Source organism: Micromys minutus (assembly GCF_963924665.1).
Source record: "Micromys minutus genome assembly, chromosome: 5".
NCBI lineage: Eukaryota > Metazoa > Chordata > Mammalia > Rodentia > Muridae > Micromys > Micromys minutus.
In genome coordinates this window covers 56,818,046-56,870,383 of record NC_137974.1, presented here as the reverse complement: position 1 = coordinate 56,870,383, position 52,338 = coordinate 56,818,046, and the positions used below count along the sequence as shown (strand labels likewise).

Sequence of the window (52,338 nt, the reverse complement as noted above, 5' to 3'; positions counted from 1 at the left end):
TTGCTCTGAGGTGCCCCAAAAGGTCTGGAAGGGGCAGGGCACAAACGCTGTAGTGAAGAATCCAATGTAGGGAGCCTTTGGTGCGGAAGATAAGGAACTATGTGGTGAGTGAAATGGGACCCAGAAACAAGGGTAAACCCTGAAAAGTAGGGCCCCAGGTGGGGGTGCAGCATAGGATTTCTTTGTTAAGAGAAATGTGTATTGAATTTGTGAGTCCTTTTGTCCCTAATAGAAGGAAATTCCAGAAACCCTTTTCTCTCTTCAAGAAGTCTTGGATCCAGTTTCCACCTTTCATTGCTTGAAAATCCACTTTCATGTCCACTTTGAAAAGATGAGATCCATTTTTACTTGATTTTGTTCTTGTGTGGTAGAAACATTGGCAGCCTTAGGTGCTGAAATCCTCTTGGTTTCACTAATGTTGTGCTAAAGGGTAAATGAGTGTGTTTATTTACAATGTGCCTGTGTAGTGAGATGATTCTGTGGGTGGAGGAACAGCTTTAGAACTGACAGTGCTGGACAGGGTGTCTTATCCACAGCCTTGTCTCTCTCTCTGAAGAGTACACCATTGGGGAGAGAAAGACATGACTTGGTTTTGTTTTCATCAATCAGACCGATTTCTGCCTAAGTGTTTTCAGCAACTGAAGAATATATATATATATATATATATATATATATAGAGAGAGAGAGAGAGAGAGAGAGAGAGAGAGAGGGAGGGTGAATAACCAACCAGGGAAGTTTACTGAGTGGGAGACTGAAGTCACAGCTCTGAGGACGTTGAGTGTATATGCTGCTTTCAGCTCTGTGTGGGACATTTTTTATGGGTAATTTCTCACCCCCTAGATTTGTAGACAGTACTGAGGAAAGGTGGGATGTAGAACTGTGGGGAGTTTTAGAGCAATGGACTCATCTTTTAGATTACATAATGGATTTATGAATACCCTTTATGAAAAAAATCTGTAAGATTGAAGTCTTTCTGCCTATTTTATGATGGAATAGGAAGTGTACATTGATGTTTTTAGAATCTTTTGATTTGTAAGGCTCATTTTTAATTAAAATAATTATATTTATTTATTTGTATGTATGTGGAGCACTTATGGAGGTTAGAGGACAAGTTGTGGAAGTTGGCTCTCTCTTCCCATCATGTGTGTGTATTGGGGATTGAACTCAGATTGTCAGGCTTGGCAGCAAGCTCCTTTACCCATCAAACCATCTCTCTGGCCCTAGAAGACCATTTTGGAAATTAAAGGGAAGATGAGAATTTGAGGACAATTCTTGGTAGCGTTTTAATGAGTTTTCATTACAAAGTGATTATCTTTAGCTAAGAATATTAATGAGTATTTCATATTTGATAATGTGAAAATATAATTTCTTTTCAGAGGGACAGGGGATAGAAACTATTCTTGAATTTATTTATTTATTTATTTTAGATTTTATTTGATGTGTATGGGTGCTTTGCTTGCATGTGTCTATATACCACATACATGCCTGGTGTCTTCAGAGGGGCATTACATAAGAGGGAGTCAGATTCCCCAGTGACTGTTACAGACAACTGCGAGGTGCTAGGAACCTAGCATGTATCCTCTGAGAAGAGCAGCCAAAGGCTCTTAACTACTGAGCCATCTCTCCAGTCTTGTTCTCAAGGGTATTTCATTGGTGTACATTCAGACAAACAGTGGTACCTTTTCATCTTGAAGTCCTGAAGAGGTTGTAAGTGTTGTTGGCGGTGGAACTTTCATCTATGGTGTGCCAGGTTGGTCCTCAGCACTGCAAGCAAGACAATCTGAGCAACTCCTAGTCTAGGGACTGGATATGTAGCTCACTTGGTACAGGACTTGCCTAGCATTTATGAAGGCTTGGGTTTGATGTCCAAGCACTGCATGGTGTTGCATGCCTGTCATCCTAGCACTCCCAAGGTAGAAAGGTCAGCCTTGTCTCCCTCCGTGAGTATGGCTGAGGCCACCCTGGGTTACAAGAGACTATGTCTGAAACAAATAGACAAACAAACATAAGGAGAGGCCATACCTACCTTATCTCTAAAAGGAAAAGCCCAGCCTCCTTTCCCAGTGTTGTATGACTTTAGATTGCCAATTTGGTGGATTTTTGCATATGTAGCAAAACTTAGGTTTTTGGTTTGTGACTATCATAAACGTGTGTGTGTGTGTGTGTGTGTGTGTGTGTGTGTGTGTGTGTGTGTGTGTGTCTGTGTCTGTAATTTAGAATGTGAACTCTGGGTTAACTGTTAGCTGTGCTTGGGGCAAGCTTATAGTTCATGGTTTATTTTCTGGCTTCTGCTAGGCAGATTCAAGGTAGGTAGTGATTTTAGCAACTTATAGGAAAATTTTTATTTATAATTTTTCCTGCTTAATTGAGATTAGTCTAGAAACATTAACTTTGAAAATGAAGAATATCTTTAATATGAGATGCCTGTTTCTGTGAGGTCTGTGCACATGCCTGTATAACTAACCGTGTTGGGACTGTTGAAAACAGTTGTGTTGTGCTCTCTGTAATGTATTGCCATTTTTATGATGCAGTTGTCTGAAGATGATCTATCTGTCTGTGTGTCTGAAAATAACAAACTACAGACTCAAAGGAAGGAGCTTTTGAGTGGGGCCTTTTGTTTCTGTTACACTGCTACCATGTGCTAAACCTCTCATTTGGAATGTTTGCTTTACACTGGTCTCCCCTCTTTCTTTCCCTCTTTTTCTCCTTCCCCTGCTTTCTTCCTCTTCCCCTGTGGTGGTGGTGAACTGTAGAGTGTCGCATAAGCTGGACAAATGTTCTAGAACCAAAACTGGATACTCTTTGCTGTTTATGGGATAATGGTCTCACTATGCAGGCCTGATCAGCCTGGAACTTGCTGTGTTGACCAAGCTGGCTTTGAACTCACAGAGACCTTGTCTCTGCTTCCATTATGTGGTGGGTCACCATGCTTGGCTGAAAAGGAATAGTCTTTTAATTCAGACACTATTTGTTACATTTTAGCTTTGTTTTCTTTTGTTCACCATATTTTGTTGTTTTGTTTTGAGACAGGGTCTCATTGTCCATCTCTAGCTAGCTTTGAACCTACTAGATAGAGCAGGGTGGCGAGAACTCATAGTGATCTACCATCTTCTGCTCCTCCTGTACCAGGAGTAACGATGATCTCTACAAAACTGGCTTGTCTCTAATTTTCTGTTTTTATTTTGAGGTTTGACCTCGCACTGTAGGCCAGCCTGGTCTTAAGTTGACCGTGTGGTCTAACCTAGCCTTAAATTTGTGGCTGTCCTGCTGCCTAGCTTCTGAGTGCTAATGTTACCGGCTCCAGTACCATACCCAGCTGTCAATGGAGCTTAACTTTTATTTTGGTTATTTGCTAAGAACAAAACTTATTTATATTTTCAGATTTGGATCAATAGGTTGTACATAATTTTTTTTCTGGTTAATTATAGTCTTTGGATGGGAAGAGACCTTGAAAGGCCTCGGTTATATCTGCAACTTCAGTTAATATCCCACCTAAATTATCCCAGGTAGATCAAAAGTCACCCCAGTTTTTTTTTTTTTTTTAAATAAGGCTAAAGTGTACACAGGGAACCTTGTAGGTAATCTTTTATTTTTTAGGAGATTTAGAAAAAATAATCAGCACACACTAATGTTGAATTCATTTTCATTTCCTTGCTTTGCCCTCAGCCTTTTACTAGGAAAAAGTCACTTATTGTTGCATTTATAACATCTTTAGCTAGTGTAGTAACTCAGGGCAGTAATTCCAGCACTGAGGAGCTGAGACAGAAGAATAGCCAGGAGTTTGAGCCTAATCTGAGCTACTTAGCAAGTTCCAGGTCAATCTGAGCTCTAAGGTGAGATCTTGTCTCACAAAACAAAAAAGCAAGCAAGCAAGAAAATAAAACCCTTTCTTCTGCAGGGTGACAGAAGGTGTCACTGAACTGCATGACCCTCAGTTCCAGAACCGGTCCTAAATCAACTCCTCATAGCAGTTCTGGGGCAGGACTCTTTCCTTTTTAAAAATTATTTATTTTATGTATATGAGTGCACTGTGGCTGTCTTCAGATACACAGAAGAGGGCATCAGATCTCATTACAGATGGTTGTGAGCCACCATGTGGTTGCTGGGAATTGAACTCAGGACCTCTGGAAGAATAGTCAGTGTTCCTAACCGCTGAGCCATCTCTCCAGCCCCTGAGGCATGACTCTTAAACTATTGTACTGAAATAAAGGGTCCTTTGAGATGAAGTGACTTCCCTATTTCTATCAGCTGTTATTAACTCAGTGATACACTTACTCTTTATTTTGTATTTGATGATGGAGATGGTACCCAGTGCTTCATGTACATAAGCATGTCTCTATCACCCATACCCCTGAGCTCCTCAGTTTTGTGTGTGCCATGCACATGTGTGTAGGTGTAAATGTGTGTTTCCTCAGTCACTCCCTACCTCTTATCTGACACAAGGGCTCTCACTGAGTCCTGACTTCACCTTCTAAGCCAGGCTAGCTAGCTAGGAAGCTCCAGGAGCCTGTCATTCTTGCCTCCCCAGTGCTAGAGTTACAGATAAATGCCAACTGTCTGGTTTAAGTAAGTTAGTACTAGGGATCTCAACTGGGAGATTAGTCCTCTTAGTTGGGTTTTCTTTCCTATCTTTACATGATCTGTAGTTCTGTTCTAAAATATCCTCTCCCCTCTCCTCTTCCTCTCTATCTTCTTCCTCCTTCTTTTCCTTTTTCTTTTTTTTATTAAAGATAGTGTTTCATATAGCTCAGCTTGGCCCAAAATCTGGAACTGTCTATGTATGGAAAAGGATAACTTTGAGTTTTTTTTTCTTTTTCTTTTGAGACAGGGTTTCTCTGTAGCACTGGCTCTTCTGGAGCTCACTCTTTAGACCTGCTGGCCTTGAACTCAAAGATCCCAGTCTCTGCTTTCTAAGTGCTGGGATTAAAAGCATGCACCCACCCCATCCCCACTCAGGCTACCTTGAATTCTTAACCTGCCTTTACCTCAGTTCTGGGATTCTAGAAGCTTTCCACTACACACCACCCTTTGTTTCTTTATAAGTAGTGAACCTAGGACCCGTGTCCCAGGGTGACGTCTAATACACATATCACACAGGGCTCTCCTGTGCTTTTACTTATTTTTATTCTAAAATTGTTTTCACAAAACCAACAACTCCAAACCAGTTTTCTAGCACCTTACTGTGTTGCAAATTGCCTACCCACTTTTTAAGTTGGAAAAATATTTCTTACTCAGTTGAAAGATTATTGCTATTTGAGGAAAAGTGGAAGTCATGCTTCAGCGATCCATAAGTGAAATTCTGTTCAGAACATTGCTATTTTATTTTCTTTATTCTCGATTTATGTATGCCTGCCTACAAAATGTACTGAGTACTGTGCCTTCATCTGGTGGCATGAGTCAGTTTACTAAATTTAAAAACATAAGCCTGCTGAGATGGTGGTTCACACCGGAGTCTCAGCATGAGGCAGGATTACCCCTCAGTTCTAGTCCAGCCTGGCTACTGATAGAAGGCAAAGCCTTTAGTGTTTAACTTCACTAGGCATATAAATTGTGACAGGAATAATGGTCAGGGGCTTCTGTTGGAGAGGTTTTTAAAAAAGTGTTTGTTTCTTTAAAATAGGGTCTTATGTAGCTGAAGTTCTTGAACCTCCTGCCTACACCTTCCAAGTTCTGCAAGTGTAGGCCTGTGCTACTGAACAGTCTAGGGGTCTTGAAATGATGTAGTCAAGGGATCTGAGTTGGGTTCATTTTTCTCTGCCAGTTTCAGAACTACAAGGCAAGAAAACTCTGAAGCGCAGCAGGGAACAGCAGAGAAACCTGAGTGCTCCAGCATTGCAGACAGAATGAGAAAGTGCATGCAACAGGCACCCAGAGAAAAGGCCCTCTGCAAAGTAGAGGCTCAAATGGCTCAACTGCAGTCTCTTCTCCACAAAGAGACTGTTCCAAACCCTCTGAAGAGCCTTCCTCCCCTCCCTTAGGCTTGGTCAGTTTGAGGACAGACAGGAGAGTTGGTTGGTCTGCCACTCTTGAGTGACTCCTACAGATCTGACCTTGAACATGTCGAGCCAGTCCATCAGCAGGGCCTGCTGGGGGAGACTAATGCTGCTTGTCTCAGGTCTGGAGGGTGAGGGAGAAGCTGGCGATCTTGGAAATGTGACGCCTTTCTTACCTAGCTAAGTACACTCCTCCTGTCTGTCTAACTCCTGGTCTTTCACCACCATGATCTGCAAAATGGTCTTTTGATGACTGGGTTTTATTAGCCTTTCAATCTTGAGGGCAGCTGCAGAAATGACACTAAGAGATTTTATAAGCCTCCATTCAAACTCGCTTCTTTTTACTGGGTTTGCTTTATCATTACTAAGAATGTTTAAACAAATAACGTAGGAGAAAATTACTATGAGCATATTTGTCTTAATAAAGAAAAGAGACTGACGAGCTGGCTCAGTGCTGAAGAGTACTGACTGCTCTTGCAGAGGTTTTGAGTTCAGTTCCCAGCACTCATACTGTGTAGCTCTGCACCACCTGTAATTCCAGCTTTGGGGACTTCTAACACCTCTGGTCTCTAAGGGCACCTACACTTATACACACACACACACACACACACGCACACACACACGCACACACAATATAATTGCCAGACCTGGTTCAGAGGCAGGCAGATCTCTATGAGTCAAGTTCCAGGACAGCCAGGGCTACAAAGAGAAACTGTGTCTCAAAAAAACCAAAGAAAGAGAGAAATTACCCCCCCACACACACACACACTCACTCCTTTTAAAGGAGGCCAAGAGATAGTTCAGTGGTTAAAAGATGCTCTTGCAGAGGACCCTCAACACCCACATTGCAGCTCATAATCACCTATAACTCTCAATTTCTAGGGGATCCTATGACTTCTTACAGATTTCAGCATCACAAGGCTAGCATGTGGTACATACATACATACATATATATATATATATATATATATATATATATACAGGCAGATACACTCATGCACATAAAAAAATTAAAATAGGGGCCAGGTGTGGTGACCCAGCCAGAGAGCAGAGGCAGGAAGATCTCTGCGTTTGAGACCAGCCTGGTCTACATAGTAAGTTCTAGAACAGCCAGGGCTACATAGAAAGACCTGTCTCAAAATAAATACCTGGGTGGGGGGAAATGAAAGGGAATCAGTCTGGTGTATATTCTATTATAGTCAAAGCCCTTAGGGCAAAGTAATGTCAGGGGTATTGATTCAAAACCAGGACTCCCAGCAAACAGGAGGTTGGGACAGAAGGATTACCATAAATTCCAGGTTAGCCTGGACTACATTGTTTCAGTTGAGCTTGGACTAAAGTGAGACCTTGTCTTAAGAACAAGTAAGTAAATAAATATTAGGAGGACTTGTGTGCTTTCTTTAGCAGATTCTGGGAAAGATTCTCTCACTGTGAATGACCAATGCATAGGCCCCTGCTAGTAACAAAAAATTGTATTGCATCCTTAGGACACAGTAGCTGCTAATGTTGCACTGTGTGAGAAACAGCTGTTAAGCCATGCCATGAAATAGTTGAGGTGATAGTTCTATCTGGAAGATCTTTATGCAGCTTCAAGGAGCTGGAGAGGACCAGCATACACAGGGTTCTGCTTCTGGGATGTTGACTGGGACTCATACAGATCAGTCTGCCTTACACTGAACTGATCTAAGGAGATAGTAACTTGAGGAAATGAACTGACCCCATGTCACCTCCAGACAGTCTCCAGTCTAAGGTGTTAAAGGTGTGAATGCAGACAGGCCTGTCTAACTGAAGCCAGAGGGTTATTAGTTGCCTTCTGACTATGTGAAACACAGAACTTATGGGCTTCATTTCCTTTTCTCCCTCTCTTTTAGCTGTTATCAGAGCTATGAGATATAGCTTCTTATAAAAGCTGATTGTAATAATTAGAAAGGCTTTCCTTTCATAAGGACGAGAAAATTACAAATTATTTGGGAAGCATTGTTTCTAGTCATGTGTTATTGTTTCTGAGACATGGACAGTTTTAAAAGCCTATAATACCATTCCTTTCCCATTCACATGGTAATAGAAATCTGGAAAGTAAGGCTCCTCTGAGGTGTGCAGTGTTGTTTTTATCATGTCACGTTGTAAACAGCGTTCTGTGACAGGTATTTTTTCTCTTTGTCTTCCTTTGAGCTAATTAGTAATTTACCCTCTTGTAGCGTCTCTCCCAGCTTTGCCGTGTGAAAATACTGCTACTCCATGCTTTCCACGCAGTAGGGGCTAAAAAATGAATGGGGGCAAATGTTGGCTAGCACATCAGCAGAGAATCAGGGTAAAAATTAGTATTTGCATGTTTTGAAAGGCTTTTTGTATGTGTCTATCTCCCTTCCCATCATGCCCTCCTTAGCTGTAGAAATGTTTGGACCTTCTGTAACCAATAGCTACTGCCCATGGGTCACTGATATTGTGTGCAGCCTCCCACCTCACCCCTGTGCTGTGGGATTTGGGGAGGGTTAGCAGAGCACTCTGCATAGTAGAGCCCAGGAAACTGGTCTTCACTGCCCCCACTCCAGTTGGATAGCCAGCTTCCAGCATTATCTTCAGAAACTTCCTGGCTGTGACTGCTCCCTCTGTGGTGGGAGGGCAGTGCTGTTGAGGCTGAGTTAGGAAGATGCTTTTATCTGCTGCTTAGCTTCCCAAAGGAAAGGCAGTTCTTCTTTTGTATCAGCTTTTTCAATAGGCAGCTGAGTGATCAAAATATAAATTATGGCTGAGTATTAACCTGTGTCTCACGGAGGTCCTGCTCTTTCCTACTTCCTGCTCTCTTTCTTTACTCAGTCTTTGACACAGGGAAGATGTACAGGGGCATTTGAGTGTGCTCACTAGCACAGGCTTCTGTGAAGATGTTAAAGCAGCAAGAACATTTGACTCAGAAGTAGCCTCCAAAGGATTCATTTATCTTGTCAATGGAAATTTTATTTGAAAATTAAAGCAAGGATGGGTAGAGGCTTATTGGTTTATCAGTATTGAGCTAAAGACTTTCTAGAATGGCAGATAAATTATGGTACTTATTTTTATAATGATAGCTACTGACTTATCAGGATAGTAAGGTCACAATCCCTGTTAGAGCTAATTCAATTCTCCTTGAAAAAAAAAATGTTACCTGGAGGTAGTCATGAAGAAAATTGGGTAAGAAAATGTGAATAGCTTATTTCAGTCATTGTTACCATTAGGGTTATCATCACAGGCATTGAGCCTCTGAGGGCAAATCGGCACTTGTGAACAGAGGTCATCTCATTTATGTGGGCCCTTACAAAGTCTGTGGGTCTGAATTAGTATTTTGTTTTTATAAACCCAAATTCCAGCCAGGCATGGTGGAATATATCTGCAATCCCAGCACTTGGAAGGTAGAGGCAGAATGAGCTGGAATTCAAAGTAATATTCAACTATAATACCTAAGCATCACAGGATACCAGAGTTGGGTTCCCAGGACCTACATTAGGCGACTCAAAATCATCTGAAGTCCAGCTCCAGGGGATCCATTGCTCTCTTCTGGCCTCTTCAGGCACATAAACTTAGTGCACATAAACCTTTATGCTAGTTTTATTTCATACTCATGTTTAAACACTAATTGTACCTCTGTACTTTATAACAGGTAGGGTATATCAGATCTACCACACTAATAAAACGTTATCCATATGTATTGATCAGAGAGGTATTATCAGTAAAGAGGATATTTAAAGGCTAGGGATGTAGTTCAGCACTTCCCTCACATGGGCAGGGACTGGCTTCTACCGTTAGAAAGGCAAAAATAAGTTCATGAAGACAGGAAAGTGAGTACATGACCGTAGAGCATGTGCACTCAGATGTCCCAAATGTGGTGGATAAGTATGCCTCAGTGACACATGGCACGGTATACCCCGTGTTGAAATCCCCAAGCAACACAGCTTTCCCAGCTACACTGTTAATATGGCTCTTGAATTCATCTTAGTCTATAGCTATTATTCCTTGTGAAAATCTACCCAAGCTTTCAATTCAGTAGTTCTAAATATTTACACATAAGTAAAATGAAACATGTAATTCACTCCCCTTTACCTGTAGGACTGAGGAACATTTAGAAGTCAGTGCCTGCCAGTAGGATGAGGATTTGAAAAGGCTGAAAACACTGCACATTGTAGTCAGGAATGGGAACTTCTCCTGGAGGTAAGTTTGGCAAGGTTTACTAGAATTTAAAATGTGCATATGCCCCTCTCTAGGAATTCATTCTATATTGATGTACTTGAGATAAAAAGAGATGAAGCCTGATATGGTGGCTTAACATTGTAGTACCAGCACTCAGGAGGGGGAAGTAAGATGGCAGCTCAATGTTTAAGATAGCCTGAGCTACCAAGAGAGACCTGTCTAAAAAGGTCTGAGAAAAGGGGAGGGTAACTGGGTTCTTGTTTTTTAACCCTCATGTTCTATCCTAAGAGGATGTGGAGTAGAACTGTCATTTTGCACCGAACATGGTGATTGTGTGTGTGTGTGTGTGTGTTTCAGAGTTCAAACTCATATGACATCCTACAGGAGCCATCTGTGTTGCTTTTTGAGACAGTTTCTCACTGGGACCTGGGGCTGGCCTCGAAAGAGCCCCAGGGATTCTCCTGTCTTCACCTTTCTACCACTGAGATTACAAGGGAATTACCACCATGCCTTACTTTGTATGTGGGAACTGAGGGCTTCCTGTATGTGCAGTAACCACTCTCCTGAGTTACCTCCCAGTTCCTGGAAGTCAGTTTGTGTTAGCATGTGGTGATGAACATAGTAACTATGGCACCTACATAGTGCCCAGTAATCTGCCTGTGAAATCTCTTATAACAGGGAATCTGCTGAGATTTCTGAGCAGTTAGAATGTATTTGGGGGTGTGTATGTGTGAAATTCTCCAAAAAGTAATTGTTTTCCCAGTGAATCTGTGAAGGAGAGTATCTTCCCTGTGGACTGAGGTGTGGAAGTCACTAGAGTTTTAGAGTTGCTTTTGTGTTCCAGCCCAGCTTATTTAAAGAACTTAAAGCTACCTTTCTTCTTCTTCTTCTTCTTCTTCTTCTTCTTCTTCTTCTTCTTCTTCTTCTTCTTCTTCTTCTTCTTCTTCTTCTTCTTCTTCTTCTTCTTCTTCTTCTTCTTCTTCTTTTAGTATTTCTAGTTGTTTGTTTGTTTGTTTGTTTTTGTTTTAGAGATAAGGTCTCCTGTAGCCTAAGGCTGGCCTTGAACTTACTATGTGGCTAGGACTGGTCTTGATTTCTTGATCCTTCTGTCCCAGCCTTCCATGTGCTGGTTTAAAAAGTATGAGCCACCATGGCTTGGTTAGGGTTTTATTGCTATGAACAGACACTATGACCAATGCAAGTCTTATAAATAACATTAAATTGCAGCTGGCTTACAGGTTCAGAGGTTCTGTCAATTATTATCAAGGCAGGAACATGGCAGCCTTCAGGCAGGCCTGGTGCAGGAGGAACTGAGAGTTCTACATCTTCATCAACGGACTGGGCATCCTCAGACATCTAGGATGAGGGTCTCTAAGCCCACCCCCACGGTGACACACTTCCTCCAACAAGGCCACACCTTCTAATAGTGCCACTCCCTGGGTCAAGCATGTGCAAACCATCGCACACTACATTTGGCTCTCAAAATGCATTCCTATCTTATGAAAACTCTGCAGAATTAGGGCTGTAGCTTGTTGGACTGTAGCACTTGCCTCGCTTGCCTCGGGCTCTAGGTTCAGTTCCCATTTAAGGATAATGAGCTCTGAGGCTGGAGAGGAGGCTCAGTGGATAGAACTCACACTGCTCTGCCAAAGGACCTGGGTTTAGTCCCTCACACCCATGTGACAACTTGCTGTAACTTCAGTTCTGGGTTATCTGATGCCCTTTTTCTGATTCCCATAGACACACATGTAGTGCATATACATACATGCAAACAGAACACTCATACATACAAATAAAATTTTTAAAGGTTTATTTATTTATATTAGTGCACAGTAGCTGTCTTCAGGTTGTGAGTCACCATGTGGTTGCTGGAATTGAACTCAGGACCTCTGGAAGAGCAATCAGTGTCCTTAACCAGCTGAGCCATCTCTCCAGCCCCTATACAAATATAAATTTAAAAATCTAAAAGATAAACAAGAGAATGATTTCGGGGGGAAGGGGGTTGGTTAATCAATAAAGTGCTGCTCTTGCTTTTTCTCAAGACCATATGAAGAGCCAGGCATGGTGGCTGCTCCTATGCTCAGTGCTTTAGGCCAGAAGAGGCCATAGCTCACTAGCCAGCCAGCCTAACCAAATCGTGAGTTTCAGTAAGATGGCAGCTTCAAAAGGAAGGAAGAAAGAAAGAGGTGGCAAGTGACCTCAGGGAAGGTGTTGTTGATCTCTGACCTCCACATGCATATTCCATACACATACATACACAAACACACAATAACAAGTACATACAACACACATATACGTGTGAGCTTCTCACTGTGTAGTAGTAATATACATATTTGAGTATAATTCACTTTTCCCCATATGTCCAATGAAAGCATTCTTTTTTTTAAATTTTAAGCCAATTTTATTTAAAACTGCTTATGTAAATAGGCCAAATAACACTCAGACAAGATATCTGCAACTTTTTTAAACATTGTAGTCCAAAAAGACTAATACTTACAGCTGATTCAGCTCACAAGAGTGTCTCTTCCCAAGCAGCAGAGCTGTTTCTAGAAACATTTTACCAATACCACTAATAGGTAACAGAGTCTTAGAGCCACAGGCCACAACCCTGTGCTCATGGAGTTTCTTGTTTAGACAGACAGGAAGCAGAGAGAGCAGACAAAAGGAGCTGCCTCCAAGTCCACACTTTTAGTTTTACAAAAGTGACTGTTGACCTACATCATCACACATTGAAATAAGAAAGCCAAGGAAACATTTTAGCAACCATATACCCAATGTGGCATATCTGTCTGAGGCTGGGGACTGACTGATTAGGGCTGAAGATAGATCTCTGGGGTAAATCCTAAAATAAGGGGGCATGCAGGGGGGGGGCTTATTTGTTCATTTTTATTTGTGTTCACTAGTGTTCCCACTCAAATTTAATGAGAAACACATATACCTCTAGGCTACCTGTACCACACTGCTCTCTTAACTGGAAGGTTGGCTCATTCATACCCTAGAGTTTCTCTAGTTGCACAGTCTAGCGTCAGGCTCAGCAGCTCTTGCTGCTGAACTGATGCACAAACTCAGACAGTGTGTAGACAGTTCCCCATCCTACTGCAGGGTCCATGCTGATGAAGTCGTTCAGGTTCATTTTGGAGTCTCCAGTTTCAATGCAAGGGTACTCTGGAGGAGGCTCTCTCCAGCTCCCACTGGGGTCCTTCATGTGAGACCGGTCAGAAGCAAAGTTCTTCAAGTAGGAGTCAGCACGGACCACTTTAAATTTCCTCCTAAACTGTGGATGAATGTCATCATCAGACTTAAGGGCATCTTCTATGTAAATGTCGAAAGGGCAGGGAAATGGCAAAATAGTATCAAGATCATAAATGAAGCTCTGTCCTTCCCTTGAGACATGAAGCAGAACGACATGATAATCCCAGATCACAGGTCCGTTCTCAGGTCTTGCCTGCTGTTTCCAAATAGGTACCATCTTCTTCTCATTTGATATGAAGACAGCATAGCATTCCTCCAACGGATACTGGTTTTGTGTTTTGATGTATTCACAGAGCTTCCAAATGTTTTCCTCACAATAGCAGCTGCTGTAGACACATGCGTCCCGTGTAGGGCAGAGTGGCTGATACGGTGGGGCCGCGGCGGCCGGGCCGTCCCCCTCCATAATCCGAAGCTGTGGCTCACAGAACAACTACACAACACGCTAGCCACAAATTGTTGCCAGTCTCCCAGGCAGAGAGGACAAGAGTCTAGACCGCCAGGACAGTTTCCAGGTGGGAAAACATTCTTTTTAAAAGTGTTTTTAAAGATTTATTTATTTATTTAATGTATGTGAGTACACTGTAGCTGTCTTCAGACACACCAGAAGAGGGCATTTGGGTCCCAGTAAAGATGGTTGTGAGCCACCATGTGGTTGCTGGGAATTGAATTCAGGACCTCTGGAAGAGCAGTTTTAACTGCTGGGCCATCTCTTCAGCCCCCAAAACATACTTTTTAAATTAAAAATAAGAGAAAAAAAAACTACTTAAACTTTACTCTTGACATGTAAGAGACATTTAGAAGGTTTTATTACATAATATATGTGTTAGTTCAAAGTGGTTTTCTATTAAGTTTTAGGAGGTTTTGTTTGTTTTGGTTTTGGTTTTGGTTTTGAAAAGGAGTTTCATTGTGTAGCCCCAGCTGTCTTGGAGTTCATTATATAGACCAGGTTGGCCTCAAACTCACAGAGATCCAACTGCCTCTGCCTCCCTAGTGCTGGGATCAAAGGTGTGTACTACCAAACTTCACCTTTAAAACCCAGCTGGCCCCTCTTAAGATTTTTTCTTTTTATTATGAGGTGTGTATGTGTGTGTTTGTGTGTAGGTTGAAGGATAATTGTGTGGGGGACTTGGTTCTCTTTTACTCATGTATTGTAGGGACCAAAATCATGTCATCAGGCTTGGGGGCAAGCACCTTCACACTCCATGGTTTAGGTACTCTCGCTTCAGTGGCCAAAAGCTGTGTGTTCATCTTTCTCATATTCCTTCCCTACGAAATCCTTTCTAATATGTCTTATATAAGCTTTTAATCCTAGATGCATCTTTGTAAAATATTTAGTGATGGGAGGTATTTATCTTTAGTCACAGAATATCTGGTTCCACCCTGCTATTGTGGAATTTGGCTTTAGAATCTCCTGGAAATGCCATCTATATCTGGTTCTAACTTTGTTTGCTATTTGAAGTTCTATTTATGCTGGATGCAGACTTAGCTAATTGATCTTAACTGTGGCATAGTATTCCATGGTGTACATAGATCCCCATAGCAATGGTACCTAGGCTACTGTAAACAGTAGCACCAGTAGCAATCTTTCAGTATCCAGTACCAGCACAGTTTAGATACAGGCCCAGAATTGCCATGATGCCATAAGAGCTGTTAAGAGCTAAGTAGATCTATCACACTCCACCCCACAAGCACGGCATTTCTAATAAGTAACTGTCCCAGTACTTACATTTCTACCTTTTGCCATTTAGTAATGATGTCTTAGTGTAACTTGTGCAAAGCACTAATAAGCTAGAACCTTCCCTTCTGTGACTTGCCTCTGTATACTGTTTCCTATAGAAACTAGAAATTATATGATTATAATAATCTACAAACTTAATATCTACACACAGTTGCTACTCCCTGGTTGGTTTTAAGCCACAAGAATATCATCTGAGTATTGAGTTAACTCTGTCTGTGTTGTTCTTTATTGAATACAAATGAACTTCATGTAGTCAAACCCATCACTTGTAGCCTTAACAGGTTTTCCTTATAGCACTCCCAGGTCATCTCCTGGCTCTTTCTTGTGGCGTTATGAAATTAATTTTCCTGTTACATTTCATGTATGCGAAACCCTTCCTGCCTGTCCTCAATCCTTCCCTTCATCTCCATCCTCCCTCCCTTCTCTTTCCTGTGCTAGGGACCAAGTCGAGGACCTTAGACATGGTGCTAAGCATGCCTCTGCAACTGGAAATTGTTGCAAGAGCTGGTACCTTTTCTTTCTTTTAAGATTTATTTATGTATTATATGTAATGAATGCTTTGTCTGTATATATACTTTACCTGCTGAGCCATCTCTTCAGATCTTTTATTTTTTATAAAGTTTCTCTGCTTATGAGCATGCACATGAGTGACTAAACATAATTTTTCCCTTGTTTTCTTTTGTTTCTTTTTTTCTTTTTGGTATTTTGTTTGTTTGTTTGACACAGGGTTTTCTGTGTAAGCCTGGTTTTCTAGAACACCTCACCTCTGCCCTGTCATTCCTGTGCTGACCTTGGTATGTCTAAACCCAGAGTCTCTGTAGTCTTCTGCAGAGCAAACCTCCCAGCTTCAGTCAGTGGCCACTAGGTCAGAGTAGAAATCTGGGGTACAAGTTCTTACCCCTTTCAGTTCTGCCTGCATCCTCCTTTCCACCTTTCCAAGTTCCTCTCCTGTGTCCTCCATTTGCTTTGCTTCTCAGTCTCTATCATTTTACTTTTTTAAAAAAGACATCTCAGTTTGCAGCCCTGGTTGGCCAAGAACTATAGACCAGGCCAGACTGAAACTCCCAGATATCCTCCTGCCTCTGTTTCCATAGTGCAGAGAAGATATGGCTTACCAACGTTTACTTTTCTATCCAGGACTACAACAGAGTGTCAAGTGTTCCTTCTGTAACTGGGTAGTATTCTCTGAAATAGCCGGTGGCTTCCACTCCCCGGTGCTAGGGTTAAAACTAGGGCCTCAGACACGCTAGGCCGGGGTCTACCACTGAACAGTCCGTCCACTGCTATGTCACCAGATGATCAAGCCTCCTAGTTCTAAAAGGAAGGCCTTTTCACTTCCACACTCTTGTGCCAACCCTTATAGATGAGCAGATTCTTCTAGTGTCTTATTGGATATAATGGAATACAGAGTCAGATCTCATTTGAGATTCATGGTACTGGGATTTGAACTGAGGTCCTTGAGCTACAACCTCAGTTTCTCTGATGAAAAGTTAAGATTGTAGGTTACATTTTTTTGCAACAGAAAAAAAAAAAAAAAAAAAAAGATTGTAGGGTACTTGCTTGCCTGATGGGGGAATCCCTACAATTGATTCTATACACACCCACCAAAGAGCAGGCTGGCCTCAAACTCAGCTTCTAAAGCCTTGGGTTCAAAAATATGGCATGGCCTTCTGACTAAGAACAATATATATAGGATATTAAACATAAATTCCATGTGGTTACATATCTTACAGCTATTGAGTGTAGAAGTGATTAATGTAGTTAGCTGGGGAGAGGGGACATCTAAAATTAAATGAAAATTACTTGATTTTAACTGTAATTAGCTTTGAGGGAAATGTTTTTACTTTGGAAGTTAAGAGTTTTCGGGTGAGAGACAGGGATACTGTTTGAATTTGAGGCTCTATCCACACAATGTCAATGTAGTTTGTCTGGTGTCTCAGACCTGCAGCCTATAATGTATAGTAAATTAAGCTCTTCCTACAGAGCTTTTGTAAGTGTCTCAGTCTGCAGCTCTTCTGCCCTGTGAGCTCAGACTTTTCTTGCCCTGCAATACTGATTAGCTCCAAATGCACCCAGATGTGAACCTTGGTGCCTCTGATTTTCCAAAAGGCTCTATTCATACAGGGCATTGTGGATTTGTATGCCTAACTAAAGAAAGGGAACAAAATAGAGGTGGAGAGAGCCTAACTTTGCATTAATACAGACAACTTTCAGCTGTCCTTGGCCTGAGCTCCTCACCCCCACCCAATCCCAGCTCTGCCCTTTTGTATGGGCTCTTCTTTTCTTCTCTGACCTCTCATCATTCTTCTCCCAGTCCCTTTTAGAGTTAAAACAACAAATTCTTCCCCTTGTAGAATGCAGAGCAATTTCCCTTTCTTGACAACCATTCTGAGATCTAGACGGCCTTTCTTCAGGGAACCGCCCACTCCAGGGAGACTGGACCATAGAGGTGAGGCCCCATATCAAGGGTGCATATTTTCAAAAAGAAAGTTTCCCTCAAGAGGAATTCTTGTGTTCACTGTTTGGCTGATAAAACAGGGAATTGGCCATCCTGTTATGTAGCAGCTAACACATCAATTTTATTTTTATTAAATCCCAAATAAAATGTCAGAGATCTAAAAAAGTGATTACATGTGTAATCTATTGAACTCATAAACTCTATTTTTGCTTAATATAATATCCTTGTGTATAGAATATTTTGTTTTTAAAGATACTTGCTGCTTCCATATAGGTAAAAACCCAATTAATACAAAGAAATCATCTCATATCCTCTCCAAACCACCATGCTTTGCACTTGGACATCAGTAAGTGTAGCTTTTGGTCCTGGAGTACTTTTGTTAGCATGATTTTTCAGTTCTGACAGTTTCAAGTTATATACAAAGCCAAGGTATGATCTTAACAGAAATGTTCTTTTTCCCAGAAGAAAACCTTTAATGCTTCCATTTATGGCTCATTTTCCCTGTAAATGACTGAATCCTTGGTTGCTCTTAGTAGAAATGTGGGTCATATTGTTTGCCATGGTTTGAAATGTCAAAGTTGAAAAGCTGTAGGAATTTCACTGTTGTTGTAATATACTAATCTTTTTCTGAAACTGTAAGTTTTATAGAAATTGCTTTCTTCTTACCATGCTTCAGCCCTTGCTCACAGGCTGTTCTCCTTGTAGATAACCGAGGAGAGGAGGCCCAGCCAGTGATTCTGTGAGAATATGGCAGCCGATGGGAGCAGCTTGTTTAACGGGTAAGGCAGAACACTGACTCGTTCAGTCCTGTCGGGAGGGAGGAGGGTGCCTGTGCCTGTGTTTGGGTAGCTTCAAGTTTACTGACGGAGAGACTGTGCTTGCCATAGCCTGTCATGAGTATTCATCCACCCCTTTCCTCTGAACACTGCCGGCTGCTGAGATGAGGCTCACCATGGGGGTCTTGTTCACTTGCGAACCGTAGATGTGTGTCAGGTGGTTATCAAATAAAATTTCAAATATATTTTTATCATCCAGAACTCAAATATTCTAGATGACCCAAACTCTACATGGATTTTAGGTCCCTATCAGTGTCTAGAAGTTTGTGCAGCATTTATTTGGGCAGCTTTCTTTGTCGAGGGCAGTGGCTCTCAACCTTCATAATCCTGCCATCCTTTAAGACAGTTCCTCATGTGGTGACCTCCCACCATAGAATTATTTTCACTGCTACTTCATAACTGTAAGTCTGCTACTGTTGTGAATTATAATGTGACTGTGTGTGTTTTCCAGTGGTTTTAGGCAGTCCTGGGGTCACCCCACAGGTTGAGAACCGATGGTGTAGAGGTTGAAACCAGGAGCTTGCAGGTCTACTCTAGGATAGTTGGTTTCCGTGGTAGTGCATGCAGTTATAGCTTCCTTTCTCTCTTCTCATCTCCCATGCCCATTATTGTCTGAGAATCTTTCCTAAACACTGATCAGCGTGTGGTATTTAACAGTGCCTGACAGGGATTCTGGGAAGCACCCACTTTCAGGGGTTGATGGGATTGGCATTATTTTAATAACAATATTGGAACTTGGCGTGTTCCATCCGTATCCACTCCTGGGCAAGCAGTGAGTTTTCATAAGGCTGCTAACTATGAAAATGACTGGATGCAGAGGTTGCAGAGTAGATAGAAGGACCTATCTCTTCCATAATTAATCTTGAACATTAAAAAGATTTGTAGAAAAACTTCTTTTTAAAAATTTATTTATTTCATTTATGTGAGTACACTGTCACTGTCTTCAGACAGACCAAAGAGGGCATCAGATCCCATTACAGATAATTGTGAGCCACCATGTGGTTGCTGGTAATTGAACTCAGGACCTCTGGAAGAGCAGTCAGTGCTCTTAACCACTGAGCCATCTCTCCAGCTCCCCAGTTCTTAGAAAATGTAGAGACCACTCTTCAGTGCAGGTTTTCTAGGAGCCGTAAGCCCAGTGGAGGCTGGAGTCAGGAGCCCTGTTCTTTGTGTGGCACAGTCCTAACTTTGGAAAGAACTTTTGCAGATGGTTGTTATTTTATGAACATATCTGAGCATTACTATGTTGCGGCCCATATATGTTATTATGTGGTAGGGGCTGGAAACAAGGCAGTAAACAAAATGAGGGAAAAAACCTTGCTAAAGCTCATGTTACTTCCAGCCTTTGAGTTTGTTGCCCCAGACATAGTCCCCCTTCTCAGGGGAATCTGAGGTAACAGTCACTGTGTATGTTAGCCTAGGCTACCCTTGAACTCCTAGTCCTCTCAAGTGTGTACTGCCATGCCTGGCTATCACTGTGAATTTCACACACTGTGTCATTGAACTCACATTTCCTGGTGCTTCAAGGATAGTGTGGCTTGACATTTTGTGATTTTAAAGGATTTATGTATTTACTTTATGCATGGATACACTGTAGCTGTCCTCAGACAAACCAGAAGAGGGCATCAGATCCCATTACAGATGGTTATGAGCCACCATGTAGTTGCTGGGAACTGAACTCAGGACCTTTGAAAGAGCAGTCAGTGCCCTTAATCACTGAGCCAACTCTCCAGCCCCTTAAAATTATTTTTAAAGGGCAACAAATGACTTAGAAAGTTTAGTATTCTAATAGACAGCACCACCCCTAGTACAGCAATAGAGATGGGCCTGCCAAGGATTTCTCTATCTGATTTGATCTCATTTGTTTTCAAAATTAGGGCCAGTTTTACCAAGGAAATAAAATACCAGTTAGTTTTCAATTTATTGTACTGTTTTTTATTATTTGAAGAAAAATGTACTTGCATGTATGAGATTTTCTTTGCATGGTGAGTTGCTCTCAAGACCCTGTAATTTCCTTAAAGAGACTTTTCTATAGAAAGCGATTACTCGGCTCATTAGATTGGGTCACTCAATGATTTGAAGGTTAACTAGTATAGCATCAGACTCCTGCTCATCAGCTAGATGTCTGTCTGCTATTCACCAGCTCCAGCTGTTTTCTAAGCACAGACTATGGAGAATATCAATAAAATACTAATAGAAAAAGAAGCTGACATTTAAGATGTGAATGACTACAGACCTTAGTGGTTATTTTTAACCTTAAAATACACTTCAACGGAAGCTCTTAAAAACAAACAAACAAAAACCCTGACATTTGACCTTGGTTTTGAGATGCTTTTTAATCAGAGAACCCAAATGGCTGCTGTGCACTCTGCATTGCCTCGGCCAGCTGACTCACTCTTAGCTGTGCTTATGGCTCTAAGATCTGGACTGTCCAGCTGTCTTCTGCTTAGAAAGTAGTTACAGCAAGTATGGTGACACATGTCCTTTATGCCAGCACTTAGGAGGCAGAGGCAGGTGGATTTCTGTGAGTTCAGAACCAGGCTTGTCTACACAATGAGTTCTAGGACATCCAGGGCTGCTAAACAGAGAAACTGTCTCAGAGAGAAAAAGTGGGGGGTGGGGGGATGACTTCTCAAATCTCAGAGGCAGGGATTAAGAGAAATCTTTAGGAAGGTCTCTCTATTCTGGTTAGGTATTTTGCCAATTTGACACAATGAGTTTTCTGGGAAGAGAAACCTATTCCTCTGATTTACATCTGATTGGGGTAAAAAAAGGGTTTTAAGAGAATGGCTGGGCTGGGTGTTGCTCAGTAGCTGAATTCTTGTATAGTCTGCTGGGTCAGTGATTAATCAGCACAATAAAGGGAGGAAGGGAAAGAAAGAATGGAGGGGGGTGCGGAGGAAGAGGGTGCAAATGAACGAGAGAAAAAACTTGTGTGAGTGAATTTTATTCCCTTGATGCAGACTGGTGTTCAGGTCTGGAGAACCAAAGTTGGGAACAGTATACAGGGAATATTGAATTAAGGGGAGATGAAATTTTTTTTATTAGTTTGGGGGTTTTGTTTTGGCGTTTTGTTTTGTTTTTAGAGTCTTTATTGTGTAGCTCTTGCTGTTCTGGAGGAGATACATAGAAAGGGCTGAGCTCAGACCCACAGAGATGCACCTGCCTGTGCTGGGATTAAAGGCTGGGGTTAACACTCCTGACTGGGAGTGGGGGATTTGAAGATGTGTGGCTTTTATGCTTGGGAGAAGATGAACATCTGCCTTGTCTTTTGACGTTTGTCTGAATATCCTATGATTACATCATATGCTACAGGTTCTAGAGAGTGGAGTTCAGTAGTCACAGGGTTCACAGCTATGCAAATGCTCATCTTATTTTAAAGCTGGTTTCAAATATTTTATTTATTTATTTAGAGATTGAGTTCTCTGTGTATCCTCAGCTGTCCTAGAACTCGCTCCTCCTCTGACTCTTTCAGAGCTGACAGCTGTATGGGCAGTGAGATGGCTCAGCAAGTATGAGTGCTTGCTGCGAAGCCTGACAGCCTGAGTCTGCTTCCCCAGAGCCACACTGCTCCTATAAGTTGTCCTCTGACTTCTACATGTTGTCACGCACACACACACACACACACACACACACACACACACACTAGAGGTGTCACATAAAGCTCTCTGTCATGCCTGGTACATGACTGATCCCGGTGCACTTTTGGGTTTGACTGCCTTGAGTCCACACCAAGAACTTGGCTTGCTGTGTCTTCAAACCTTGCTCTCTCCAAACCCTCAAGTTGCTATTCTATGCCTTCTGAGCAGATCTGGCTATACTCTGTGTGAGAGGCTGTGCAAAATATGCTTACTCTGTCTTACCCATTACTAGAACCAATCCTACAGGAGAAATCTTTTTAAAATGTTCTCAAAAGACAGTAAATATAGTAGGGCTTGAGAGATAGCTCATCACTTCTTGCTCTTGCAAAGAGCTCAGGCTCAATTCCCATTTGGTGGCTCACGATCATCTGTAATCCCAGTTTCAGGGGGTTCAACAAGTACATAGCATGCACGCAGGCAAAACATCCATACGTATAAATTAAATTTAAAGAAAATCTATTTTTAAAAATTAAAGTAATATAATGAAAAATTACAACTCTAATGCACATTTTATTTAGTGCAGTCAAATAAATTCCCTTACTCCCTGCAAACAACCCTAATGAAACTCATGGAGGCACCAAAAAAGTAAAAAGAAATGAAGCAGGAAATGGGGCTGGTTAGTTGGGTAAATGCCTTGTGGCCACCTATCCACTTAGCAATAAAATAAGTTGAAGAATGCAGTGCAGATGTAGAGTCACATCTGGTCCTCTGCAGGTAAAGATGACAGTCACCGACCAGCAACTGCTATGGAGCCACCAGATCCCCACCAGCTATATGTCCCACATTCCACACTTGGCCCAGCTCGAACCTGCCACCTTGTTGAGAAAGAAAGAGTCCAGATGCTCAGTAGGTCCCCTAGTGAATCTGTTACTGTGTTTCCGTCCCCAGTGGACAGAGCTGTGCTGTTTGAAGTTACATTTCAGTGTGTCTTCAAAGTCTTTCTTGGGCAGATTTTACTTGATTTTTCCCATTCATCCAGCAGCTACTTGGCCATGCCAGTCGACTTTCAGAAAGGGCATTGAGAGTGGCTGCTGCCGCATCTGAGCGGGCGCTGCAGTCCTAAAGCCTCCGGAGGTGCAGCAGAAAGCTGAAAGCCACACCTCAGTGGCACGGCAGGTTGTGTGCAACTAATTGTTTGCTGTTTCATTTGAAGAGAACTAGCCACAACCAGAGTAATCATTTCCCCACACATACTTTGTCTATTACCTGTGTCATTTGACCAGTAGGAAGGGGAGTTTGTGAGTGTCCACCAAAAAGACCTTAGCAGGAGCCAGTTAATCAGGCTGGGTTTGTTGACTGAGCTAAAGGGAGTCCTAGTATCAGTTGATGAAATAAATTACTTTCCTGAGCTCTGTTGATGCCAAGTATTGCTTGAAGCGTTTCTTACCTATTAACTCATTAAATAGTGCAATGATTCCATGCACACTAACAGAAATGTCCTCTTTCCTGAAGAAATGGAGGTCTGTAGACACTTTTCAGTCACACAAAGCTAACAGGAAAGAGATTGACTCCCAAGCTGTCTGGATTGGCTTGACCTAACAGCTGTGCTTGTTGGTGCCTGTTAGTGACTTTAAAATTTTTCTCCATTAACATTTTATTGTATGAACAGAAAGAAATGTACTTTCCGTGAGGAAGCAATAGTGTGCAGAAGAAAAGGGCAGCTCACGGGGGGGGGGGGGGGGGGGGGGGGGGGGCTCTGAGTGCTGTGCTCCAGACCCTCGGAATCAGAAGCTGACAGCGCCCTCAAAGCTTGCTGCTGCTGCCACCCTTTGCTTTTTCTTTTCAAAACAGGGTCTTGCTCTGGCTGTCCTAGAACTCACTCTGTAAAACAAGCTAGTCTTGAAATCTGCCTGCCTCTGCCTCCTGTGTGCTGGAATTAAAAGTGTGAGTCACCACACCCAGCTTTTTCTCTTGTATTTATTTTATTATTGTGGGTGTGTATAACGATTTCTTGAGGAGGTCAGAGAGTAACAGCAGGAGTTGGTTCTCTCCTCACATGTGACTCGCAGGGATTGAACTCAGGTGTTTGTGTGTCAACAAGCCTTTACCCCTGAGCCATCTCACCAGCCTGGCTTTGTTATTCTTTTGAGTCAAGAAGCAATTTTATATTTAACATAATAAAAACATGAGATATAATAAATACACTTGTTTATCCACACACAAAACTAAATACTAGTGGCCCTCTTTTCAGCAGCCACGTCCCTGTCAAAGTGATGACAAGTATGTCTGTCTGCCAGGACTGTTCTCGGATGCTTTGACCTGTGGCTTTATGGATATTTCAAGTACATGCACACTGTGTGCAATCATGCTCATGCTTGCATACACAGAAACACATGCCCTGGTCTACTGTCTGCACTGTGAAAACAAAACACTCAAACATCAAGAATGTTGGAGATAAAATCTCTTTCTAAGGAAAACTAGTGTTTCCCAAGAACAGACCTGATAAGATGCAGTCTTCTCAGTTAAATATTGTTCTGAAGACTTGTGTTTGGCTCACTCATCTAGATTTGTGCGATCAGATCCCATTGGAGTTAGAATGAATAACCTTGAATCACTCTGAAGAGGTAGCATGATCCTGTCCATTCCTTTTCTCATGTTTTAGATTAAATAAACTCTGAGGTCACAGGCGAGTGTGCATGCATGAGGTCTATCTCTAGTCCTGCAGGTGCTGTCCGCCTTGGTTCTGAGAGTGTCTCACAGCATAGAGCTCACTGAGCAGGCTTGGCTGGCTGTGAACCCTAGAGTCCTCTTTTTTCTTCCTCTGAAGTGCTGAGAACAAGTCATCTGGGAATCAAACCTGGGTCTTTGTGCTTGTACAGCAAGCACCGACTGTCAGAGGCATCTTCCTCAGCCCTGGTCTCAGGTTTTATCTGTATTGATTAAAACATTTTCTCTTCAGAGAGCTGCCCTTGAACTCACAGAGATAGTCAGCCTCTGCCTGCCTGTGCTGGGATTAAAGGCATGTGCCACCATGCCCAGCTTGGAGTCCTTTCTTTTAAGGCTAAATAATATTCCATTGCCTATTATTCGTGTATCAGCATTTTGGTGGCTTAACTACTGTGGACATTGCTGCAAATATATTTCTGAGACTCTGCTTTAAATTCTTGAACACAACTGGGGAGATGGTTTAGTAGTTAAGACCGCTCATACTCTTCTAGAGGACCAAGTTCAGCTCCTAGCGCCCACAGTAGGGGGTGCTCACAACTGCCTGTAACTCCATTTACAGAGTCCTTATCCTCTTCTGGCCTCTGGGCACCCCAGACATACATGGCAGAGATATAGACACATAACATGAAGATATAAATCAAAATAATAAAGATTTCAAAACAGAAATGTTTTTTAAAAATCCACATGTGGTACACATACATAAATGAGGCCTTCACACACACACACACACACATATTATTTTAAAAAACTGTTTTTGACAGCTGAAGAGGTAGCTCAGTCCATCTGTGTAAGCCAGAGGACCTGAGTTTGGAGCCTCAGCACCCACATAAGAGCCAGGCATGGGCTGATAAGATGCCTCTGCAGGTAAAAAGCTCTTGCTACCTGGCTAATGACCTGATTCTGATATATGCAGCTGCATAATGGAAAGAGAAGTGACTCTCACAAGTTGTCCTCTGACCTCACTAGGATTATAAGCATCCACCACACCACACATGGCTGTCTTTCATATCTCAGGCAGTTTGCATGGCATTGGAAACAAGAAAAAATGACAGTTGCCTTTCTGCTGAGAAAAGAGGTGTTTATAAATTGAAAGTACCTATATTCAGTAGACTAGTGAGCAAGCAACCTGTAAATGCAGTAGGAGCTCAGCTCGGTGTAGGACATAAGCATGTGCACCCTGAACTTGGTGGTAATAAGTCCATCTGTCCTTGGAAGCAGTTTTTAATGGAAGAGGGTGTTTGGGTGGGAACTTTCTTGAAGGTGGATGAGGCATAGTCCTCAGTCTTGAGCTGATGGAAGTGCTGTGTCGCTGTGCACAGAAAGGGGAAGGAAGGCTGGGGAATGGGGCATTTCAATTAGTTTTAAATAGGAGAGACTTCATATTTATCAGCCAACATGCCTTGTTTCCAGGCCTCAAATGCTGTCTTATGAAGACTTTTGGTGTTCCCTAAGAGCACTCCCCCCCAACAAAAAGGTCTGCTCAGCCTCCTCCAGGCTCTCTCTGCTTACCTGTGGCCAGTCCCCTTTTACCCACTGAGATGTGTTGTTGCACAAAGCTTCCTTTACTTCCTACACCCTTCTTTAGCTTGCCCTCTGATTCTTTTTTTTTTTTTGACAAAACAAACAAACCCAAGGCTGAACATTGTATTGTTTTACTATATGCTACAATAAGTGTAAATAAAAGAATTATAACCTTGTGAAATAGAAAGAAATTCTTGAAAATTCGGAAAGGTTAATGTTAAAAAGACTGGCAGGCAAAATATTATTGTACAGCATGGCACATGTGTTATATGGTTCACATTTAGTTCTTTTCGGTATTCACTGGTTCATAAAAAGTGTTTCAAGAAATATATGAAAGATATTTGATTTAACTACAAAAAGTAGTGGGGGCTGGAGAGATGGCTCAGTTGCTATTCTTCTAGAGGACCCAGATTTGATTCCCAGCACCCACATGATAGCTCACAAGTCTGTAACTCCTGTCCAGGGGATCCAACACCCTCTTCTGGCTTCCACAGGCATGCGTGCTCATGATGTACATGCATACATACATACGCACATACATACATACATGCAGACAAAGATACTTATAAAATAAATACAATTTGAAACATGGGGTCTGTGGAAGTCATGTATGAAGACATCCCCAACAGCAGAGGCTCATGCTGAACATTCGGTAGACAGAACTGTTTCGAGTCTGCAGCTACCTAGGAAACCTTCACATGCTGAGCCCATCCTCCAGCCAACCACCTTCTTCATGAAGTCCAGAGCTGGCCTGACTGTCTGTCCTAAGGCCAGCAGCTCACGCTCTGGTTCTTACACAACAGTTGTATTTGCATTGAATGCTTCTCGTTTTCTATCTCCAGGAAGCCGCAAACCTAAATTGCAATCAAGTGTCTTCAATGACATACATGGCTTTCAGAATCATTAATGGTGATGGCAATGGCATGAGCACTCTTTTCAGCTGACTCGAGCCTCCCTTGCATGCTAAGTGGGGCTTTGTTATCCTCCCACGGACTCATCCATCCATTCATTCCCTGTCTGTGAAATGTCCATTAAGTGTAAAGCACAGCAGCCTCATAGCAAGCTATGCTCTAACCTAAGGATTGCGTGGAACAGTTGACAGAGACTCCACTGAAACTTAGGACAAGTCAAGCCGAGAATGATCCCTTACCCAGGAACAGCCATCACTTTTCCTCTTCTAGGTCATCTCCCTATTTCTGCTGTTGCTTTTCCTCCTCCCCGTCCATTTCTCTCTCTTTTGTTTGGTAGGAGGTAGTTGAGATAGGGTCTCATACAGCCCTGGCTATCCTAGAACTTGATCTTACATCAGGCTGGCCTTGAACTCACAGAGATCCTCCCAAGTGCTGGGATTAAAGGTATGCACCACCACTACTGCCTTTTTTTTTTTTTTTTTTTCTTGTCTCTTAATTCTGTCTGTGTCTGTATGGAGGTGTGTATGCATGTGAATGCAAGGGCTCTTAGAGGCAAGAAGGGGTTGTGAACCTCTTGAACTATGTGTTAAGAATCAAACCAGGTCTTCTGCAAGAGTAGTGCCTGCTCTTAACTGCTTAGCTGTCTCTTCTGTTTTTTGTTTGTAAGTATGTGTCTGTGTGCGTGTGTGCACACATGTTTACCTGAACCTGTACATGTAGAGGCCAGAGGACAACTGAAGTTGACCCTGGATGGGTTTCCTTAATCACTTTCCAGTTTATGAGACAGGGTCTCTCACTGAACCACAGTTCACTAGTCTAGCTAGCCAGCTTGCCAATATAGTCCGCTGTGTCCACCTCTGGAGGCCTAGGATTGCAAGCAGGCTTGCACAGAAAGTGCTTTGTCGATGGAGGCATCTCCCAGGTCTGCTCCTCTTTTCTTCTCCCCTCCACTGTGCTCCCCTCCCTGCCCCCCTTTTAAAGACAGACTAATCTGTAGACCAAGCTGAACTATCCAGGTATTGGGATTACAGGTGTGAACACTACACTCAGTTGCAGTTGAACTTTAAAGAAAATATTTTCAGGTAGCATCATATAAGCTCATTGTAAATTTCATAGCTATGGAGATGAAAGTAGTTAAAATTACTTTGAAAAAAGAGTTGGTAGAGAGAACATGGTTTGAGCCAGCAAGATTTGCACACTTGTCTCTTGCCTTATCAGAGTAGGGCAGCTCAGTAATGGGAGAGGACAAGACCATTGGACCAGTGGAAGAGACACACAAACCAAAGGCTTGACAGATGTAAACAGCCTAGCTAAGATATAGAAGAAACAAGAGGAGATAGTTTTATTACATTGTAGGTAAAACATGATTTTATAAATTAATCATGTGAGGCCTTTAACTGTAAATCTCGTGTATGAAAAGACACTTGAGCTTTCCTTTTGGACAGGAAAGATGGAAACAATATGTAGGTAGGAGAGGCTCCCAAATAAGGTGACATATCTGCTGGGATCTGCTATGAGAGGATTTATAACTTATGGATTATTATAGGACAGTTTGTCTTATCTAGGTAGGCAGTTAGTAGCAATATCAATTGGCTCCAAGTTTATTGTGTGGACATTTTGTGGGGTGAGGATTTACTGATATAAATCTGATTGATTAAAAAAAAAGACACTTAAAACAAAAGGTAGGCCACTGAAAGCTGTGGTAATAATCTCTGTCTGGCAAGTGTTTGTGTACAGACTGTATAAGGAATGCTGATTACTTAATAAGAAAAGGACAACCCAATTGAAAACAGTTGCTGATCACTTGGACTATTTTTGTCTATTTGTTTCTGCTAACATTAAATCTCTAGTAGCTACAAAGTGGTTCCATTCTTAGTTCTAACAGGTGTCTTGTGTGGATGGCAGGTACAGTGGTAAGGGCATGCTTTATCAGTTTACAGAAAAGAAAATGCCAAGTAAGCCAGGCATGCTCGTATTAACAGTCAAATTCTGACAGTTGATCACATTTATTTTCATTTTTTATTAGTTTATTCTTTTATGCAAATGAGTGTTTTGCCTGCTTGTGTGTCTGTGTACCATGTATGTGTCTGGCACTTTCGGAAGCCAGAAGAAGGCCTAAAATTCCCTGGAAACTGGGTATCAAACCCAGGTCCTCTGGAAGAACAGCAAGTACTCTTTTTTTTTTTTTTTTTTAATGTATATGAGTGCACTGTAGCTGTTTTCAGACACACCAGAAGAAGGCATCAGATCCCATTTCAGATGGTTGTGAGCCACCATGTTGTTGCTCGGAATTGAATTCAGAACCTTTCGAAGAGCAGTCAGTGCTCTTAACGACTGAACCATCTTCCCTAATCATGTTTTAGTTGCATTAATATTATTATTTCTTTTATTTTTTGACTTATTGTTGTTACATACATAAATGCATATGTATATGTTGTGTGGGTATATATGCGTGTATGAATATTCTTTTTCTAAATACATAAGTACAACATACTCAGTATAATATTACTTGTGTATCTGTTTAGGACTGACCATTTGGAATTAAATGACCAGTTTCAAGCTCTTCCCTGGGGAAGACTGTTTCTCCTGCTCTCAGCATTAGTTAAGAACTCCTGCCTGCCACACACACATTACCTTGCCTATTGTGTTGTTCTGGTAGATTTTATGGGTGTAGCTTCTGACATTTGCAGGAGACACAACAAACTCCCTATTCCTCTGGCTGTTACAACTTTTCTGTCCTCAGTTATATTTTCTTAATAATCAGGAGTTTTCAGTTTGATTTGTTTTTTATTTTTATTTGAGTCAGGATCTTCCCACATAGCCCTGAGCTTACTTTGTAGACCAGCCTGGCTTTGAACTCACAGACATCCACTTGCCTCTGCCTCCTAAGTTCCGGGACCCACCACACCCAGTTCTTGAAAGTCAGTTTTTAAAGTCTATTTATGTTTAAAATGGAGTTAAAGAACCAGCAAGATGGTTTAGCAGCTTAAGGAAGCTACCATTAATGATCTAACTTCAGTCTCTAGAACCCATATGATAGAGAGTACCTACAAGTTGTCTCTGAGTTTCACACATTCCCTGAGACACATGCTTGCCCCACCCCAAACATAAATATAAAATAAATAAAAATGTAATAAATGGGTCAAATAAAAATAGATATAGTTAGTACCTCACCAGCTTATCATGGGAGATAAATTATGTTTATCTTCAGTTCTAGAACAGTTCCAGGATGTGGTATTTGATAATTGGTATTATGAATCATTTATAATACCAGTTAATTATAATATGGAAAAGCATCTGTCCCTGACCAAATTTGTCTGTTCTATGTGAAGAGAGCTTGGATAGAGAGCTACCTAGTCTGAAAATACTTCTAGCTCCAAGCCTCTGAGGACTCTTCCAGGTGGCATTACCCTAATTGGGTCATCACTGGAGTCTGGACCTAACACTGCAAGTTCAGAACCTCAATTTTGTAAAAATGTGATGTAATTGCCAGTTTTGGGAGGACCAGGCATATGTGTTTGGACTCACCAGGGTGAAGATGCATTTGCAGTGAGGAATAAGGCCTGTTAGGCACACTGATCCTTGAGTGTGGTGTTTGCTGTACTCATTCTGTCCCTGAAGGCCAGCTCCACAGAAAATCAATTTTGGTTTTCTGCAAAGGAGTAAGTGCAGAGAGCTTTGCTGGATAGTTTTAGTGACTGCTTACATCAGGCCCCTTTGTGCTCTCAGCAGGTGCCTCTGTTGTATTTATGAGTTGGGAGACCTACTTCCTTCTACTCAGCCTTGTAGGAAGCACACTGAAGAGTCAGTGCAGAGACTGTCTAGACCCTAGTTTGTGGTTAGGCATAGGATCATAGTTCTTGACAGTCAAGTTTTCTCTGGCTGTCTTAAGTTGTACCTGGGTCACTTTGATCAGTCTAGAGGTTCTCGGAATTCTGAAGTCACTTAAGATGTCTGGCATCTGGTTAGTACTAGATCTTAGTGTTTTGGCATTTTTAAAAATGAATCACTGTGTGTCTAAATCATAACTTTCTTCATTCTTATGGTTTAAGCGTTATAAAAGTACCTTTATTCATCTGATTAATTGGTAGTTATCTCTGAAGCTTACTGCTTTAGTCTGCTAACTTAGGCCTGGAAGCTTCTAGCCTGTATAATTTTATCTAGGCCTAGAATGTTTTCAGCCTCTGAGACTTGCTGCTGTATAAGCTCACCCTTTCCTGTTACCTGAACTCTGTTGGCTGGTTCAGCTCATCTCTTCTGGTTTAAATTCCTCTCTAAACTGACTGATTCAATAACTCTAATCTTGTGGCTCCTGGCTCATTCTGTCTCCACCTGTTGTCTTAGTTAGGGTTTTATTGCTGTGAACAGACACCATGACCAAGGCAAGTCTTATGAATAGCAACATTTAACTGAGGCTGGCTTACAGGTTCAGAGGTGCAGTCCCTTATCATCAAGACATGGCAGCTGCATGCATGCTGCGTGGCAGCATCAGGCAGGCATGGTGCAGGAGGAGCTGAGAGTTCTACATCTTCGTTCAAAGGAAGCCAGGAACAAATTAAACATTCTCAGGCAGCTAGGAGGAGTGTCTCCAATCCCACCCCCAGAGTGACACACTTCCTCCAACAAGGCCACTAACAGTGCCACTCCCTGGGCCAAGCATATGCATGCATACCTGTGTCTAGCTTCACCTGTGTCTCTCTGCAACTTGTCTCTGTACAACTGCCCCAGTACCACCACCTCCTCTGCACTGCTCTTTTACGTAGCTTCCCTTTCCTCTCTCCTGTGAGTTGGGCGGATCCTCTTCGGTCAAACAGTCTCTGACTCATCACTTTGCCACTCAGTTGAACATCACTTTTTAACATGACTGCTTTCTTCTACAAACTTCACCTTTATTGTTTGGGGCTAAAGGTGTGTACTAAGGCCTGAACCACACCACATCTAGAAACAGGTTTTTTCAGTAAACACAATCTCAGGGTTCATAATGTAATCAAATATTCTGCAACAAACCTTAAGCTGTTATTCAGGAAATATTTTATGTCATTGCTATAGATAAACATAAAGTGCTCATTCTTTGTGTGTGCATGTGGTGTACACACTAATGCTTCCTTGTACCTGCTAGGTTAATGTTCCAGCAGAGCTATATCCTCAGTCTCCCTCCCTGACCCAAAAACTAGCTATCTAGACCAAGCTGGCCTCAGGCTCATAGAGACCCACCTGCCTTAGCCTCCCACATGCTGGGGTTAGAGGAGTGGACCACCAAGCCTGATTCCGTAAGTCTTGAATGTGATCAGTGGTATTATGATGATTAATCTCAGTTGTCACCTTAATGAGAGATGTAAAATTACCTGGACGTGCCTGTGAGGGACTATCCTGATCAGGGTGCCAGCATTTCTGGGCAGGGATTCTGAACTGTAGAGAGAGTGAGGTAAATAAAAGCATTAGTCACTGTCTTGCTGACTGGACACAGTATGACCAGCTGCTTCCAGTTCCTGCTGCCCTGCCGTCCCTGCCCCTGAGGTCTGTGTCCATGAACTGTCAGCCAAAGCAAAACTGCACAATCCTTAGTCTGGTTGCTTTTGTCAAGGAGTTTTTATTACAGCCACAGGAAAAGTACCTAATCCTATCACACCACTTAACTGGTCCAGCCTCTACCTGTGCATGAAAGCCCAGATCAGGTCTGGGACAATTCTGGCGTAGTTCCTTCTGGAATATAAAGTAATGACTATTGTTTTAATTTGCCAGTATTAAATAGGATGTTTCTAATCTGTAGTTCCTTCAAAGCAATTTTAGTTCTTATTAGCTGTAATTAAATTCTTCAAAAGATACATAGAGTAAAGGATATATATGTATATATGTTGGTACAAACAAACTATTTGCCTTTGAGTGTTGGCTGTTAGCAACCATTAACTTAAAGATAATAAGCAGGCCCTAGGGAGTGGAGACATGGCTCAGTGGTTAAGAGCACTGACTGCTCTTCTAGAGACCCTGAGTTCAAATCCCAGCAACCACATGGTGGCTCACAGCCATTTGTAGTGAGATCTGATGCCCTCTTCTGGTATGTCTGAAGACAGCTACAGTGTACATATATATTTTTTTAAGAAACAGAAACAAAATAATAAAATAAATGTATAGGGACAACAGATTTGGATAACATGTGGTTCATACATGAAAAGTTTATCTTTAGAATAATTACTAATCTTCATAACTATTACATTCTGTATTTAGCTAGGCTTAGCGTTGCATACCTGTAGTCCACATAGGAGGCTGAGACAAGAGGATTGCTGGAACCTGGGATTTGGGGGCTAGACCAGCCAATTCTGTGTTAACAAATAATAAGATGAAGCCACAGGTAGATGAACTACCTTGTCTTATTATTTGGTCTTTGCTATATATGTGACTCAGTGATGTTCATGATGTGATCAGTCTATACAGGCGGCATAAAAGGGATGTGGGGAAAACGCTATCAGCACGGCTCGTGTTTTACATTTTCATGTCTTACTCTTCATGACCCACGTAGTCATCGAAGCACTAGGTTTGTCCTTCCTTCGGCAGGGTCTTGGGCCATAACTCGAGCTTCTACCTCTTTCTTCTTTCTGCCTGCATTTGCTCATGCAGTATCACACCCCTCCCCCTCAGTTCTGCTTTCTGATTCCTGCTGTGCTAAGTGAACCTGCACTAAGTTATTAGCAGCTGCTTGGCTTGGTTGTTTTCCCCAATAAAATCATGTTTGCCTCTGTATAGTCTCTGATGTCTTAATAGGGGACTAGCTCGAAAGGTAGGAGAACTGTTTTTGTTTAGGTTTTTTGTTTGTTTTGTTTTATGGAAATGGTAGCAGCAGTGCTAAGGCTCATGGGACTTGAACTATAAGAACACTGTCTGGGTGTGTTGGCCTTTGTGTGAGAGCCAGGCCAGTCTTTACCTCTTGGGCCTTCTCACTGGGCTTGCTCTCTGTCCTTACACAGGGATGAGAGTTCATGCACAGTTCATGTCTTTGACACCCTTCTATGCCTTATTGAAAGAAGACCCTTTATATTCCTGCCACACAGTACAGTCTGCAGCGAGTCAGTGTGTGTCCCTGGCTGAAGTTCGAGCTGAGGATAACTCAGCTTCTTTAATTCAACTGCACTGTTTGCTTTTAACATCTTAATTGGATGTTTACTATCCTTACTCTGTGTTGCTATTAAATAACTTTGAAAGACTTTAGAAAAGTGGAAAGTATAAAATAAAACCTTTAAATTTATTTTGAAAAGATAGTACAGCTTTATGTTTCTAATATTAACATACTCTATGATTGTTTAAGGTCTCACTATGAATAACTTGTTAAATGAAGCTCTCTGGGAAAAATCAGGACCTATTTCTTGGTTCTTATAGGATTCTAGGCTCTAGGGGCACCAGGATAAAGCCTGTCCCAAACAAAGCCACCGTTAGCCAAGGCTACCGGGGTCTTGGTCAGATTCAGCAACTTAGAAAGTATAAGGGAGTATGTGAACAATTCCTTCACTGAGAATAGAAAATAGAATTTCCTAGGCATTACATAGTTTTTGTCATTAGACTGCCTGTCTTGATGCTTTGTTTCCTAATGAAAGTGTGGTAATTATATTGCTCTAGGTTTAACACTGGTCACCTGGCTAATGCCTGGCTAATGTTCACTTTTGTTCATGTGCACAAGTGTGGGTTGTTGGCCTATCTGTCTGTCTTAGTTCAGATTTCTATTGCTGCCACAAAACACCATGACCATAATGGAAGCTGGGGAAGAAAGGTTTTATTTAGCTTATACTTCCAAAACTATGTTAATCATTGAAGGAAGTCAGGACAGGATCCTGGAAGGAGGGGCTGATGCAGAGGCCGCAGAGGAGTGCTGCTTACAGGCTTGCACCCCATGGTTTGTTCAGCCTGCCTCATAGAACCCAGAACCATGGCACCGCTCACCACAGGGCTGCCCAGCCATGCCTGCCCCATTGATCACTAATTGAGAACCTTACAGCTGGATCTCATGAATGCATTTTCTCAACTGCTGCTTCTTCCTCTCTGATGACTCTAACTTGTATCAAATTGACACACAAACCCAGCCAGTACAGTGTGTATACTGAGCCAGAGGCCTTGGATCCCCTGCAGCTGGAGTTGCAGGCAGTTGTGAGCCATCTGACATGGATGCTGGGAACTGAACTTAGGTCCTCTGTGGGAGCAGCTACTGCTTTTAGCCACAACCCATGTCTCCTCCCCCTCATGCCTGAGTTAAGACATTGAAATGCCAAGTCTTAAATGCTACTTCCTCCTTTGAAAATATAATTGTTTTTCTCCCTCAAAAGGTACAGTCTAGGGGGCTGGAGAGATGGCTCAGCGGTTAAGAGCACTGACCGCTCTTCCAGAGGTCCTGAGTTCAATTCCCAGCAACCACATGGTGGCTCACAACCATCTGTAATGAGATATGGTGCCCTCCTCTGGTGTGTCTGAAGGCAGTGACAGTGTATGTACTCATATATAAAATAAATAAATAAATAAATCTTTAAAAAAATTATAAAAAAAAAAAAAAGTACAGTCTTCTCTCCATTCCTACTCACATCCCCATAGGACAATATGGTGTGCCTAGCTCCTCCTCATTCTCTGGGCAGCCTTAGGCAGGAGGGCACTCATGACCATTAATATACTATTCTTCCCCTTTGCTTTGGTGGTTTGTTTTGGGTTTTCATTGTTGTTGGTTAGTTTACTTATTTACTTTTATTTATTTTTGAGACAGAGTTTCTGTGTGTGACCCTGGATGGCTTTGAATTCACCAAGATCTGCCTGCCTCTGCCTCTGCCTCTCTGCGTGCTTGGACTAAAGGCGTGCACCTTCACATCTAGCCATGTACTGTGTTTTTAATTATTCACATAGTCACTTCCTTTCTGCATTTTTTTAAGTAGTGGATTCCATTTGTGGCTGATTTATAAAATCTTATTGTTGCTTTTGTTTAGCTTTTTAGATGGTCTGGAGTAGCCAGGCTGGCCTAAACTCACATTGTAGCCAAGGATGGCCTTGACTCCCTAATTCTCCTGCTTTTACCTCTCAAGTGCTGGAATAGAACCCAGGGCTTCATACACGAAAGGTGAGCACTATGACACACCTGCAGTCCTGACCTATAGCAGCCCTGGCTTATTACCTAATAGATACCTAAAGATTCTCTGCCATTTAACAGATGGTCTGCTTACTTGACAGCCTCTCTTTTATTTATTTATTATATATAAGTATACTGTCATTGTCTTCAGACACACCAGAAGAGGGCATCAGATCTCATTACAGATGGTTGTGAGCCACCACGTGGTTGCTGAGAATTGAACTCAGGACCTCTGGAAGAGCAGTCAGTGCTTTTAACCACTGAGCCATCTCCAGCCCCCTGCCAGCAGTTGGTAATATATAAAGATGTTCTGTACAAATGGCCGTGTGTGTAGAAGGCCATCTTCAGCCTTGTGGAGACAATGGGAGGGAGACTCCCAGTACCACTGCTTGGGCTGGACCCAGGAAGACAATTGAAGTTTCCAGCTTGAATGAATTTTGTCTGAGACAATACATTTGGGCCAAGAGTAGTAGCCCATGCCTGCAGTCTCAGTACGTGGAGGAGATAAGAGGACCACAGCAAGTTCAAGAGACCCTGTCTCAAAACAAAATACTTTTGGTAGGTAACTGCTGCTGTGGTAGTGCTGACACTCATCTCTGTTACAGACACTCGGTGGGTTCAGTGAGGCTTTCTAAAAATGTCTTTTAGACTAACTGTTATTTTATGTGTATAGGTGTTTTGCTTATATGTGTGTCTTTGTACAGTGTGTGTACTGGAGCTAGAAGAAGGGTCAGAGGAGCTGGACATAGACTGCTGTGGACCACTGTGTAGATGCTGTGAATCGACCCTGCATATTCTAGAACAACTAGTGCTCATAACCCCTCCACCTTATGTTCTGGGACATGATCTCACACTGAATCTGGAGCTCACTGGTTCAGCTTCCGCAGTTGGCCGCTGACAACTAGATTACCAACATGCATCACTGCTCAGCTTTTACATGGGTGTCGGGGATCTGAACTCAGGTCCTCACGCTTACATGACAAGCACATTACTAACTAGGCCATCTGCCTATACCCTCAAGGGACTAGCGACATGGCTTGACAGGAAAAGACAGTTGTCACCAAGCCTGATCATCTAAGTTAGATATGGGGGACCCACATGATGAAAGGAGACAAACTGCTCTCATACATTGTCCTCTGAGTGCCACACACTCTGGCACACACAGATTTCCATAAGCTCTGTAAATAAATATAATTTTAAAATTACATCTTGGGGTTGGAGAGATGCTCTAAAGGTAAGATTTGGGGAAATGTGTCAGTGGGTAAAGCACTTACCCTATAAGCATAGAAATCTGAGTTTGAATTCCCAGCAGCCATGTAAAGACAGGCGTGATAGCACTTATTTATAGTGTTAGACTCCCAAGATGAGGTGGGGGGACCCTAGAAGCTAGTGGCTAGCTAGCCTGGCATACAGAGTGATGGACGACAAAGAGATTCTTCCAACAAGGTGGAAGGTGAGGACTGGCAGCAAGTTCTTCCTTGATCTCTAGGGTGGCACGTGTGATAAACTCATACATGAATGTACAAACATATAAATAGGTGCACATCATATACATACCATACAATTCTTTCAACCCGCCCCTCAAAATAGCCCCACAACCTTGGGCCAGATAAAGGTTTTTGCCATGCAAACTTGACCACCTGAGACCTATTCCCAGAACGTATAGTAGAAGGGGAGAAACCAATTTCTAAAAGTCCCTTGACCTCCAGATGTGACCCACAAACTATCTAAACTACTAAACATGAAGCAGGCTTACAGATGTAATCCTTACATAGCAATCTGGTTTCCGACTCTCAGCTGACATCTCTACACAGAGTTGGGAATTATTTTTCTTGTGGTTCTAGGAATTGAACCTAGGGCCTTAACCATGCTGGGCAGGCACTCTATCACTGACCCTTGACCTCAGCCCTCTTACCTTTTTACAGAGACAGGATCACACTAAGTTGCTGTCCTAGTTGTTTTACTACTACTGTGACAGAGCACCATGACCAAGCAACTTAGAGAAGAGAGAGTTTATAGGCCTGACTCACAGTTCCAGAGACTTAGTCCACAGCCATCATGGTGGGGAGCCTGGCAGTCGTCAGGCATGGCATTGGAGCAGTAACTAGAACTTACATCTCATCCATACACACAAGGCCAAGGAGTCAGAGTGGGGGTAGAAAGAGAGAAAACACTAACTGGGAATGTTATGCGCTTTTCAAACCTCTCAGGTCAGAGCATCAAAGGATTCTTTTAATGAGGACTTCTGGATTCCTCTCAGATAGTTCAGCCCCTCCAGTGTCACCAGGCTGTGCTCTGACTATGAGTATCTCTAGCTTGCCCTCTGACCATTCCCTGTTCATGAAGAGTGGGAATAAAGAAAGGCAAAGAAGAGCCAGTGGCCTCCACCCATCCGTCCCCAACACACACATGCTGCCCTTTAGCCAAGGGCTTCTGACCTTAGCTATATCCACTCTTCACAATGTCGGCCTACTTTTAGGTTTTTGTTTTAGCTATAAATATAAAGGTTCAGAAGGCTGGATTTATTGTAATTACAGTCTTACATTGCCTGCCTACCTGCCTGCCTGCCTGGGCCTTTCTTTATTCTGTCAACAAAGGTTGGCCTATAACTCACTATGTAACCCAGGCTGGCCTTCAATTTGCTGTGATCTTCCTGCCTTAACACCTTAGAGGTGTGGGCCAGCATGTCCAGGTAAAACCTTTTACTCTTACTTTTTTTTTTTGTTCCTTCTGTGGGGTGGTTTGTTGCTGTTTTGGTGTGTTTGTTTGATCTGTTGATTTTTTTTTTTTTTTTTTTTTTTTTTGAAGAAACATCTCTCTATGCAGCCTTGGCTAGCCTATGTAGACCAACCTGGCCTCAAAAAGACAGAGAGATCTGTCTGAATACTGGAATCAAAAATATACACCACCATACCCAGATTTAACACCTTCTTAATTACATGTTGATAATAAATTATATTGGGCTGGAGAGATGGCTCAGCAGTCAAGAGCACTGACTATTCTTCTAGAGGTCCTGAGTTCAATTCCCAGCAACCACATGGTGGCTCACAACCATCTGTACTGGGATCCGATGCCCTCTTCTGGTGTGTCTGAAGACAACAGAAGTGTACTCACATACATAAAATAAATAAATAAATCTTTTAAAAAAGCCGTTCAGTCCTGCAATCCTATTAGACACCTTGCAAATACTTGGTAATCATGTGATTAGTTACTACAGTAACCAGATTCTGTCTTGGAAAGCAAGAGAGACATTCTGTAATTTCCAGCAGTGTTGGTCTGAATGGAAGAATTTGGAAAATTGCCAGTTATGGTGGAGCATAGATTTAATCTCAGCACTCAGACAGAAGGCAGAGGTGGGTCACTATGAGTTTGAGGCCAACCTACTCTACATTGAAAATCCAGGCCAACAAAGGCTACAAAATGAGACCCTGTCTTTGGAGAAGTGGGAAAGGATTTGGAAAGTAGAATTCTTTATTTGGTTTCTGAGTTCTTCATCTCTAATTTGTTGGATTAATGTGACATTTATAGGATTTTATGTGAGAGACCCATCTCTGGGGTTTGTTTAAAATGGATATGTGGGCCCTTTTCAGATTCTTATCCTCATATATAAAGTATCAAGGAGGTAGGTAGGAGCCTAAAGAAGTTTGATCCTAGGCAGGGGGTGGGACGTTTGTTCAGGAAGTTCAAATGGTAAAACAGAAACTTACCAGTTTCCAGTTTTAGTCTGTCTCCCCCTCATTTCTGCCTTTCTGTCGTGCTGTTCCAAGGAACCTTTACCTTTGTCTTTTCAGTTCTCATTTGTGTGTGTGTGTGTGTGTGTGTGTGTGTGTGTGTGTGTGTGTGTGTGTTGTGATTTGGCTATGCCCTAAGTAAGCAAAAATGCATATTTCAGGTCTGTTTGAAACTGGGAGAGTAATTTCCCCATAGTATTAGCATATGCTTTGGTAGAGCAGTAGCCCTGAGAGCCATTCCTCTGATAATGTCTGACCCATTGTAGAACACTCAGGGTGTGGCCTTGTGAGGGAGTAAAACAGATAAAACACTTGAACTACTCTCTAAAGGACCTTTTATATCTAGTCAGAAGGAATAATCCCATCTAGAGAAATGACTTAGAAGGAGCATAGCAACAAATCAATAGCAAACTATGAGATGAGAACAATGATTAGAAATAAGACAGTTGAAGCTGGTCGTGGGAGGGCTCACCTTGATTGGGATCCTATAGATTCCTTCCTTTTTGTGATTAGAGAACTTTTTTCTTTTTTTCCTATGGAATGTTTTATTTCTCCCATTAATCAGGACATTAAAAAAAACTTTCAAATTATACTATTCATTTTTATGTGCACAAGCCTGTGGTATACATGTTCTCTCATATGACCTAGTGAGATCTGGGGATTGAACTCAGGTCATCAGTCTTAGCTACAGACCTCTAATTTGGATCTGTTGCTCTCAAAAATGGAAAATGATAAAGAATTCGAGAGGAAAGCTCATTTATAACAACCAAGGATGGAGACAGCTCAGCAGTTGAGAGTACTTCCTGCTCTTCCAAAAGACTGACTGGGTTTGGTTCCTAGTACCCACATCAGGGCTCACAGCTTCCTGGAACTCCAGCTGAGGGGAATCTGACTTTTTCTAGCCTCCATGGTTAAATGTATGCATGAGGACAAACTTTCATACAGACATGGCACCAATAAAATAGCCCTGTGTGGTGATTCATGCCTTTTAATTCCAGCACTCAAGAGGCAGAGACAGGTAGATCTCTGTAACTCTGAGGACAGCCTGGTCTAAATAGTTCCTGGACATCCAGAGGATGACCTGTATCAAAATTAATTAATTAGTTAATTGATTAAGCTTAAAGAACTGTTTTTAGAATATTTTTAATCCTGGGGAAGACTTTGGGTTTTTAAAAATATTTGTTGGGCTTATTATTAATTCCATTGGAGAAGTTGCCTACTGTATTTCTGTTATGAATATTAAAAAGCAGCATTAGAGGCTGGATGTGGTGGTACACACCTGTAGTCCCATATACTCTAGAGAGGCAAAGTAGGTAGATCTCTGTGAGTTCCAGGCCAGCAGGTTTACATATGTGTTACAGACCAGTCAGGGAAGCATGGTGAGACTTTTATCTCCAAACCCACAAAAACCCCAGGGTGAGGGGCAGTGTTAGAGCTCATGAATCATAGCATTTTGTTCACTGAGGCAGGAGGATCACCACCAACTTGAGGTCAGCCAGGGCTACAAAGGTAAGTCAGTCGCAAAACAGAAGAGTGGAAGAAGGGAAGCAAGCTTGCTTCTGTTTGCTTATTTCTTTTTTTATTGGATATTCTCTGTATTTACTTTTCAGATGTTATCCCCTTTCCCCCCAACCCCATCTCCCCTCCCCCTCTCATTGCCTCCATGAAGGTGCTCTCTCTCCCAGCCACCCTCTCCTACCTCAGCGCCTTGGCATTCCCCTACACTGGGAAACCGAGCCTTCACTGGACCAAAGGCCTTTTTTTTTTTCCCACTGATGCCAGAGAATGCTATCCTCTGCTGCGTATGCACCTGGGGCCGTGGGTCTCTCCATGTGTGCTCATTGGTTGGTGTTTTAGTCCCTGGGAGCTGTGGTGAGTTTGATTAGTTGATAATTTTGTTCTTCCCATGGGGTTGCAGACCCTGTCAGCTCCTTCAGTCCTTTCTTTAGCTCCTTCACTAGGGTCCCCGTCCTCTGTATCAGTGTGGCTCTGGCAGAGCCTCTGTTTGCTTATTTCTTGTGTCTGGGTAGTTGGCTTGAACACTGTCGTCCAGGAGCCATACCACCTCATCCTGTCAGATCCATCTATGAGTTGGCTTCTCAGCGAAGACAAGAGTTTTGCCTTTCTTTCTATAGAATGTGCTCTCTTCAGAAAGGCTAGCTTATAAAATGTTCCTTAAACTGAGGCTTGCATTCTGCCTCCTTAGGTGTCATTTGTCTTTCTTGTCTTATCTTTCCCTTATTCTAGACCTTTGCTTTGAAAACAATTTGGTTTTATTTTGAGCCTCTTCCCCCTTCCCCCACCCCCAGCCACCTTTCTCTCCTTGTGGTACTTGAAATACCAGTTTCAACTTTGAAAGGGAACATTTTTTTTAAAATCACACACACACACACACACACACACACACACACTGTAACTGTCTTCAGACACAGCAGAAGAAGGCATCAGATCCCAATACAGACGGGTGTGAGCCACCATATGGTCGCTGGGAATTGAACTCAGGACCTCTGGAAGAGCAGTCAGTGCCCTTAACCGCGGAGCCATCTCCCCAGTCCAAGGGACAATTTTTTTTAAATTAAAAACTAATAAGTTTTGCACAAAAATACCAGTTGCAACCCTTTTTTCTAGAAAAATATTTTCCTTAAATTCTGCTTTTTTTTTTTCCCTTTGATGTACTCCGTGGTGCCAGATTAAGAAAGTGGCAACTGCGCTAAAACATGGATAGATGCAAACATGTAGGGCGGTTAAGGCTCGCCCAGGATCACTCCATCCTGAACCCCCAGAAATGGTGCTGTCTGGAGTGCGCCACCACCGAGTCTGCGTGGGCCTGCCTCAAGTGCTCCCACGTGGCCTGCGGCCGCTACATTGAAGACCATGCACTAAAACACTTTGAAGAGACGGGACACCCGCTGGCCATGGAGGTCCGGGATCTCTACGTGTTCTGCTACCTGTGCAAGGACTACGTGCTCAATGACAACCCCGAGGGGGACCTAAAGTTGCTAAGAAGCTCCCTCCTGGCTGTTCGAGGCCAGAAGCAGGACCTGCCCGCGAGGCGTGGACGGACGCTACGATCCACGGCTGCAGGCGAAGACGTGGTCCCGCCACAGCGCACCCCTCAGGGACAGCCGCAGATGCTCACGGCTCTGTGGTACCGGCGCCAGCGCCTGCTGGCCAAGACACTGCGGCTCTGGTTCGAGAAGAGCTCCCGCGGTCGCGCGCAGCTAGAGCAGCGGCGGCAGGAGGAGGCGATAGAGCGCAAGAAGGAGGCGGCAAAGCAGCGGAGGCGCGAGGTCAAGCGGCGGCTGCTGGAGGAGCTGGCCAGCGCGCCGCCGCGGAAGAGTGCTCGCCTGCTGCTGCACGCTCCCGGGCCCGTGGCCGTGCGCCCTGCTACCCTCGCTACCTCCCGGCGCATGTCCACCGCTTCCCTCAAGCCGCGTCGTCAGCCAGCGGTGGCTCCAGGTGTCACTGGCCTGCGCAACCTGGGTAACACCTGCTACATGAACTCCATCCTCCAGGTGCTCAGCCACCTCCAGAAGTTCCGGGAATGTTTCCTTAACCTCAACCCCTCCACCTCCGAGCACCTATTTCCCCGAGCAACCAACGGGAAGACTCATCTCTCTGGTAGGCTAGCCAGCAGCTCTGCCGTGGATTTGTCAGTAAGGAGTGACCGTGCCCAGGGGTGCGAACCTCGGGGCCTCTGCTGGAGCAGCGGAGCCTCCATCAGCGGGAGTCTGGAGCTCATTCAGAACAAGGAGCCTAGCTCAAAGCACATTTCCCTCTGCCGCGAACTGCACACCCTCTTCCGAGTCATGTGGTCTGGGAAGTGGGCGCTGGTGTCACCCTTTGCCATGCTTCACTCCGTGTGGAGCCTGATTCCCGCCTTCCGTGGCTACGACCAGCAGGATGCGCAGGAATTTCTCTGCGAACTGCTGCATAAGGTGCAGCAGGAACTTGAGTCTGAGGGCTCCACGCGCAGGATCCTCATCCCCTTCTCCCAGAGGAAGCTCACCAAACAGGTCTTAAAGGTGGTGAACACCATATTTCATGGGCAACTGCTCAGTCAGGTAGGTGTGTGCTTACTCGAAACAAGGCGGGAAGCTTGGGTGGTAGTTTGGGCTTCCAGATCCCTGGGCTAATTAAGTATAGCCAGTGTTTTCTATGACTTCACAATGTTTCAAGATTGTTGTTTGTACCTGACACTACTGGTGACCATGTAAGTGAACTTGGGTGTTCTCTCTGTCCAAGTCTTTAATCAGTGGACAGTTTGCAGAGAAGTCTGTTTCCAAAGTCCTTTTTACTTACAAAGAGTAATTGGGAATATGCCAAAGACCCAAGCAGGTCTTCCCATTTGCCCATACCTCCCTCAGCCCCCAAAATATGGTCTCCAGTAGCACAGGGTGCTTTGAATTAACTGTGCAACTGAGGATGATCTTGAATGTCTGCTCATCCTGCCTCTACCTCTGAAGTGTCGGATTACAGACTCCATGTCCCCACTGCCTTTGTTTTCAGTATCTTTAACCAGGTCAAAACTTAAGCAAAGGTTCCCAGGCCTTATAAAAATGTGTGCAGAAAGAATTATTGTAGATCGTTTTTTTAATAAAGGGTGGGCAATTTAAGGAAGATAAAGCCTGTGCAGTGAGTTGCGGAGGTTGTGTTCATCAGTTACTAAGACTATGAAGACTGATGAGTACGCTAGGAAGGGAAACTGAGGCCCCCTTCTGCCTGGAAATGGGAGAGGGGCTCTGAGCAGTGCTTTGAAGCTCTGCAGACTGGATACCATGGGAACTGGGGACCCTTTGTGTCATTATGCCTGCACTTGAGACTGAGGCAGGACATCAGAGGTCAATATCATCTGGACTCTGTCATGAGGTCCATGCCAGGAGGGAAGACATAGTGACACTCTATCTCGGAGGGAAGGAAAAATAAATTTGCTGTGTGGAAGCACCAAGGGAAAGGGAGGAATGTGAGGACAAGCAGACAGTGACCTGTCATTTTTTCCTCAGCCCAATTCCTTCAATTCCTTGGGTAGCTTACTGTCTGTACTGAGGCAGCGTTCACCGGGAGAAGCAGAGGGTGCCCTGTGGTTCCTCGGTTACAGCTAGTCACAGCATGGTTAGAAAAACAAGCACACAATATGCTCCAGTACTTTACGTTTGAGTTCTTATTAAGCTTTTAGGAGAGGCAGTTGGTAAATTTATATGTGTTTGATAAAACAAACAAACTTGTGTGTGAGAAACATGGAAACTAATCTGCAAACCAATCTTGTCATTCTAGGTCACATGTGTATCATGTAATTATAAATCCAATACCATTGAGCCCTTTTGGGATCTGTCCCTGGAATTCCCTGAACGATACCACTGCATAGAAAAGGGGTTTGTCCCTTTGAATCAAAAAGAGTGCCTGCTCACTGAGATGCTAGCCAAGTTCACTGAGACAGAGGCCCTGGAGGGGAGAATCTACGCTTGTGACCAGTGTAACAGTGAGTGCTGCATAAGGAGGGCGGGTTTCAAGAGGTACTTACTTAAGGAGCTGCTTTGACCCTCCAGTCAACAGGAACACCTATAGCACTTGGTGCTTTGAACCATCTTTTAGAGATCTTTTTCTCACAGCCTCTATAATAGCTAATACAGAGTTTACATTCTTCAAAACAGACTTGGGTCAATGAGATGGCTCAGTGGGTAAGGTGTTTGCCACATGAGCCTAGTGATGTGAATTCAACCCCTAGAGCCCACAGAAAGGTGAATAGAGATAACCGCCTGCCGCGGTAGCACGCAGAGCACGCAGACCCACACCTACATGCACATGCTTCTTAGAGTACTACAAATAATGCCTCCTGCTGGGCAGTGGTGTCACACACTTTTGATCCCAGCACTTGGGAGGCAGAAGCAGGTAGATCTCTATGAGTTCAAGGCCAGTCTGGTCTACAGAATGAGTTTCAGGACAGCCAGGTCTATACAGAGAAACCCTGTCTCAAAAACAAAAAAAGGTACCTTCTTTGACTCCTGCCAGGCCTTGGTTATTGGGAAGTGTGTGAAAGTGGTTTCTGAAACGGGCCGTGAGAACATTAGTACTTAGCTTCATAATGCTACAGGGGCCCTAGGCTCATAAATGTAGTCTAATGGTTCTTGTTTAATCTAAATTCCCATTTGAGTGCTGCAGGATGAGAAAGTATGTTTTTGTACTGAGTCCATAGATCTAAAGTCTGCTAAAAGATGGAATGATAGGGCTAGAGAGAGTTCTCAGTTGTTAAAGACTTTGCTTTGCAAGCAACAGGGAACTAGGTGGAGCCCCTAACAGAGAAAAGGAGATGGTATGTTGGTATGTGCCTCAAACCCCAGCCCTGAAGAAGGACATACATATGGATCCTGATGCTTGCTGGTCACCAGCCTAGCCTACTTAGCAAGTTGCAGACCAGTGAGAGACTGGTCTCAAATTAAATAACAAAAACCATCATGAAGAATGACACCACAGTATTCTGCTAGCCTCCACAGGCAACTGACCAGACATTCCCATGTGTGAGCGTGCACACACACAAGATCTAGGCTAGCAGGACCCTCAGACGGTAAAGGCACTGTCACACAGCCTGACAACCCAAGTTTAATTCCCAGGACATACATGGTTGACAGAACAGACTCACAGGCACATGGTGAATGACAGCCTCATAGGTATTTTCTTCTTTTTTTTCTTGACATGCTTCACAAAGAAACGTTTTTGTGTCACTAGTTAAGTTAAAGAGGGTCTCTTTCTGTGTGATTACACAATTGTCATGTGCAGGCAGGCCCTTCTGTGTCCCCATAATAATACCCAGTGTTTCTCTGGCCCAGCATGCACAGATGGAAGTACACAACAAATGTGGAAGCCATGTCTGCTGATGGCGTTTACAGATTCCTTTATTTGTGGGTGTACCTGTATGTGTGTCTGTGCACCATGTGTGTGCCCACTATTAATAAACGTCAGAAGAGGGCTTCAGATCTACAGGGATTAGCTGTGAGCTGCCATGTGAACCTTGGGAACCAAACTTAGGTTGTACTGCAGGAACAACCAGTACTCTGAACTTTGAGTAATGTCTTCAACCCTGGTGTTCAGATTTTATGACATATACAAATTTAGAAATAAAATCTACAAAGTTATAATTTATGCAATGACCTAGATAATCAGTTTAATACTACATAATAAGAATTTGGAATATACATTGGGTTTTTTTTCTTTTGGGGAGTGTTTTGTTTTCTGTGGTTTTTATTTTTGTTTCTTGTTTGCTTGTCTGTTTGTTTGTTTTGAAACAGGATCTCTCTCTTACACTTCCCTGGCTATCCTGGAACTTGCTTTGTACATTAGGTTGGCCTCAAACTCAGATATCCACTCGCCTCTGCCTCCTGAGTGGGCCACTACACTGGGCCAAAGCTTTTTACCTGTAAGGAACAAAAGGGCATTAACAACTTTGTGTCATTCTTAGATATGACAGAGTAGGTAGGAAACCTTTCCAGGAGGTATCCTTTTCTGGTAGCTAGATATGCCAACCAAATGCAGAACAAAAGCTTTGAGGCCTGGACTGCATTGATTTGGAGCTTCTGAGGTTTAAGGATTGCCTGCTTCTTGCTCTCTGTATCTTACCTTAATTAAACAGAGACAAAACCGGTCAGTCTAAACTGAGTCGGTAATTTCGGTTTTTGGTGAATTTCATTTAGAGAAACAAAGCCAGTCTACATTTTTGTCTCATACTCCCTCTGCTGTGGATTGTGGTCATTGCAGCTTCCTGTGCAGAGCTGCAGCCTTTTCAAGTCTGATTAATAGGCATAGAATAGGCAAAGCCCCTCTTTAAGTGCTTCTTCGCATATTCCAATGTCCTGAGGAGGCAAAAGCCTAAGAAGATCCTCAGTTACTGGTTTACAGAGTGAGTTCCAGGACAGCCAGGGCTACACAAGAAAAACCCCTTCTCAAAAAACCAAACCCAAACCAAATCAAACAACTCACCTCCCACACAAAAAAAGAAACACATTTCAGAAACCATGACATAAAAGCCCAGAACAACTGTTCTAGTTTGCTCTCTGTTGCTGTGACAAACACTGACCAAAAGCAACTTAGGGGAAAAGGGTTTATTTTAGCTTAAAGGTTATATACTAATAAAGGGGAGTCAGGGAAGGAACTCGGTACAAGCTTAAAGCAGAAACCATGGAGGACGGCTGCTTACTGGCTTGCTTTCAGACTCACATCAGCACCTTTCTGTACCGCCTAGGCCCAGTAGCCATGGGCAGTGCAGCCCACAGAGGGTCAACAATCAAGGGAATGCTACCTGGCCACATGCCAGTCCTGTGTAGCAGTTCCTCTTCCCGGCCACCACTACTGCTAGTGTTTTTATTTAAAGATTTGTGTATGCCATAAGCAAAACATGTTGGGGGAAAACCTGCTTTCATATTCTATGTTTTACTAATCATAATTTATCTTTTTCCTAAGCCTCAAATATGTGTAACATTCAAAACAAAAGTATATCTCCTATGAAGGGAGCTGAGCCTCAGAGTTTTGACATATTCATTTGGCATACAGATAGTTATAAGAAGGAAATGTGGCAAGGACTAACTTGTGGGAAAAAAAACCTTTTAGACTTATAGTTCATAATAATTTAAATGATCGGGATGCAAAAGCATAGAACTATTCTCACTGACTGTCTTATACTTCCAAACAATGAAACATATAGACAAACAACAAAAATCCAACCAAACCCCTTGTTTGGACTGAAGCTAGAAAGCTGTTAGTGATCTACAGACTACCTCAGGTCCTCCAGCCACACCTTAAAAGGCTCAGGTGTATTCAGTGCAGCATGTACACTGTGGTAGCAGACACTTGTATGTTCTATAAAAAAGCCATGGTGCCTAGAATGCCACACCACTTCTGGAAGCTGCTGGTGGCCAAAATTTGAAAGCAGATGTATCACAATCAGGTTTAGCTGGTGGTCAGAGCCCAATAACAGTGACTGTTATACAAAGAAGTCTGGAGAACACCCCAAGGCTAGCATGTGGCTACATGGTCATCGAGGAATTGCAAGCTCCTTCCTAAGAGTTTCCTCCGGGTCCCGTTATTCCTTTTCTCTTAGCAACAAGTCAAGAGGCACTGCATTCAGGCTGAGAGGCTGGGAAATGAAGACATGTTTGAGATGTCACATTAGCACCTTAGATAAAAACCCAGGTCCAATCTGTGACTGGATGACGCTCCTCACTGCCTATGTCTTATACCTTTCCAAACCGTGTAGGCAAACGACGAAAGTCCAACCCCAAACCCCTTGTTCTGAGTGAAGCTAGAAAGCAGTTAATGATCTACAGACTACCTCAGGTCCTCCGGCTACACCTTAAAAGATTCAGGTGAGCTTTGGGATGGCTGCCTCAAAGGCTGGGGAAGACAGCTGTCTGTTTTGACGTGGGAAAGAAACCTGTTTGTGTGGGGCCTTGTCCAGTAAGACGAGAAGCTGATGTTAGAGCAGCAGCCGAGCTTCAGCTCTCTCTTACTCGCCATTTCTTTTCTAATGTGCACCTAATGTCTGCCAATACTCTCCTCGCCTTGTCTGGACTCTCACAAATTCATCCTGAGGACACAGTATAAAACAACCGGTGAAAGGGGCAGGCAGTAGACTGTACAGAGTCTACTGGGTTTTCCTTCCTTCCTTCTCTCTTTCCTTCCTTCCTTCCTTCTTTCCTTCCTTCTTTCTTTCCTTCCTTCCTTTCTCTTTCTTTCTTTCTTTCCTGTTTTTTTTTTTTTGTTTTTTTTTTTTTTTGAGGGTGGCAGTGGTTCAAGACCGGGTTTCTCTGACTCTGGCCCAGCTGGGAGCCTCAGGGCCCTCTTGTGGTCTGTGCAGTGCTTCAGGGAAGTAATTTCTGAACAGGAGGGAACCCTTGACTGTCCTGGAATTTGCTCTGTAGAACCCACTGGCCTCAAACTCGAGAGATTTACCTGCCTCTGTCTACTGAGTGCTGGGATTAAAGGCGTGGCCACCACTCCCAGGCTCTCAATCGCTTCTTTAGGGATTTGTAGGTTCAGATACACCATGGAACTCTCTCGGCAGATATCCACATAAATTTGCTTAGTAGGGGGCAAAAGCAAAAACAAAAACTGTTTTCTCAGCTCCCTGTTAACTACCCCTTACCAGTCTTCAATAGTAAGAAACTCCTTTCCATGTTGTAGGTGGTCTGGACGTAACCATCGTGAGAAGATTGGGGTCCATGTCGTCTTTGACCAGGTATTAACCATGGAACCTTACTGCTGCAGGGACATGCTCTCCTCTCTTGACAAAGAGACCTTTGCCTATGATCTCTCCGCAGTGGTCATGCATCACGGGAAAGGGTTTGGCTCAGGACACTACACAGCCTATTGCTACAACACAGAGGGAGGTGCGTGCGCTTTACTCTGTGGGGTTGGGGACATGGAAAAGGGTTGGTTTGTTCACACCTTATTGCTTTCAGTTATTTCCATCCCCTGGGTCAGCTAGGGACAAATTCCATACATTAAAACTCAGTGGAAAGCATTGTGAAGTTAGGAGTCTAGTGAGGGTGTAAGGCTGTGCACAGAATGAACAGAACTACCCATATCAAGCACTTAGACCCAGTCCTGGAGGTTAGCACCGCGTCTGTCATTTGTGTATTTCCTATTGATGGGCTCACTCATTCTGCTGACTGTCTTCCTTCTCAGTCATGCAGAAATGATGGGGCTTCATGGAGATATGTTACAACTCAAGTATGTCATCTCTGAGGACACTGAGAGCACTTTCTGTGTCCTCACTAGTTCCCTTACCTTGAGGAGCTTCAACCTTCCCCCAGGACAGTCTCCAGCTGCTGCACTGACACGATGGGCTGTGAGCAGGTTTGCAGCAGCCCAAGCCTACAGACAAGGACTATTGCTGAGCCCTCATTATCCTGCCCTTCTCTGCGGAGGCTTTATAGACAACAAAAAGGCATGGAGGAAGACACTTGCTCAGTAGTGTAGGCAAGAGTCTTTGTGGCGGTATATATGGGATGAAAGCCAGTGGTTATGGAGAGCCCCACCCCCAATCATCAGAAGGTGACTCTGTCCCCCACTGCTCTCTCATCTCCTGGCTGCAGCTGTATGAAAATGGAAACTAGGTTGTCATTTTCTCTCTCTTTCTCGTTTGGCTTCCTAGGTTTTTGGGTCCACTGCAATGACTCAAAGCTGGATGTATGCACTGTCGAGGAAGTGTGCAAAACCCAGGCCTACATTCTTTTTTACACTCGAAGAACAGTTCAGGGCAGCGCAAAACTCTCAGAACCCCATCTCCGAGCTCAGGTGCACTCCAGCAGCAAGCACGAGCGCAGAGCGTACACATTTCCCTGACTGGGAGGCAAGCGTCAATAACCTCCAGCTCTCCTCTCGGGAAATAAGGCTGCTGCAGTAACAGATTCCTGGGTTTGCCCCACTGGGTCTAGGGGACACAATGCCCAGTGATTTCTGCTCTGTCAAAAAATTGGTAGTCACTTTCTTGTGAAACAATGCAAACCCCTCCTTTCATAAAAACGGTCTAAAGGAGTAGCTTCTATGAAGATTCTTTTGTCAGTTGCTTCTGAATAACGGGGATCTGGGTAGAGGAGAGGGTAAGTGATCAGCCAGCCAGGAGAGCAACCATGTGTGTCTCTGTCATGAGTCCCTACTGATCAGGCCCTCCCCAAAGCCACGCAGAGTATGAGAGGGCCCTGGGCTGACAGCTGGTGGGAAAGACTGGTTCCCACTCGGAAGGTGAAGTCACAGGAGTTATTCACACTAAGAAGGTAACCATCAAGGGTCATAGCTTGCAGACTTCCTCAATGCCAGTGGGAAGACCGTCTGTCACAGCTTGGCGTCTCCTGAGCTGCTGTCACCTTGTCACTCCACATGGTGAAGCTGAGGCTTGAGCCATCCCTATGGCAGTCAGGACACACAGACCTGTGTGTTCATGGTCGGTGAAAGCTAAGCCATGGACACTCCTGACTCACCCAGTTCTGTAGCAAGGCCTGGGCTCAAAGTCATGGTCTGGTTTGGATCAGTGTTCGGGTCATTTGTCAAAAGCCTTCTCAGAATGCAGTGAAGGTGAGCTGGGTTTATCTGAATGCCTGCTGCCCCTAGAGCATCATTGTCCACAAACTGTGGAAGCTTTTACTTCCCCGGTGTGTGAGCAGTGCTTAGGGATTAACGTATTGTTTGCTTGTGGCCCTTGTCTACCCCAGTGTGCAGTGTATTTACCCCTGCTGCTTTGGCCATGAGGAATAGAGCAAGACTCCATCTTTGACTCTGGAATTGGTTAAAAAAAAAAAAAAATCTCTCAAATTCACTCCATCTCTAAGGGATTCGAGTGTTCAGAG

The 52,338-nt window shown here is 43.2% G+C and overlaps 2 protein-coding genes across 3 annotated transcripts; one reads left to right on the top strand and one right to left on the bottom strand.

Moving 5' to 3' along the window:
* Positions 1-13,185: 13,185 nt before the first annotated feature.
* Positions 13,186-13,809, bottom strand: LOC308420808 (protein N-terminal glutamine amidohydrolase; the record flags this gene model as incomplete). The annotated part of the gene is made up of 1 exon (XM_080917059.1): positions 13,186-13,809. The coding sequence occupies one exon, from the start codon at positions 13,807-13,809 to the stop codon at positions 13,186-13,188; it is 624 nt and encodes a 207-aa protein (XP_080773185.1).
* Positions 13,810-18,333: 4,524 nt separating this feature from the next.
* Positions 18,334-51,519, top strand: USP49 (ubiquitin specific peptidase 49). 2 transcript variants are annotated; one of them, XM_080916817.1, is made up of 6 exons: positions 18,334-18,381; positions 42,693-44,067; positions 45,278-45,482; positions 49,248-49,356; positions 50,174-50,228; positions 51,147-51,519. In XM_080916817.1, exons 2-6 carry the CDS (start codon positions 42,721-42,723, stop codon positions 51,396-51,398), a joined length of 1,968 nt encoding a protein of 655 aa, XP_080772943.1. In that variant the 5' UTR covers positions 18,334-18,381; positions 42,693-42,720; the 3' UTR covers positions 51,399-51,519. The 2 variants fall into 2 exon arrangements, with proteins under 2 accessions (XP_080772943.1, XP_080772942.1); XM_080916816.1 differs by having other exon boundaries at positions 50,174-50,379; positions 51,147-51,429.
* Positions 51,520-52,338: the final 819 nt, after the last annotated feature.

Bases quoted from the DNA above. Each gene is read 5' to 3' on its own strand.
- USP49 (XM_080916816.1), top strand. From the start codon at position 42,721: ATGGATAGATGCAAACATGTAGGGCGGTTAAGGCTCGCCCAGGATCAC. The intron at 44,068-45,277 runs GTAGGTGTGTGC...TTGTCATTCTAG, and splicing joins ATGGGCAACTGCTCAGTCAG to GTCACATGTGTATCATGTAA. The intron at 50,380-51,146 runs GTGCGTGCGCTT...TTGGCTTCCTAG, and splicing joins TTGCTACAACACAGAGGGAG to GTTTTTGGGTCCACTGCAAT.